We start from the raw sequence: 72,089 nt of genomic DNA on the forward strand, positions 1-72,089 counted from the left end.
GCTGAGTAGAACTGGAAATCTTTGGGGTATGCAGAAGGTGTAACCCATAAAACATGACATTGTGATGTTGCAGGGACAAACTCTGCCCCTTTGTTTTTCAGCCAGCCATGTTGTGGTGCAGCTACAGTAGGGTGGAGCTTGTGTTAAGATTGTCCTACTCGGTGTGGCTTGCGAGCATCAATTTGATGTTTGCGTGGTGCAGACATCGCCGTGATGCATGTGTGATGACATAAGCATGTGGAGACATGAACATTTCTCCTGTCTGCAGTTCTTTCTTTTCCCTGCTTCATCCTGCAGAGCTTGGAGAGGACCAATAGCTGAAGAGGGCAGCTGCAAAACCCCATGGAAAAGATGATAAATGTTGCCTCATGTACGAAGAAAGAAATTCAAACTCCACTTGGTTACAAGAAGATTTGCCATTTATGAACAAGAAAAACCTTTGGAAGCTTGATTAACATTATGCAACTGCCTGGGCATAAGATTCATGAATATTAGAAAAGAGGCTAATGAATTGCCTTCTTTGAGTCCCTTCTTCATTTTAGGATTTGTATAAGCAGGGCGCCGTGGAACATATAAAGAACTGTCTACATGAAAGGAAATTAACCCATCCAGAAAATGATGGTGTGACTCTTGTGCACCGAAACTCAAAATTATCAAACTGAATCCCCTTGAGGTCAATAGTAATTATGGCTCAGGACTAAACTCATTGCAATGACAATATCTACATAAAACCAAGCTTAGGGAAGCTAATGAGGTACTACCTAAGTTAAGCAGAATGCAGGTGGTGTCACTGGGTGTTTATACATTCTGATACATTCAGTGATGGTGTTTCAGATTCTTCCCTGGTTTTAACTCAATCAAGGGAACTCCATGTTGATTAGAACAGTGGTCATCAGCCAGTAGTCCCTGGCAGGTGTGCTTCCTGCTAGCATTGTTACCTGTTCGGCTCCCGAATAAATTTGCACCTGAAAAGATCTGCACATGCGCACAACATTAAAAAAAAGGAGAAAAATTACATTTTTTCAATGAAGATTGTTCTGCACATGTGCAGAACAGAAAATCAAGATGCCGCTGCCGAGGATCGGTTCAGCCGCGTGTCCGACTGAGTTACTACCTACTCAACCGAACCGGTCCAAACTGGTAGGAACTCACCTCCGGTCCACAGATCACTGGGGGTCTGCAAAAAAATTTTGGCGGTCTGCAGAAAAATGATTTCCATTTTTTATATTATACTAAATACTATTTATCTTTTTTAAAAAAATCATATTAGTGGTCCGCAGGATTTAAAATTATGAATTTAGTGATCTCTGAGGTCCAAAAGGTTGGAAACCCCTGGCTTAGAAGACACTGAGTTCTATCTTACTCTACGTGTAAGGCTTTGCAGCTTTTTAGGTTTGGAGGAATAACAGAATAACAGAGTTGGAAGGGACCTTAGAGGTCTTCTAGTACAATCCCCTGCTCAGGCAGGAGACCCTGTACCATTTCAGGCAAATGGTTGTTCCACCTCTTCTCTGAAACCTTCACTGTTATAGCACCCACAACTTCTGGAGACAAGATGTTACACTGATTAATTGTTCTGTCTGGAAATTTCTCCTTAATTTTAGGTTGCTTCTCACCTTGATTAGTCTCTACCCAATTTGGTTTTTGTCCAGCCTTCAGGTGCTTTGGAGAATAGGTTGAGCCCGCCTCACCTTTGGAGGGGTCTTTTTTGAGAAAAGGAGGTTTAAAATGCTTAAATCAGATGCATCTTTTTTCACAATTGTGTATGGAGATAAACATCACTCATATCACTTGTGTTAAACGGAACAAGGGCTGCACACAATAACATGAACTCTTCGTAAGAACCTTGGACAGCTCCATGTGTTGTTGTTTTTAAAAATCTATATTGAGCCAAATCACCTGGGTAATGTCCAAAGGTATATAACAGCACATCTGAGCAACTCTTCAGCATAACACCAGGTCAGGGGAAATGGAATTCGAGAATATTGAACTTGGTGGACTAGTCAGTGAGTTTGGGTTCACCAGCTGTAAGTATTCCTCTACAGGCATTTAGATTTTTGGTGCAGCATAAAAATCCCATAAAATATTCTCCAATGACCTATGTTAGCAATGTACAGGACAGATAATTATCTGACTTTTACAAAGCTCGTTCAGCTAGTTAATTCAAGAGCAAGTATGGTGCCAAATTTCAAATTATTTGACAGCTTCAAAATTCAATATTTTTTTTATCTTCCTGGTGCTATTGTAAAATACACAGACACACGCACACAAACACAGACACACAAAGCCAGCTATTTGTCTGGAATTTCATGGCTTGCTGCCCAACAAGGTTTGTTTATTTCTTGCTTTCACATCCAATTGTCTCCTCTTTTTCAGCCTTTGCCCCCAGAAAGACAGCTTCTCCCTTTTTTTACTGGCTTCTCTTGTATGGTTTTCTCTTATCACATTTAAATCATCCTAAGCTTCACTCAAGAGAAATGCAGCAACCACTGTTTTCCCACATTTGCACATTCATCGGCAGAGGAAGCTATCATTGTTCTATGGGTTCATTTCTGGTTTGTCCAATGCAGATAGAATGAAGACTATATTTATGATTAGCAAAATTCTAAAACTGCAGTTGTGGTAGCTACAGTTAATTTGGTAAGCATACACACATAGTAGGAGCATAGGGTTTGTGATGTACGAAATGACTCTTGAATAGAGGAAGTATAAACCGTTTTCTGTCTGTAGAAAAGATTATGGTCAGGCCCTTCACTTCCATTCTCCCAATAAGGTACAAGAGATTATCTTATCTCTTATTAGCTGTAGTTTGGGCTAATGCATACATTTGATGTGGGTTGAAAAGTGTTGCTAAGCTATTGTTGCATATCACTTTGTTGTTTCTCCAACTTCAACAACAGGAGTGTTCTTACTGAAAAGTTGTAATATACAATCATGATGTTGGGAGGTGAAAAAATGTTTGCTGTTTGTACCACTAATTTATATCACAACCATCATAGATGGAGGAGGAGGAGAAGGAGAAGGAGAAGGAGAAGGAGAAGGAGAAGGAGGAGGAGGAGGAGAAGAAGAAGAAGAAGAAGAAGAAGAAGAAGAAGAAGAAGAAGAAGAAGAAGAAGAAGAAGAAGAAGAAGAAGAAGAAGAAGAAGAAGAAGCAAAAAAAAGCCAACACAATTCTAGGCTGCATAAATAGAGGGATAGAATCAAGATCACGTGAAGTGTTAATACCACTTTATAATGCCTTGGTAAGGCCACACTTGGAATATTGCATCTAGTTTTGATCACCATGATGTACAAAAAGATGTGGAGACTCTAGAAAGAGTGCAGAGAAGAGCAATGAAAATGATTAGGGGACTGGAGGCTAAAACTTATGAAGAACGGTTGCAGGAACTGGGTATTTCCTGATGGTTAGAACAATTAACCAGTGGAAAAACTTGGCTCCAGAAATGAATACTCCAACACTGGACATTTTTGAAGAAGATGTTGGATAACCATTTGTGTGAAGTGGTCCCTTCCAACTCTCTTATTCTATTCTATTCTAAGAAGAGGAGGAGGAGGAGGAGGAGGAGGAGGAGGAGGAGGAGGAGGAGGAGGAGGAGGAGGAGGAGGAGGAGGAGGAGGAGGAGGAGGAGGAAGAGGAAGGAGAAGGAGGAGGAGGAGGAGGAGGAGGAGAAGGAGAAGAAGAAGAAGAAGAAGAAGAAGAAGAAGAAGAAGAAGAAGAAGAAGAAGAAGAAGAAGAAGAAGAAGAAGAAGAAGAAGAAGAAGAAGAAGAATTTCCCCTAATATACAGGGGAAACATGAGGGGTACTACATAAGGGTTCGAAATGAGCAAGAAAAGACAGCAAATCCACCCTTTAAACAATTATTTTTATTCAACAGTTTTTTTTTTTAAAAATACTTTTTTAAAAAAAATTCCTCCTGTACAACATTTCCACCTCGGATACATTCATTGTAAATACACTTCTCCCCTTCCCTTATTTCACTTTCTCTTCGTGTATGCAAAGATTAGAAATCCACCCTTTCTAATCCCTCCATTTTGCCCCAACACTTTGTTCCCATATCCAATTTTAAACACTTGCCTTAAGATTCTTAGAGTTGCAAAACTTTGTCTGCCTGGCCAGCTCCAACTTGGCAGATGGGGATACTTCCAAATGAATATGGCTTGTGGTTTTATTAGTGGGGGGTAGGGAGAAAGCCTGGATGAGCAACATTTGGGGAGGACTGTAAATCCATCTTGCTAGCAATGATATTGCCAAAGGTCATGCGAGGCCTTGGAGAGCAATAAAAACAATCAGAAAAGAAGGGTATAAAAACTGTTTTTTTTTGTCCCTGCTCTATTTCTCTCTTAGTCTCCTGATGAGAATATAGCTAGCTTGGAAAAAGCATTCTCACTTGAGATGTTATATAACTTAGGATTGGATTCTTTAGACATCATCATCGTGACCCAAGGTGACATAGTTAGCATTTCAGCTAGGAAGAATTTAGCTGAAAATGACCCAACTGAGAAGGTACTGAATCTCTCAGACTTGAAGCCAGGATAAATGCCATTGTTTTCATCGAGACACAAAGGATGCTTACCCAGGAGAACGGGGATATTTCATTCAATGGGACGTCATGCATAGAGAGTGCCTAATTTGTCGTAGACAACCGAAGTCAACGTTGACCCAATGTGGAACGGAAATGCTTCCTTGGTTGAAACGACAACTAAGAGAAGTCAGCCTCTACGAGAAAGGGATGCAAACTATAATTGCTAACTCTCTCTGGGTTTGAATAAGTATAATCTTTATTGTCATTTTACTTAAATACAACGAAATTGGTTACTTTTCCTGGAAAAGATACTAGAAAATACTTTTCCTAGAAAAGATACTGGAGGTAGAAGAGAGAGAGCACACCTTTTAATGTTATCAGGTTACTTTGAATGAAATAGCACTACGGTAGCTAGCAAATCATAGGAAAAACAGGGAAAGAATAGGAGAAATAAGGGGAGCGGGAGAGAAGGAGAGAGAGGGAGGGAAAGGGAGAGAGAAATAGGGAGGGAGGGAGGTGGGAGAGGGAGAGAAGGAGAGAGAGAGAGAGAGAGAGAGAGAGAGATGTGTTTTTTCTACCCCTCTTTACATAGTCCATCATCATCATCTTTTAACAACCCAATAATCCAAGGGATTATCCCTTGCAGGGTGGAGTCTGGGCAACCGAGTGGAGTTGAATGTTTACTGGCTGGATGCCCTGTCTGTTGCCAGTGCAGAGTTTTGTTCAGCAGATATATTCTCCTTGTGCCCAGAGAGAGAGAAATATCTGCCTCTACCTAGGATCAAACTGACAGCTTTCTGATTGTGAGGCGAGAGCTCCACCTCTAGGCCACCGGACCACTCTCGTTACATATTCCTAATGGGATACATATCTCTGTTCTGAAAGTATCAGAACGAGACTTGTGTATCCTTCCATTCCTTTTTTTCCTGAGAAAAAAGTGAAATCATTTTCTCCTGAGAGTGTCTACATTCATATCAAGAGACTACAAAAAACTGTCTTTCCAGGATGGGACAAAAGAATAAAGTGACAAAGAAGTAAGATCCACCCAACTTTTAACTCTGTACTCACAGGATAACAACCCTTGAATTCTAGAAGAAATGGAAACAGCAGTATTGGTACCAAGGCAATTTTCTTGTCTCACTGTCTCTCTTTACAAAGCTTAAGAATCCTCATTTATTTCTTGGCAAATAGACTGTTTTGGGTTAAGTGAATAAACGCCTTTGAAGGCAGCAGGAAGACACATGTTTCTATAGACTTATTATGTTTCTAATTCCTATAAATGGGCATCGTAGCTCTTTTGCTTCAAAAATCAAAGCTGGATGGCAGGTCAATACTTTTTGCCTGCATGTAGATATGAATGGCCCTTTGGAATCAGAATAGAATAACAGAGTTGGAAGGGAGTTTGGAGGTCTTCTAGTCCAACCCCCTGCTTAGACAGGAAACCGTATACCAGTGATGGCGAACCTATGGCACGCATGTCACAGGTGGCACGTGTAGCCATTTGTCAGGGCACGCGATGCGCTGCCCTGTCAGCTGGCCAGCACGCATGCGGTCGCTGGCCAGCTGAGTTCACCTTTTTAAAAGCCATTTTTCGCCCTCCCCAGGCTCCAGAGGCTTTATAGGAGCCTGGGAAGGGTGAAAGGAGCCTTCCCCACCCAACCGGAAGCCCTCCGGAGGCTTCAGGGACCGTCCGGAGGCTTCCCTGATGCCTCAGAGCGCTTAAAACGACCATCCAAACAAACCGGAAGTCACTTCCGGTTTGCTCGGAGGGTCGTTTTAAGTGTTCTGAAGGCTTCAGGGAAGCCTCCGGATGGTCCCTGAAGCCTCCGGAGGGTCTCTTGGGGGGGCGGGGGAGGCTCTTTTCACCCTCCCCAGGCTCCTATAAAGCCTCTGGAGCCTGGGGAGGGCGAAAAAAGCATGTAAAAATGGGGGGGGCGTGCATTGTGCGCGCATGCGCACTGGGGGGTCGCACATTGCATTATGGGTGCGGCACGCCCGCACACGACCCCCCTGCACTCCCCCCACTTGTGGCACGCGAGCCAAAAAAGGTTCGCCATCACTGCCCTATACCATTTCAAGTGGTTGTCCAATGTCTTTTTAAAAAGTTCCAGTGTTGCAGCATTCACAACTTCTGTTGACAAGTTGTTCCACTGATTCATTGTTCTAACTTTCAGGAAATTTCTCCTTAGTTCTAAGTTGTTTCTTTCCTTGATTAGTTTCTTGATTAGTGCTTTGGATAATAGCTTGACTCCCTCTTCTTTGTGGCAACCCCTGAGATATTGGAACACTTCTATCATGCCTCCCCTAGTCCTTCTTTTCATTAAACTGGACACACTCAGTTCCTGCAACCGTTCTTCATATCTTCTAGCCTTCAGTCCCCTAATCATCTTTCTTGCTCTTCTCTGTACTGTGAATAATGAATCCAACTCATCACCAGTAAAATATTTAATTTCATTCACATATCTATTTAGTATGTTTTATATGCTACGTCATCACCATTCCAAGTGGTTAAAATTAAAACAGAAAAAAGAAAATGATTCAAATGCAATGATAGAACACAATAAATTTATTCACTGGAAAAGCATATCTAATGCAAAAGGAGTAGGGAAATAGTCTAAATATCCATACAGGCACATACACTTGGGCATAAGACCAGGTAAAATAAATAGCAATATTGTGAGATGTTTATAAAAAATGTATGAAGCCAAACACATAGGCAGAAAAAAAAATGTGGAATTTTTGCTTCAGCTAAAGCATTGGTGTCTATATGCATAAAAATATGCAGCAATAGTTTTTTCCAGCACCTTTTTCCAGCAACAGCTAATATAGCAATATAAATACAAACATTTCAGAGAGCATACTAATATATTAAAGCTTTTGTTTCATCCAGAATAAAAGCGGATATGTTCAAAGACAAGATTTATTTTCCTGATTTGGTGATTCGCTTCTATTCAATGAAATATTCACAGCATCTTAACTCCAGTTTATGGAGTGAAGAAGCAAATTTTCAGTGTATTATTACCATTAAATAATAAATATATTTATTTTGCATGTGAAAAGAAGATGACAAAGAAGTAAACATATCCACGTAATAATATACAATTAAAAAAAACTGTGGGTGGTACGGTGGTGTCCTCATAACTAGATGTCCAATTCAGCTATTCAAGCAATCACATCTGGGGTTGCTTTATGCAGATATTCTAAGTAACGAGAGAATGCATGTTGTCTTACACAATATGTTTAATAGTTTGAATATTAGCACTACAGTTGCAAGAAGGGGAATCTTCCCAGACTGATGTATACAAGGCAGATTCTGTTTAGTTTTGTCCAGAGACAGAATATGGCAGGTTAAAACCAGTGATTCGGAAGAGGGCTCACTATTGGACAGGCTTCAAGAAGATTTAGGTTAGATTGGATTAGATTAGATGAGTTGGAAGGGACATTGTGGGTCATCTAGTCCAACCCCCTGCCCAAGTAGGATACCCTACATAATTTCTGACAAATGGCAGTCCAGTCTCTTCTTGAAAGCCTCCAGTGATGAAGCTCCTGCAACTTCCAAAGGCAACTTCTTGTTCCATTGGTTGATTGTTCTCATTGTCAGAAAATTTATCCTTATTTCCAGCTTGAATTTCTCCTTGTTCAGTTTCCATCCATTATTCCTTGTCCGGCCTTCAGATGCTTTGGAAAATAGCTTGTCCCCCTCCTCTCTGTGGCAGCCCCTCAAGTATGGGAACACTGCTACCCGGGTCCTTCTCTTCACTAGACTAGCCATGCCCAGTTCCTCTAACCGTTCTACATATGATTTAGCCTCCAGTCTGTTAATCATCCTGGTTGCTCTTTTTTGCACTTTTTCTAGAGTCTCGACATCTTTTTAATAGTGCCTTGGACTATTCTTCACTCCACACATTCTCAGGGTTAAACTGGGTAGACGTTAAGTAAAAGGGTGTTCTCCATACTAGCCTACAGGATTTCAATCTTGTGATGGGCTGTATATTATCCTCGTGAATAGGGAAGGCTTTCTTCAGCATCCTTGATCCTAGCTGAGTGGTATAGTAAATAAGAACAATGTCAGGCCTGCAGTCATCTTTTCTTTTGGGTCTTTGGCCTGCCACACTTTCTATTATTCTGCTATGCATTTTCTATTATGGGAAAATGAGAGGGTGGATTGTAAGGAATTACATACCATATAGTCATAACAAAATTCTTTCTAGAAAGCCAAGGTCATCATTTGTCTCTGCACCTGACCAGAATTGGATGGGTGGAACTGTGGGAGATTGGACAATGTGATGGACTTGTGGGTGTGGAGGCAAGATCCTGAACTTTCAACTCGGTGGGAAAAATTGGGAAGCTTTCAGATTCGGGTTTTCCCAGATGTGCCAACATGGCTCTCTTAATAAATTGGAACTTTGAGCAATACTTTGCCTTGGACTCTGATTTACATTTGGATGCTATTTGAAACCATGACATACAATGCATTTGAAGCAAATGGTTTTAGATATTACACTTTAGAAGCAGAAGTCCAGATATAATTGTGGTAGCAATATGACCCTTTATTATTTATATGTGTATGTATGTATGTATGTATGTATGTATGTATATGTGTATATATACACATGCATGCACACACACAATATACACACACGCACACATGTGTGTATGTATGTATGTGTGTGTGTGCATAGATAGATAGATAGATAGATAGATAGATAGATAGATATAGATATAGATATAGATATAGATATAGATATAGATATAGATATAGATAGATAGATAGATAGATAGATAGATAGATAGATAGATAGATAGAGATAGATAGATAGATAGATGATAGATAGATATAGATATAGATAGATAGATAGATAGATAGATAGATAGATAGATAGATAGATAGATAGATAGATAGATAGATAGATAGATAGATATGGAGATGGAGATGGAGATGGATAGATGGATAGATGGATAGATGGATAGATGGATAGATGGATAGATGGATAGATGGATAGATGGATAGATGGATAGATGGATAGATGAATAGATGGATATGGATATGGATATGGATATGGATATGGATATGGATATGGATATGGATATGGATATGGATATGGATATAGATGGATGGATGGATGGATGGATGGATGGATATGGATATGGATATGGATATGGATATGGATATGGATATGGATATGGATATATAGATAGATGGATAGATGGATAGATGGATAGATGGATAGATGGATAGATGGATAGATGGATAGATGGATAGATGGATAGATGGATATGGATATGGATATGGATATGGATATGGATATGGATATGGATATAGATAGATAGATAGATAGATAGATAGATAGATAGATAGATAGATAGATAGATAGATAGATAGATGATAGATGGATATGGATATGGATATGGATATGGATATGGATATGGATAGATAGATAGATAGATAGATAGATAGATAGATAGATAGATAGATAGATGATGGATATGGATATGGATATGGATATGGATATAGATATAGATATAGATATATGGATGTTCATTGTACTCTGCTAGTTCAGAGTAGAAGACAGAAACCCAATCTTGGTGGACCTTTTATGACCACAATCTTAAAAATTGAATTGCTACTTCATTTCTCACAGCAGTACCAATATTGATCCATTCCAACTAGTTTCCCTGGCTGTGAACAACAATTTAAACATACATCCAATCATTTTAAGAGGGTAGACTGGTAAGAGAGGTGAGGAGAGGAGATCTAAGAAATAAGTGCTCTACAAAAGCATTTCTAAGGTAAGGTGTTTGAGGTTAAATGTGTGCACCCGTGCACACACACACACAGAGACATCCATATATACCCACACACCAACACACACCCAAACACAGGAACACAGATGAAGTGGCACCGTTCAGAAAATCTTCACTCTCATAACTATACAGATAAAAGATTCCCCTGTCCAGCTGTGTTTGACTCTAGGGGCTGGTGCTTGTCTTTGTTTGTTTTATGAGGGAATCATCATTGTCCAAAGATGCTTCCATGGTCATGTGGTTAGCATGACTACAGGGTGTTGCAGTGGCACAGTTAGAATGCAGTACTGCAGACTACTTCTGCTGACTGCTGGCTGACTGCACATTGACAGCTCAAATCTGACCAGGCTCAAGGTTAACCCATCCTTCCATCCTTCCGAGGTGGGTAAAATGAGGATCCAAAACTGTTGGGGGAAATATGCTGACTTTATAAACTACTTAGAGAGGGCTGTAAAGCACTGTAAAGCAGTGTATAAGTTTAAGTGTGATTGCTATTTCTACATGCCAAAGGTACATGGAATGTTGTTACCTTCCCATTGAAGTAGTACCTATTTATCTACTTGCATTTGCATGCTTTTGAACTGCTAGGTGGGCAGGAGCTAGGCCAAATAACGGGAGCTCACATTATTGGGTGGCACTTAGCTCTCCAACCCAGGTTGTCAGTCTTTAACCATTGAACCAGTGTTGTAGTTACTCTTGAATGAGAATAGTAAAGAGGTAATGTGAGTGTATAATAAATGATGAAAGCAGCATTTTGCCCATGTAAAACAAGCTCCGTTTTCTCATAACTATTCCCTAAGCTTATTTTCATAATGGAAAGAGACTTGGTCTCCGTAGATCTTGACAAAGGGGATGAGAGAGTAATCTCTGAAATTTAATACCATCTTCTTTAATTGTGCTCACTCACCATTCATAGAATGGCTTCTATGGACATTTTATGCCCTTTTGTTTAATTCTAGGTAACAAGAAGATCTGAACACTTTAGCAGGCGTCATACAGATGATTCCCCCATCCCTCAGTGCATGTTAAGCACATGATGTGAATGCAAATCGAAAAAATCTGAATAGATACATAGTGATGTCACCGTTCCCTAAATACTTCCACCAGCAGAAGATAGAATGTATTGAGAGATAAAAAAGAATTATTGCAATAAAAGCATCCATGACTATAATACTCTCCCAAACATTCAGGAGCAGTTCATTAGATTGTTAACTTTGGTTCAAAGAGTGTGTTTAGAGAAGTTGAGTTTGTCAAGGAAGAAGAGTATAGTGGCCTTGAGAGATGCTGACAGTCATTTGTCAGCCAGTATCTCTTGATGGACAAGTTCTTAAAATGAGTGGACATCATGGCTCCAGTAATATTGTTCAGGCCAACATTAGAAGCCATGAACTTGGATTCAGCATGAAGATCCCTGTATTACAGTCGCACAGAAGGCAAGTCTGTCAAACTCATACATCTCTGACTTATAAATTAAGTTCAACACAAATGTCACACCAACTTTTAGGCAAAAAACATTCCATCAAATGAGAAAAGCCAGGCTATTGATTTTATGGCACGTGGGAGTATACTTAAAGAATGTATTCTATTTTATTTTTCTTAATGTACACTGAGAGCATATGCACCAAAGAGAAATTTCTTGTGTGTCTAATCACACTTGGCCAATAAAGAATTCTATTCTATTCTGTTCTGTTCTGTTCTCTATTCTATTCTATTCTATTCTATTCTATTCTATTCTATTCATTTCTTTCTCACTTTAAATCCTTGGGTAATATTTCTTCCTTCCACACCTGCACTCTGGTTTTTTTTTTATATATATAAACAAATATCATATTTTTTATATAAACAAATATCAATATTTGTTTTTTTTTATATAAACAAATATCAAGATTTCCAATTTGATATTTTTAAGAGGTTTCCAATTTCAACAACCAACTCCCTACAAAAATTAATCAGGACAACTTAATTCTTTTGGATTTGATCCCTGGGATTATTTTTACTCTAGGATACGTTGAAAGAACCAGACTATCCCTTCATATGGATTTTCTCTTTCCTTTTAGTATAAATTCTGTGGTTCACTTCTAACTTTTTGCCAGACGTTTATTGTAAACTGAAGGGTATCACTGCAGAATTAGAACTAGTGTAAGATGTCAGCATTAAACAAACCACACAGGATAAATGATATTCATTACACAAAAATAGATTTGCCATTAAAAAAAAAACTGAGGTTACTGCCTCTTTTTTAAAAAAATATATTTTTATTATTTTTACATTTAAAACAGTGCAATACCGCGGAGTCAGAGTGACCATTCATTCACATTATGTACAGCTAGTTTCAACCATTAACAGTTAATCTACTTAATACATTGTCTATCCTTCTGTCCAATCACAATATATACATTTGTTCCAGTCTTGTCATCTTGTCTTATACCAATCGTAAAATCTGTTCCATACTTCAAAATATTCTGATTCCCCTTTATTTTTAAGTTCAAGAGTGAGCCTATCTGGTTCTCCACAGGCCAACACTTTTCTGATTATATCAAGCTCTGATGGTGTATTTTCTTTTTTCCAATACTGTGCACAGTTAGTATATGTATAATTAAATACAGTGTATCTTTCTTAAACCCCTCCGGTATTATGCCTAGGAGAAAAGTTTCTGGTTTAAACATAATTTGTTCTCCCACCATTTGTTCTAACCATGATTGAATCATTTTCCAATATTTTTTTGCCTCATTGCACGTCCACCACATATGATAGAAAGTGCCTGGCCAGATTTTTGAACATTTTGGAAAGCCGTGCTGGGGGGAGATGCCATCTGTAGAACATCTTATAAAGATTTTTTTTTATACGCCGTAGCCAATGTTAGTTTCTGATTAAGTATCCAAAGTTTTTCCCACTTAGCCAATTCCACATTGGTTACTGTCTCTTTTCACTGCCCTAGCGAAGTGGGCCATTTTAGGCCAAATGGTTAGTACATTAATTTAACAAGATATTTCCTTTCTCTAACACCAATTTGCTTATTTTTGAAAAATCTAAAATTAGGGTTACTACCCTCCCTGGATAATAAGCCCAATTGGGCTTTTGAGCTCATGTGCTAAAATCCACCCCCCCGAAAATAAGCCCTCCCCAAAAATATTGCAACACAGCAGCAGTCATGAGGTGACCACGTTAACTGCTTCCTGCACCTCAAAAATAATAAGACCTCCCCAAAAATAAGGCCAAGCACTTACTTCGGGGATCAGAAGAAAATAAGACCCTGTCTTATTTTTGGGAAAACATGGCACATGATTTTCCTGGGCCTTACATAAAGGGAAAGGTGTGAAGGCTAATGACAGACCCTTCCTGTATCTGGAAAGACATAGTGAAACCCGTCAATCTATTATTAATTGAGAAAGACTGATTGGAAAAATTCAAGGCCATCAAAGCATTTTCCAGTTTATAGAATCTTAAATCATAAAAAGAACTTTCGAGGTTATAAGCTTGCCTTGGTCATCACTGATAACAATGAAGGGTAGAGACCTCAAACAATTTGATAGCATGGTGAGGTTTGAAAAATAAAAAAGGCAAGGACATTTCTGAGTTCCCAGGTTTGCACATAGCTGATATATTTTCATGTGGGTCTATTTTATTCCAGCTCAAAGCAAAAGATGCTTTCTGATTCATGTATATTTCAAGTACAGATCGGATGTGGTACACATATGGTCCTCCTTTAATGAGTGGTAGTTGTGGCCAGACCTCCTACTTTTGGCTGTCACAGCATTCTGTGGTCACTTGATCACAATTTGCAACCTTCCTGCAGGCTTAGCAAAGTCAAGGGGGAAGCCAGCAGGCAGTCATGTTGCAGTTATGTGAGGACTTCACTTAATGACCCACAGAGTTTTTTCTTTAACAATTGAACAATAACCAGAACTACTAAGTGGTGCAGTAACATGATTTTTCAACTTATGACAAGATTGTTTAACAATAAACTTTCCAATTCCAATAGTGGCATTGCTAAACCTACCTGTGTTAAAAATCTGTAATCCAGAGATTTTGACACATCTATTCTAGACCTTGCAAACATTTCAGGCAGTTTTTAAGTTGTATTCGGGTCTTTTCCCGTGTAAGGTTAAAAGACCCGAATACAACAAAACCAGCATACCTACACCCGTGAAAATCTACGAAAATATATATATATATATATATATATATATATATATATATATATATATATGTGTGTGTGTGTGTGTGTGTGTGTGTGTGTGTGTGTGTGTGTGTGTGTGTGTGTGTGTGTGTGTGTGTGTGTGTGTGTACCTCCTATCAGAGTCTTAAACGGGTTATACCACAGATGCAATGAATCATCTTCATTGCATCAGCCACATTGAATCAGTTTATAGATTACAGTTTACAACTTTATATCAGCTGGCAGCAATTAAATCCTCAGTACCTTGACAAAAGAATTCTATTCTATTCTATTCTATTCTATTCTATTCTATTCTATTCTATTCTATTCTATTCTATTCTATTCTATTCCATTCCATTCCATTCTTTCATCTTGGTACTTATCATTTTGAGCAATAAAGTGCAATTTGTTTATTCCCTAGGTTATTTATTATTTGTTATAAACTCACATACCATATATTCACTGATATTAATTAGACTCAAAGATCGCTAAAAAATCTGCCCTGTCCAACCTAAATAATTCCTCTACAGGTAGTCCTCAACTTACGACCAAAATTGAGCCCAACATTTCTTTCGTTAATCAAGAACATTTGTTAAGCCAATTTTGCCCTATTTTACAACCTTTCTTGCCACAGTGGTTAATCACTGCAGTTGTTAAACGAGTAACATGTTTGGTAAGTGAATCTGGCTTCCCCATTGACTTGGCTTGTCAGAAGGTCACACATGGTAATCACATGACTCTGGGACACTGCAACGGTCATAAATGTGAGTCAGTGGCCAAGCGTGTGGATTTTGCTCCCATGAACATAGGGATGCTGCAAAGGTCGTAAGTGTGAAAAATGCATATACGTCACTCTATTTTAGTGCAGTTGTAACTTCAGTCACTAAATGACTACCTATATTTCTTCAGAGAACAGCTGTGCCATAAATTTAATCCTGACCGACTTCCATTTCTTTCCTGTTCTTAGAATGTAGGCCTATTCACTATTATCAGCTGAAAATATATGAGACTGATAGTTAACATGTTGCCTCCAAAAGTTGGCATGCACAGATTAGCTATTTTTGGTTGTCCCAATGTCAGGACACTTGAGAGAACTGAAACAGCTGTTCAATTTAAGCTTTATTTAAATCAATTTGACCCCTATCAAAATCATATTCATTGCAACATATGGCACTTTGTGTCTTGTAAAGCATCTTCTGTGCTTGTATTTTCAGAGTTCTCTTGAAATCCATTGTTTTTTTTTCTTCTCTTCTTGATATTAATGAATTATATATTTTTTTTCCTCTGATTTTTCCGTGCCGATGATTTAAACAATAGACCACATTATTTAATCAAGTTGCAATAGCAATAACACTTGGACTTATATACTGCTTCACAGGGCTTTACAGCCCTCTCTAAGTGGTTTTACAGAGACATCATATTGCCTCCAACAATCTGGGTCCTCATTTTACGGACCTCAGAAGGATAATAATAATAATAATAATAATAATAATAATAATAATAATAATAATAATAATAATAATAATAATAATAATAATAATAATAATAATAATAAAAAAAAATTTGAATTTATTAGCCGCTCCCTTTCCAGACAGGACTCGGGGCGGCGTACAATGGAGCATATAGAACATAAAACATGTGTACAACCACATAAACATACATATATACAAAGACACACATGCACGGAGGAGGTAACAAATTACATCACATTTAGACAGTTAAAAATCACCATTAAAATACCCCAATTGTAAGAAACCCAATGTAAGATTAAAATTTAAAATTTAAAAAGACAGTCAGGAGGAGTAAGAAAAATTACGGTTGAGCCAGGCCAGATAATTGAAAGAGGTGGGTCTTCAGCTGTACACGGAAGGAGCGGAGATCGGAAGTAATCCTGATGTCACGGGGGAGGTCATTCCACAGGGCTGGGCCCATCACAGAGAAGGCTCTGCTCCTGGGTGTCGCCCCCCGACACTGTTTGGCGGACGGCACCCGGAGAAGTCTCATTTCAATCAAGTAAAGATTTATAACTCTTCAAAGTAAAAGGTAGCAATATTTCTCAAAGTAGTTGTTTCAGGACAAAGATTTAAATGAAAAAGTCACGGTAAAATCTAAAATGGATGCATTTGATCTAATTCTAATTTATTTAAAACATTAAGCACAGTATTACTTACCCTGCATTTAATAAGTTCCATCCTTGTCACATTAATCTTAAGTGCCCTAGTTGCCACTGATACCTGATATATCCATTCTGAATTAAGATATTTATTTACTGTTTAGAACAGCAGTCACCAACTGATGGTCCATGGACCACCGGTGGTTCATGAGAAAATTTTGGTGGTCCACAGAAAAAAAAATGCATTTTTTAGATTGCACAAATTCAGGTGTCCTCAAACTATGTCCCCTGGGTCAGTTATGTGCAATGAAGATTTGTGTTGCTGCAGAGAGTCTTCCCTTTCGGGATCTTTTTGTGTGGGTTGGAGGGAGGGGAAGAAATTCCGACTTGGGGTCTGCTTCAGCCTCTTGGTGTGGGGCTTTGGATGAGGGGTGGAGGGAAGTGTCACTGGTGGCGAAGAGCCAGAGAGCCTTGTTCCAGTGGGACTGCATCATGGCCTGGAACTGGCTGACCATCTCAGCCAGCTGAGCCTCAAGGTGCCAGTACCTGGCCTTGCACTCCGGCAGGTCTTCCCTCTGCTTGGAAAGCCTATGCTCGTAGTCCTCAATTAGATGCTTCTGCTGAGCCTCCTTCTCAGTCAGATCCAATTTGAACAAAGTCAACTGTTTTGCCAACTCTTTCTCATGGTGGCTGCTTAGCTTCAGCAACTGCTTTCTGTTGGGGCCCTAAGGAGCCTGGGCAGGGAGGTGAGGAACAAATAGAGGCCGGCAAGGCACCCCTCGAAGTGAGTGACATTGAGTTGACCGCACCCACCCTGTCACATGACCATCTGGCCACACCCACCCACCCAGTCATTAGGCAGATCATATTAGAGGGCTGCAGGAATTAAAATGATGAATTTAGTAGTCCCTGAGGTCTGAAAGGTTGGGGACCCCTGGTTTAGAAGACAGTGAGAGGTAGACATCTAGTTTAAAATAGGACATGGCTCCTTTAAAAGGTTCCCTTTGAAGCATCTTCCCTATTAGCAGGTAATGAATCCGTGGTGGGTTCTGGCCGGTACTGCCTGGTATGGGCGTACCTGTAGTAGCCGGGAGCAGCTGACAGTGTACCAGTACGGTGGCTCATTTGGCCCATCCACCTGACCGCATTCTATACTGGTTTTTAAAGCAACCGGCCAATTGTGCATGCGTGCACAGCATGTGGCACATGCACAAGCTCCGACAAGCAGCTGGGTATTGCAGGGACGCATGGCCCTTGAGCACCGTACCAGTAGTGACGGGGCGAGGAACCCATCACTGTGATGAATCCTGCTATAGCGCTCCAATAGAAGCAATTGGACAGTTCGATTTCTCCAATCTGGTGCCTCCGAATATTTTGGCCTTCACTTTCTAGAATTTCTCAGCAGGATGGGAATGGTGACACCTGAAATCTAATATTTTTGTAAAACATTACGAAACGGAGGAAACGGTTCATTTAAGTTAGGCTCATTAAATCACTATGTCCACATAACTTTGTGCAATATGCTGATTTGCTGAAGCAAATAGATCAATAGATCATCGGTGGTATTCTAGAAAATACAATGATGTGAAATAATTGACAACATAAAATAAATGACTAGATCTTTGGGAGAAGTGCTTTGTAGTTGTGTAAAGATGCACAGGTCTATTATAAGAGACAACAAAATGTCAACTCATCATAAACACAAAACTCCCCGGAATAAATAGTAAATTATACAACAATTTCCTTTATTCTCCTTCCTACTTTTATTATGTCTTTTAACTTATTTACATCATTTCATCATGTTTCTATTACCACTTTCTATTTTTTTTAACATTTTCAATATATCCACCATCTTCTCTGGATAAATAGAATGGAATGGAATGGAATGGAATGGAATGGAATGGAATGGAATAGAATAGAATAGAATAGAATAGAATAGAATAGAATAGAATAACAGTTGGAAGGGACCTTGGAGGTCTGCTAGTCCAACCTCCTGCCTAGGCAGGAAACCCTACACCATTTTAGACAAATGGTTATCAAATCTCTTCTTTAAAAACTTCCAGTGTTGGAGCCAAGGTATTATAAAGTGATATTAACATGGAGGAGTTCAAAATGAATCTATGACCCAGAATCAACTTCTTACTTTTTTCAACATTAGTTTCAGTATTCAGCCAATCTCATTGTACATATGTTATGCTCTGAAATAAAGAATTATTATTCAATTGTATCACAGCGGCCAGTTGATTCGCCGGATTTGGCATTGATTACTAGTCGGGCCCCACCCAGGGGCCCTAGGACGTCGTAACGTATTTTCGTAATATGTGTGCGGATCCAAGCAGTGCGGCCTTTTGCATTTGACTGATGGTGATTTTGTCAATTTTTATTATTATTATTATTATTATTATTATTATTATTATTATTATTATTATTATTATTATTATTATTATTATTATTATTATTATTATTATTATTATTATTATTATTGTATCACAGCGGCCAGTTGTTTCGCCGGATTTGGCATTGATTACTAGTCGGGCCCCACCCAGGGGCCTAGGACGTCATAACGTATTATTATTGTTATTGTTATTGTTATTGTTATTGTTATTGTTGTTATTAATATTATTATTATTATTATTATTATTATTATTATTATTATTATTATTATTATTATTATTATTATTATTATTATTATTATTATTATTATACGATTGTATCACAGCGGCCAGTTGTTTCGCCGGATTTGGCATTGATTACTAGTCGGGCCCCACCCAGGGGCCTAGGACGTCGTAACGTATTTTCGTAATATACGTGCAGATCCAAGCAGTGCAGCCTTTTGCATTTGACTGATGGTGATTTTATCAAGTTTTAACTGTTTTAAATGTAATTCCAGTGCTTTTGGAATAGCACCCAGTGTGCCGATTACCACTGGAATTACCACTGCTGGTTTGTGCCATAATCGTTGAATTTCGATTTTTAAGTCCTGGTATTTCACAATTTTTTTCATATTCCTTCTCGGCGACCCTGCTATCACCTGGTATTGCGATGTCTATGATTGTAACCTTATTTTTCTCAACCAGTGTGATGTCTGGTGTATTATGCGCCAGTATTTTATCCGTTTGTATGCGAAAATCCCACAAGATCTTGACCATCTGACCCTCGACGACTTTTTCAGGCTCATGTTCCCACCAGTTTGTTGCTGTTTTAATATTATAATTTTTGCACAAATTCCAGTGGATCATTTGTGCCACTGAATTGTGCTGCATTTTATAGTCAGTCTGCCCGATTTTTTTTACAACAGCTGAGTATGTGGTCAACAGTTTCATCAGCCTCTTTGCAAAGTCTACATTTGGCATCATCAGAGGATTTTTCGATTTTGGCCTTAATGACATTTGTGCGGATAGCTTGTTCTTGCACAGCCAGGATTAGTGACTCTGTTTCTTTCTTTAATGTACCTGCTGTTAATCATAACCAAGTTTTTTCACTGTCCACTTTATCTTTTATGTTTTCCAGAAATTGGCCATGCAATGCTTTGTTCTGCCAACTCTCCATTCTTAATTTTATCACATCTTTTCTGTATTCTTGTTTCATCTGTTGGGCCTTCAATAGATTTTTGTTCTTTACTTCGATTAATAGATGTTCTTGACTTTCTTTTAAATAATCAGCCAGTGCATGTTTTTCTTCTTCAACTATTTTCTTCACTTGTAATAATCCTCTGCCACGTGATTTTCGGGGTAGGTATAGTCTATCAGTGTCACCGCGTGGATGTAAACTGTAGTGCATTGTCATTAGTTTCCTGGTTTTTCGGTCCAAAATGTCCAAATCAGATTGTGTCCAGTTAACTATACCAGCTGTGTATCTTATAACTGGTATTGCCCAGGTGTTTATGGCCTTGATTGTATTTCCACCATTCGATTTAGATTTCAAAATTTTCCTAACTCTGTTGGTGTACTCTCCCCTGACAATAGTTTTTACTTCTCCATGCTTGATGTTATCCAACTGCAGAATGCCTAAGTATTTGTAGGCTTCATTTTTGTTGCATTTAATTAGTTGGCCATTGGGCATTTCAATTCCCTCATATGTAGTGATTTTGCCCCTTTTAATGGATACAGTTGCACATTTTTCCATGCCAAACTGCATTGAAATATCGGTGCTGAATACTCGGACTGTGTTTGTCAATGATTGGATTTCTATTTCTGACTTTCCATAGAGTTTCAAATCATCCATATATAATAAATGCGAAATTTTTTCGGCTTCTTTGGCTGTTTGGTAGCCTAATTTCATTTTTTTAAGATTACTGATAGTGGGATCATCATGATGATGAAGAGAAGAGGTGAAAGTGAATCACCCTGGAAAATTCCTCACTTGATATTAACCATTCCGTAGTTCTCATTCCCTACTGCCAACTCGGTTCTCCATTGTTTCATCGCCTTTTCAGTAAAGGATGTAATATTTTTGCTAATGCCAGTTGTTTCTAAGCATTTTATGATCCAACTATGTGGCAATGAGTCAAATGCCTTTTTGTAATCAATCCAGACCATATTCAAGTTTGTTTTTCTGTTCTTACAATTTTCTAATATCATTTTATCAATTAGGAGCTGATCTTTTGTGTCCCTGCTCCTTCTTTTGTTGCCTTTCTGCTCTACTGGCAAGATGTTGTTTGTTTCCAAATAATCCTTAATGTTATCTGCAATAATGCCTATGAGTAATTTGAAGGTTGTTGGCAAGCATGTTATTGGTCTGTAGTTTTCAGGTATTGTTCCTTTAGTTGCATCTTTCTGAATCAAGTATGTTTTTCCAGTTGTCAACCATTCATCAATTTGGCCATTTTGTAAAATCTCATTCAGTTGCCTGGCCAATATTGCATGTAAACTGGTCAGATATTTGAGCCAGGAACCATGTAATTGGTCCTTTCCAGGTGATGTCCAATTCTTTACTTTTTTTACTCAATTTTTGACCATCTCAGTTTTTATTTCTAATACTTGCATTTGTTTGTTGCCAATGCTTTTCTCAAAGTCATGTATCCATTTTGCTTCTTTATTGTAGTCCTTTGCATTTTCCCACAATTCTTTCCAGAATTCAACTGTGGCCTGCTTTTCTGGTTTTTGACTTTTGATGTCACCCTTCACATTAAGACTTTGATAAAAACACCGTTGGTCTGATCGAAATTGCTGATTTTGTTTATACTGGATGATTCATGCCTCATATCTTTCAATTTTTCTAGCTGTTGCTGTTATCTGCTGTTTTACAATCTCTACAGCTTCATTGATGTTTCTTGTATCCAATCTATACCTTCTGATTTGCTGATCTATAATTTTGTTGTTTTTAAGCGTTGCTCATGCATGTTCTTCAAGTTGCTAGCATCTGCCCTTAATTTTTTGACTTTTTGTTCTAATCAGATTTTCCACTTTGGCTTTGGTGCTTTTTCTGTTGTGTAACTAGGTGCTTTGATTTTAATGCCTAGTTCATTAGTGACTATTGCAGCTGCGCTGTACATTAACTGGTTCATTTCCAAGATGGATTCAATTGTTGAAAGCACTGCATTAACCATTTTCATGATAGGGGCCAAAATTTTCTTAGGCACAGTTTTTAATGATAGTAAACATTGCCATTCCTTATTAAACAGAAAATGCTCCATGATCCTGTCCTTCATTTTTTTTTTTTTTAGTTAGTTCATCAGTTGGTTCAGTGATAACTGGTTCTGGTGATAGTGTTGTTATTTCCTCCCCGACAGCTTCTTCTGGGAGTTCTATTACAATGTCTTTAGGTGTGTCTTGAGTATCAGTTATTTCTGCTTGTGATGTTGTTTTCTTAGTTTTGCAATTTGCCTGAATTTTCTCAAGTTCAACTTCACTAAACACTTTATTCCATGTAATAAATCACCTTTGATCTGCAAGTCGTTGTTCACTAACATTTGAATCTGGATATTGTTGTTTCCATAATTCATACATTTGCTTTAAATAACCTCTTTTTCTAGGCTCTGACTTGTAGTAACAAGCCATTATGGCACGGTTTTCATCTGCACTATATTTTTGGCGTTTTGTTGGCTGGTCCACTTGTAGCCCATTTGTCGATGGATGTCCAGGGACCTCAACATCTGCCGCGGCCCTTGTTAACCCGTGCGACGACCGATGCGGTATAGAATTTTTATTTGTTTCTTTCACCATTTTATATGGGTTAACGTCGGAGGATATAAGCTGTTCCTATTATTATTATTATTATTATTATTATTATTATTATTATTATTATTATGTTAATCTTTGGTGAGATTCACAGCCTTTGGGGCTGGTTGATAGCTCAACAGCTCGAGTCCTAACCAAGGACCTAGGAACTGTTAAGGTAACGTCGGAGGATATAAGCTGTTCCAAGTAGGTTTGCTGGTGTTGTTGTTGTTGTTGTTATTGCTGTAACTGCTGTTGTTATTATTATTATTACTGGTTAATCTTTGGTGAGATTCACAGCTTTGGGGGCTGGTTGGTAGCTCAACAGCTCGAGTCCCAACCAAGGACCTAGGGACTGTTAAGGTAATGCCGGAGGATATAAGCTGTTCCAAGTAAGGTGGTTTTTTGTAGAGTCAGAATGTTCAAGTCAGGTAAATTGATCCAAGGGCTCCAATTACAATTGGGACAACATACAATTTCTTTTTCCACAGTCGCTCAACCTCAATTTGCAAGTCCCGGTATTTTGTGATTTTTTTTTTTCTTGCTGTTTATCTTCAATTTGTGCATCACCAGGTATTGCAATTTTGTCATATTATTTATTTATTATTATTATTATTATTATTGTTGTTGTTGTTGTTGTTGTTGTTATTATTATTATTATTATTATTATTATTATTATTATTATTATTATTATTATCAAGCCACAACACTAGCGGGTTCAGGTTTGTCCCCCAGTAGAGAAGAAACTGCATTTGGCAGGCATATGGTGCCTCATAGTTGTTTCACGCTTGTCTTCTTCTCCTTTCTGCACTTCTGTATCTTCATAAGAAACCATCCAGATGGAACTGTTGAATTCTTGTCAGTGCTTCTCTTTGATATGCAGAAGATGTTTGGGCTGAAATGCTATTCTTAGCTTCTGGGCTTGTAAGTGCCACAAAAAAATCGAAGGGCGCTGAATATTCAAACCTTGCTGTCAATCCTTCAAAGATTTATAAGACTGTGGACTTCCTGTGAGGATTCATGGTGAACTTACCCATCCCTGAAGGAGCAGAGATGGCATGGTGGCTGAGATTGATGGCCAGATGGCAAATTGTGGGTGGTGAAGCTTCTTCCAGAAAAAGCAAAGGTGGTGAGGTGACCCACTTGCACTCTGGACAACTGCTGTTCATGAGCAGACTGTGGGAACTGTCATTTTTGTGGTCAACTTGGGAGTTGTATGGCTGGGATTTCATAGCTGCCATGCCGCCTATGTGGACATAAGGTTTACTGAGCCTTTTTTCTTAATTACTTTCAGAGATTGCTTCTTAACTGCTTTTCAGCTATTAGGAAGCTTTGAATTGAAAAGTTATGACACAGGGTATGTTTCCACCAATCCCCAGAACACAAGTTTTAATCACAAATGCTTGGAGTTTATGTGGTACCTCAGAGCTAAGTGTATGTCTTGACAAAGTAAAAATTGAGCAGTTTCGTCATCAAAGCAACCATTTGCTTGAGCAGACAATCTGTAAACTTCTCAGTGCATGCCAGAGGTCCCTGAAAATCCGAATAATTTTCATGATCAGAGAGAGACTGGCAATAGGAGATTTGTTGGGCTGGGCCAGCCCAACATAGCAATGTTGGGCTGGCCCAGCCCAACAAATCTCCTATTGCTCAAAAGGCAAAGAGTTAAAACTGCCAACACCTGAGCAAGAGGTGCACATTTTCTAACAAATGCCCCACTTGGCATTATTTATTTTCTAAAAGCATCTAGGTGGCCAAAAGCATTCATCTGTCCATGTATTTTCCATGTCTCTGTCTCTCATATGTCTGTCTGTCTGTCTGTCTGTCTACTACCATCTCTCATCTATCTATCTATCTATCTATCTATCTATCTATCTATCTATCTATCTATCTATCTATCTATCTATCATCTATCTATCATCTATCTATCTATCTATCTATCTATCTATCTATCTATCTATCTATCTACCTACCTACCTACCTACCTACCTAGCTACCTACCTAGCTACCTACCTACCTACCTACCTACCTACTTACCTACCTACCTACCTACCTACCTACTTACCTACCTACCTACCTACCTACCTACCTACCTACTACCATCTCTCATCTATCTATCTATCTATCTATCTATCTATCATCTATCTATCTATCTATCTATCTATCTATCTATCATCTATCTATCATCTATCTATCTATCTATCTATCTATCTATCTATCTATCTATCTATCTATCTATCTACCTACCTACCTACCTACCTACCTACCTACCTACCTACCTACCTACTACCATCTCTCATCTATCTATCTATCTATCTATCTATCTATCTATCTATCTATCTATCATCTATCTATCTACCTACCTACCTACCTACCTACCTAGCTACCTAGCTACCTACCTACCTACCTAGCTACCTACCTACCTACCTACTTACCTACCTACCTACCTACCTACCTACTTACCTACCTACCTACCTACCTACCTACTACCATCTCTCATCTATCTATCTATCTATCTATCTATCTATCTATCTATCTATCTATCTATCTATCTATCATCTACCTATCATAATTTTAAAAATCTAAACAAAAGTCAAGGAAATAATAAATAGTTCAGCACAATAATATTTTCTCTAAGAAACATCCAGATGAGCAGACACAGTACCTGATTAACAGCCAAGTAAATAATTTAGGATTTTCTCTGCTACTATCCTTCTCATCCAAAATTTTGGGTTCCCTTATGACTATAAAGCATTTGCAATTTTAAAACATTTTAACTTCCTGCAAAAAGAACAAAGTTATACCCTCTATTAATATTTTATTTGGACTTAAAACAAAAGGCACTGAATACGCTGAGCTTTTGTTTCACTTCATCAAGTGAGCTACCTTTTTGAAAACAAAAACAAACAATAATAATAACACTATAGAGAATATTGTCAAAACGTGCAGAAAGATACCAAGAGCTAACTATTGTAGGTAGAATTGTACTTTATAGAGAGAGAGACATCCAAAGTGAAACTTGCCTGAAGGAAGCAGCAAATTAAACTTGCCTGATTACTACAGCATAGAGAGCAATTTACAGCCTTAAATATTCTTGCATTATTGAAAATTATAAGACTGTGCATAAATATTGAGTTTTGTTATTAGAGCTCCTTATAAAACCTCAGTTTTAGTAGAATGAATGTAACGAGGGATGTAACATGGATAGAGTCTTCTTTCTTAGTCAACACACTGAATGCTCCCTTCCTAATCATGGCCCAAGAATAAAGAAAGACACCCTCACTGGATATCCATTCTATACATCAATTTGATTCCCCTAGAACAACTTCACTGAGAAGGACACAAATCTGGTCCTTCAAAAATTCAATTGTTGGTTCTCAATGTTTCTAGAATAAGACTGAAGACTTCTCTCAGCTAATGACTTGAAACCTCTTCAGTCTAGGAGCATTGGTTCTCAATGGCCTTCTATAGAAGACTGTAGAATAACAGAGTTGGAAGGGACCTTGGAGGTCTTCTAGTCCAACCCCCTGCTTAGGCAGGAAACCCTGCACCACTTCAGACAAATGGTTATCCAATCTCTTCTTAGAAACTTCCAGTGTTGGAGCAGTCATACCTTCTGGAGGTATGTTGTTCCACTGATTAATTGTTCTAACTGTCAGGAAATTTCTCCTTAGTTCTAAGTTGCTTCTCTCCTTGATTAGTTTCCACCCATTGCTTCTTGTCCTACCTTCAGGTGCTTTGGAGAATAGTTGTGGCAACCCTTGAGATATTTGAACACTGCTATCATATCTCCCCTAGTCCTTCTTTTAATCAGACTGGTCATATCCAGTTCCAGCAACCATTCTTTACCTGTTTTAGCCTCCAGTCCCCTAATCATCTTTGTTGCTCTTCTCTTCACTGTTTCTAAAGTCTCAATATCTTTTTTACATTGTGGCAACTTAAATTGGATGCAGTATTCCAAGTATGGTCTTACCAAGGTATTATAAAATCATATTAACATGGAGGGGTGCAAATTGAAAGTATGTCTCTTTCTAGAAAGCAGAGAATTATCTTTCTTGCAAAAATGGGTTTCATATTCCACTAAGCGACAGGCTTGTTCTATTTTTTGATTTGAAGCAATGCGTAAACTAGGTGTTATAGATTACTTGCAAAGTTTTATGGCTTATATTCTACAAATCAGGGTACTATAGTGATGTCTACAAACTCTCTTTAAAAGACACACAGGTTTGGCATGTTTATGAATCCCCTATGCAATCCCTGTAAGCCATGGTTTATGAAGCTAGAGATAAATATCTGAATCCTTTTGATTAACCTTTAGATCAAATATCTGGTTCTGAAAATTAGAGCATTCATATTCATTTCAGGAGCACAATCCATCCCTCAGATAATTGGTTTTGTGATTTTTTTAAAAATCTAAATTGTAAAGCTGGGATCTTACAAAATATAAATACTCACAGCAATATCTACTTTATGTTTATACTGGTCTACACTCTAAATTATGCAAAAGAAGCAAATATACTCAATCTTTTCTTTAAAAATATGCATAATTAATGGAGGATGCAAAATTCTGTTTTGCTTTTCATTATTGATAATGCTATATGTGTTGTATAAATGCTTGAGTCTTTCCAAGCAATCATACAACATCAATGAAAAATTCAAAGAACTTATTTCAAACATTTATGAGTTCCAATATTATACTAAAGACTGAATTGTACAAGGTACCTACTTAGTGAATTGGGACATATATCTCAAAGGGTGTCTTCCATGAGTAATTATTTTGCTTGCTTATTAATTGGTACTCAACGTTTAATCATTGTTAACTTTCATCAAATACTATTTTGTGAATTTTATTTCCTAAAGTTCTTTTCTCTGCCTTAATTAGTTTTCATCATTTCAATTAGTTTTGGTGGGGAGGATACCATTGTATTTGGGGTAATAACACCATGTTGGTGGCTCTATCTTTACAGTACAGATTTCTGGGGTCTATTTATCTTTAGAATGATGAGAGCTAGATTGGGATGAGATCCAAATTTGAATTCTCAATCAGCTTGCTGGATTCTGCTCTGGGTAAAAACCACATAAGACTGTTGTATAGTTACATGATTCGGGATAGATATGGACACCATCTCAAGATCTTTAGATTGGAAGGTAAACACAATAAATAAGAGAGAGGGAGAAAGAAACAGCTCTAACTTTGCAACATCTGGATTCTTTGCCCTACTGCAATACACGGAGAACATGAGCTTCATCTGCATATCAGCTTTAGCAACAATACGAAGAATGGTTGCAGGAACTGATATGTCTAGTTTAATAAAAAGAAGGACTAAGGGAGACATGATAGCAGTGTTCCAATATCTCAGGGGCTTTCACAAAGAAGTGGGAGTCAAACTATTCTCCAAAGCACCTGAGACAGGAGAAGAAGCAATGGGTGGAAACTAATGAAGGAGAGAAGCAACCTAGAACTAAGGAGAAATTTCCTGACAGTTAGAACAATTAATCAGTGGAACAACTTCCCTCCAGAAGTTGGGAATTCTCCAACACTGGAAGTTTCTAAGAAGATGTTGGATAACCATTTGTCTGAAGTGGTGTTGGGTTTCCTGCCTAAGCAGGAGGTTGAACTAGAAGACCTCCAGGGTCCCTTCCAACTCCTTTATTCTATTCTAACTTATTCTTAAATTTTAGATTGCATTTCAAAATGAATGTTGCTTGTAGGCTATCCTGCCTCTAGTTATTATTTCTGGACTATTGCTCATTATGTAGATTTAGCAGATACTCAAGGGGGTATTATAATGAGCCAGACTATTCTTCTTTGCCAAGGACTTGCAATTCGCATCTTGATCCCTGACAGTTCTGTGACACTTCTTCTTCTTGTCCCCTATCCATCATCGGACATTCGCGATCATGTTGGTGATCCTATTTTTATCAACAAAAAAGCACACAAAAAAAGTGCTGCTGAGTTTTGTCGAAACCAGTCCCTTAGGTTTTGAAGCCACAATTTCTTTCTTCTTCTGCCTGGACCTGATTTGCCTTCAATCTTTCCTTGAAGGATTAAGTGAAGTATGGTGTATTTTCCAGGTGTCCAAAATATTCTAACTTTCGCTTCTTTGTGGTTTTGATAATTTCCCTTGGGTTTCCCAGGAGGCTTATCACCTCCACATTTCTGATTTTGTAACCTGGATTATGCATACTGTATTTTCCCAAAAATAAGACAGAGTCTTATTTTCTTTTGACCCCAGACATAAGCACTTGGCTTTATTTTCAGGGAGGTCTTATTATTTTTGAGGTGCAGGAGGCAGAGAGTGTGGTCACCTCATGGCTGCTGCTCTATTGCAATATTTTTGGGGAGGGTTTATTTTCAGGGGAGGACTTATTTTAGTACATGCACTCAAAAGCCCAATTGGGCTTATTATCTGGGAGGGCTTATTTTTGGGAAAACAGGGTAACAGCTATGTATAAAATCACATTTTAAATGTTTCTAGTCTCTTCAAGTGGCTTTCTATCAGAGACCAACTTTCCACTCTGTAGAGCAGAATAGAAAGTTATATGACACATACCTTCTAATTCTAAGATCAGGTTTTGAAGTGATAATTTGCACACTACTTAAGAGAAGGCAGTTGGGGAGTAATGTACTGAAAGCCCCTCTCCCAGCAAAAGGCATTTGTTAATAGAATTGTGCTTCTCAATTTATTATTTCCAATGTTGCCTTTCTCAGATTAACTATGTTGAATGGTTGTAAAACAGATGCCTCAATATCAGGGGTGAAAGTCAGCAGGTTCTGACAGGTTCTGGAGAACCAGTAGTGGACATTTTGAGTTGTTCGTAGAACCGGCAAATACCATCTCTGACTGGCTCCAGACTGGGGTGAGAATGGAGATTTTGCAATATATTTCCCTCAGGAGTGAGGAAGGAATGGAGATTTTGCAGTACCCTTTCCCTGTAGTGGGATGGGAATGGAGATTTTGCAGTATCCTTCCCCTGCCACGCCCACCAAACCACGCCCACAGAACCAGTAGTAAAAAAAAAAAATGAATTTCACCACTGCTCAATATCTGCTGTGTTCCAGATTGATCAATTTCAGTGCATTATTTTGTTGGAAGAAATATCCATCAGGTTCAGTTCCAAGCAGGGAGAATGACACTGGAAACAACATGGAGGCTGATTGGAAAGAGAGTTTATTTATTGGTGAACTGAACCATCAGGGTTTATGGTTCTGGGCAGCTGACAATACAATACAATACAATACAATAGTAGAGTTGGAAGGGACCTTGGAGGTCTTCTAGTCCAACCCCCTGCCTAGGCAGGAAACCCTATATTGTTTCAGACAAATGGCTATCCAACATCTTCTTAAAGACTTCCAGTGTTGGGGCATTCACAACTTCTGGAGGCAACTTCTGTTCCACTGAATAATTGCCCTCACTGTTAGGAAATTTCTCCTCAGTTCGAAGTTGCGTCTCTCCTTGATTAGTTTCCACCCATTGCTTCTGGTTCTGCCCTCAGGTGCCTTGGAGAATAGTTTGATTCCCTCTTCTTTGTGGCAACCCCTGAGATATTGGAACACTGCTATCATGTCTCCCCTAGTCCTTCTTTCTCTTAAGCTGAACATACCCAGTTCCTGCAACTGTTCTTCATATGTTTTAGTCTCCAGTCCCCTAATCATCTTTGTTGCTCTTCTCTGCACTCTTTCTAGAGTCTCCACATCATTTTTACATCATGGCGACCACAAAATGAAGTTTAGAGTGAGTGGGTTTTTATACCTTCTGCATTCCCGGGGTGTGTGTGTGTGTCATGTAGAGGTCATAGCTGGTTCTATAGACAAAAGAGGAAATGCAAATCCTAAGGTTTTGCCTTAGCCAATTTTGTCAACCTTTTGTTTGTTGCTTATCTGGAGTTTCTGCCTGACCCAGTCTTTCTGAATGGATTACCAAATCTGCATTTCTAAAAGCTGGCCTCCTCAGTTTCTGCTTGGGGCTGGGAAACTGGGACTGGTTTCTGTCTCCCTTAAGATTTTTTTTTTTTAATTTATCCTTTAGGAGAAATATTTTATCCTGCCTTTTTAATATTCCCCAAAATATTTCCTTCTGGGAGGAGGGGGCTTCCTACAACTTCAACTTCAATTCTTAATATTATTGTGATTTATTAGAAGTGCCTTTCAATTTAATATCCCCAAATGAAGCCCAAAATGCCTAATAACCATAGCAGTTTTTAAAATTATTATTATATACTCTTACTTGTTTTCAGATGACATAAATCTTCCACCTTTTTTAAAGCTCTGGATCTCATCACTCTTTTTTGATAAACCACATTTTGTTCCAGAACAAAAGAACACCACAGTGCATGATAAATCTGTAAACAAGACATCAATATGTGAAGCATGCATGCTTTTCCTTTTCTTTATTTCTGAAGTGTCTTTTCTTCAAAATATATTATTTTAAAAAGAAACCATAAAAGTCATAATGGTAGTCAAACAATGACTGTATATTTTACTTATTTATTTAAAGCATGAGTAAGAAGTAGAACTTTTCTTTCATATTTTCTTCCTTTCTCAAGCAAATCACATTTGGAATAGAGACATTTACCTTCCTCCAAACACCAGAATAGCTGAAGGCCAGGGACTCTCTGTTTCTCTTGCGCAGTTTGAAGTTTTCTACTCACTCAGCTGAATCCGGAAGACATCTAACAAGCCTACAAGCCATGCTAACTACAACACAACCACAAAAGAATACTTTTCTTGGATGCATTCTGCATAACTAAACCACATGGATACACAAATATTACACAAATGGATAAATGCAAGGTGGACAGAATTTTTCAGCAGTCATTTTCAAGTAGTAAAAAAACAACAACCAGAATAACAGAGTTGGAAGGGACATTGGAGGTCTTCTAGTCCAGGGGCCACCAACGTTTTGGACCTCAGAGACAACTAAATTTATAATTTAAAATTCCATGGACTGCTAATATGATCTGCCTAATGACCGGCTGGGTGGCTATATGGTCATGTGACTGTGTGGGCATGGTCAACTTGATGTCACTCACATCAAGGAGTGCCTCACTAGCCTCTACTCGCCCCTCCCTCCCAACCATTCCTCGCCTGGGCTCCTTAGGAAGCAGTTGTTGGAGCTAAGCAGCCACCATGAGAAAGAGTTGGCGAAACAGCTCAGTTCAAATTGGATCTGACCAAGAAGGAGGCTCAGCAGACGCACCTCACTGAGGACTACGAGCATAGGCTTTCCAAGCACAGGGAAGACCTGCAGGAGTGCAAGACCAGGTACCGGCACCTGGAGGCTCAGTGGGCTGAGATGGTCAGCCAGTTCCAGGCCATGATACAGTTCCATTGGAACAAGGCCCCCTGGCTCTTTGCCACCAGCGGCGCTTCCCTCAAGCCTTCACCCAAAGTCCCACACCAGGAAGGTGAAGCAGACCCCAAGTTGAAATTTCTGCCCCCTCTGCCCCACACAAAAAGACCCCAAAGGGGGAGACTCTCTGCAGCAACACAATCATTCATTGCACATATCCGACCCAGGGGCCATAGTTTGAGGACCCCTGATTTAGTGCAATATAAAAATGCAAATATTTTTCTGTGGACCACCAAAATTTTCTTACACACCACCAGTGGTCCACGGACCACCAGTTGATGACCACTGTTCTAGTTCAACCTCCCACACAAACAGGAGACCCTATACTATTGGGTATACGGTTGGACAAAGCCTGTCCAATTTCTTCTTGAAAACATCCAACGATGGAGCAGCCATAATGTCAGAAGGCAACACATTCTATTGATTAATTGTTCTCGCTGTAATTTCTCCAAATTCTAGTGGAAACTCTAGAAAGAGTGCAGGGAAGAGAAACAAAGATGATTAGGGGACTGGAGGCTAAAACATATGAAGAATGCTTGCAGGAACTGGTTACGTTAGCATAATGAACAGAAGCACTAGGGGAGACATGATAGCAGTATTCCAATATCTCAGGGGTTGGCACAAAGATGAGGGAGTCCAACTATTCTCCAAGGCACCTGAGGGTAGGACAAGAAGCAATGGGTGGAAACTGATCAAGGAGAGAAGCAAGATAGAACTGAGGAGAAATTTCCTGACAGTTGGAACAATGAATCAGTGGAACAGAAGTTGCCTCCAGAAGTTGTGAATGCCCTAACACTGGAAGTTTTTAAGAAGATATTGGATAACCATTTGTCTGAAATGGTATAGGGTTTCCTGTCTAGGCAGGGGGTTGGACTAGAAGACCTCCAAGGTCCCTTCCAACTCTGTTATTCTATTCTATTCCTAACCCAATAAATCATATTAACAAACACCCAATCTCATTACCCCAGTGTGAATGTGTTGCACATTGCACCACCTCTGCAAGTCCATCATACTACTTAGTTATGATGTTATCTTGCATTCTGGAGTCTCACAGCCCAATGATAAAAACTGTTCTTCAACCTGTTTGTGCGGCTGGCTATACTTCTATATCTCGTTCCCGAAGGTAGGATCGCTCATCATAGAATTCATAAAGGTTTCTTATTAATATTAGGAATATTTGGGTTTTCACCACATCTGTTTATTGTTATTTAGTTCTATTTAATATAAAATATGCAAACATTTCAGGATACTTTTGTGGTTTTTTTAAAAAAAAAGTGCTTACCAAACCTTTTTTGTAACTGTATTGTTACAAAATTGCAACTGAAAATTAGTTGTAGAACTAGCAAAAAATAGCCAGGAAAGCAGAGTCTTCAATAGGATTTGATATATCAGTATGAAAATTTATATTTATGCCATAACTGTTATGCCCCATTGAGTCATAGAAAACTCTTGATGACACTTCTTCATCATATTATGCAATCCTTTATATTTTCACCAAATCATAGAATGAATACATCAGTTTATTTATTTATTTATTTATTTAATTTGACTTCTTAGTCGCCCCCTCTCCCCCCAGGGACTCGGGGCGACGTACAATAGCAACGGTCACAACAATATAATATGGAGGAGGTGGAAAATAAATAAATAAATTACAGTACTTTAAGACAATTAAAACCCCAATGACAGTTAAAATTTTAAAATTAAAATTAACAATTAAAAATGCCCAAGAGGTGGAGAAGCTCTAAATTTAAGCCAGGCCGGCTAGTCGGAACAGGTGGGTCTTAAGTTGATTTGATGGATTTCTTGTGATCACAATCAAAATCATTACACACAGCACTTTTTCAGATAAACTTTATCCCGTTCTGTTCCTTTTGAAATCAATATTGAATTCTTACAAGATATGTTGGATAAAATCCTATCTGAGTAGTTCCTTAATGCTTTGGATACTAAAGGTTAAAGCAGCTATTTTGAAAATTAATAATAATTCACGATCGGTAAAAACATCACTAAATTTGCTTGGTTTTCACTATTGGACACTGTTATTATTTCCTCCCCTCTGCTTGCCTGATACAACCTGTAAATTCCATGCTGTTGTAAGGCCACTTTCTTAGTAATAAACCTGAAAAAAATGAAACAAATGTTTCTTTTGCGGTCTGAGCCATCCCATTTAAAAGAGTAGCTTTATTGCTTTTCGTATATCTACAAGAAAGCAATATATAGCACCCACAATTTTTCAATAGCCTATGAAAAACTGTAATTTTGTGTGTGTGCAAGGATAGGGTGGTATATGCAATTGTCTTTTCACTCCCCTCTACAAATGCTAATAGTGCATAATAAAGCTCATACACAATGATATAAATAAGCATGTTAAGAGCTTAACCGTTTCATAAGATTGTGTTCTGTTCTTTTAGAGCAATTACATTGTGACTTTTATAGGCATTTACTAGATCTGGGAGAGGAGGAGAAATGTTGATATAGCTGTTTCTTATTATTTCTAAGGTCTCACTCCCTTACAAATTTCTATCAAGTTTAATATTTATCCTCCCTTCCCCAGGAGAAAGTTTGCAAGTCAATAAAAGCAGGAGTCCAGATTCCCAAAGAGAACAGAGAGCAATATCTCTGGGTTACTTATGACAATGAAAGAAAATTCCTGTTTCACCTGTAATAGTTCATAGATGCTGAAGAAGTAAGCGGTATCACATATTGTGGTGAGGCTTGATTGTTGGACAATTATGATCCTTATATCATGAGCGGCAGCAGCCAACATAATCCTAAATTGCATTAAAAGAGGGATAGAATCAAGATCACATGAAGTAAAAGGTAAAGGTTTTCCTCACACATATGTGCTAGCCATTCCCGACTCTAGGGGGCGGTGCTCATCTCTGTTTCAAAGCTGAAGAGCCAGCACTGTCCAAAGAGATTTCCGTGGTCATGTGGCCGGCATGACTAAACGCCAAAGGCACACGGAACACTGTTCCCTTCCCACCAAAGGTGGTTCATATTTTTCTACTTGCATTTTTATGTGTGTTCGAACTGCTAGGTTGGCAGAAGCTGGGACAAGTAGGCTGGCACAAGTAGTAGTTCACTCCATTAAGTGGTGCTAGGGATTTGAAATGCTGAACTGCTGATCTTTCTGATAGACAAGCTCAGTATCTTAGCCACTAAGCACTGTGTTGCTCATTACATCAAGTATTAGTGGTCAACTCTGAAGCCATCTTGGGCCACCTCATAGTTGCCATGAATCCTGAGAAGGGAAGGGTGGGGGAGTAGATAGCCCAGCTAACCTGTCAAAATAAAAAGTTCTCCTGTGGGAACCAAGGTAATTGTGACAAGTGGCTTCTTCTTCTTCTTCTTCTTCTTCTTCTTCTTCTTCTTCTTCTTCTTCTTCTTCTTCTTCTTCTTCTTCTTCTTCTTCTTCTTCTTCTTCTTCTTCTTCTTCTTCTCCTCCTCCTCCTCCTCCTCCTCCTCCTCCTCCTCCTCCTCCATTAATCACTTATTCATGCTATTTACAAAACATGCAAGAAACACTTCTAACTCAACCATAGCCTGCTGTTAATTCTTAAACACACCTGTGTTTGGGATACAGTTGTGGGTCACAATTACATGGAAATCTACAATGACCATCCACATGGATGGTTGTTTAAAGGTGACCACAGAGCTAGAGAGAGTTGACATTCCCCATTAGTTCTTTTTATAAGCAGCATCCTGAATGGGTTTATCAAATCCCATATTTCTCTACCAGACATCATAGTGAAATAACCTAGAGAGACAGCTAACATTTTAGGCCTGCATTTAATGTTGCATGCAATTTTCCACTAATCCATCTTAGCTGCACCAATGCTTTATGGAGAAAAGAGGCAAGAAGTGACAAGTGTTGTAGGACAAAGCAAGACCATAGGCCTTGTCCTAAAATGTTGAGAATTATGTGTTAAGGTAGACCAAAAAGTCACCCAAATTAATGGCTGTGCTATAAACCAAATTTTGGAATTTTAACCTGAGATTTAATGTACGGCAGCCTTGGTTTCCTGCCTTCCTTCTTATACATGCCCAGGAACAGATGCTGGATTATTGACTCTCAGGGAAATTATTAGCCACAGGACAGTGCTAAAATTCATTTTCATTGCCCCCAGTTTTACTCTTTATTTTTAGTGGTACATGCAATGTTACAAAAATACAAAGCATTTATAATGCAATGTAGCAGACAGGAACCAGTTAGTCCAAATTCCTGGACAGCAGAGATCATGACTGATGGGAAGGCGAAAAGAGAGCGTTAGAAAAGATAAAAATGCTTTGCTTCCAAAGGATTCTTAAGATTTCAGGAAAAGAGAATGTATTGTTTGTTGTTTTACTTATGTTTATTTCTTGCTATCTTCTGAATGATCTGGTTGGCAATAGATTCTCATGGAGGAAATCTATCTATTTCATCACCAGGAGTTGCAAATGACTTGATGGTACAGAATCAATCAATTGACTTTTATTTATTTATTGGATTTATATGACTTCCCATCTCTGTGCATCTTACAATATTTAAAACAATGCAAAAAAAAAAAAAAACCTACACATTAATATAGTATAATACCATAAAACACAGCAACTCATATAGCGGACTGGGCTTGTAAAGATTAATGAAGCCACTTAGTAAACAGGAAAGATGAATGTACAACAGGGAACCTCTTCTGTGAATGTAGAACATGGAGACTCACACAAACAATCCTCTCTTAGATCAGCAGGGAAGGCATTTTTGAAAATGTTCCCATCGCTGAAGTTGGAAAATGCAGTTCTGTTCTGACCTAGGCTTCCCCAGCAGCACGAAGCCGAATCCTCATCCCAATAACCCCCTTTTATTTAATTTACAGTGAATTCCTTTCCAGCAAAGTCTTTCCTCTCCCACAGTCTTTCAAGATGGTTCACAATTACTGACCTTCATCAGGCTTGGAAAGTGACCAGGCCAATATCTTTCAGAGGCCACAATACTTGGCAAGAATGCAGGAATAAAGTAATTGTCTCCTGCAAACACTCCTTCCTTTTTGCTCCTCTTTTATTCTCTATGGGAGGGGCCATTCACCGTCCACCTGCGGATTGACTCCCAAGTTGATCCTTGTTCCTTAGCTGTTCCCTTCGTCTGGCAACTCTGTGCATGTGCACACTGGGAACAGGCTCCAGCTGTTTGTGTGCCTCACTGATGACTGATTCCGAAGGCAGCTGATAACTGTCAGACAGCCCTGGCCCCTTCTCTGCATCTAACAGAGAGCCCTCATCAGAGCCTTCCCCAGACTCCAGGACTGGCCCATGTTCCTCCCCCACCTCCTCACTGTCTGAATCCGCTCCATTGACAGCTGGTTTTTATTAAGCTTTTAATTATGACTTTTAAAATAACCGCTATTAATGGTTGGGTTAAATGTTGCCTTTTGGTTTTCACAATTAGAGAATGTTTCAAGTACTTGTATAATTAGAAAGGGGGGATATAAACTTAATAAATAATAAATAACAGCAATCTCAAGACATCCATGTGAGAAGGGTTGTTTTTTTTTTTTCATGTGCACCAATGTCTGGCTTTCCAACTTACAGATCTTTATCAACATTTGACTAAGGATAAAAGTGTTCCCTGCATTGCAATTAAAAAATTGTTCCCCCAGGTTCGCAACTTCAGCAACTTTAAGATGTGTGGACTTCAATGCTCACACATCTTCAAATATATTTTCTGACTTGGCATGAATTCTGGAATTGGCAAGCATTAAAAACAAATACAGCTCAGCGAGACATCATTTTTCATTAGCATTCCAATGGCATTGACTGACATTTAATCCTATCAAATGTTGTTCCAAGTAGTCCGAAGTGTGAAACACACCTCCTTATGTGGCTCACCTGGGTGACCATCAAAAGCTTTGTAGAAGTTTTACCAACTCTTGTTAATATAACTGATCCACCTGTTCTGTGATGCTTTGTTCTTCTTTCCTTTGGAATGTGGATCAATTTAACCTTCTAATAATAATGTTACTCAGACCAGCACATACACACAAAAAAAGAATCCAGCCTTCTTGGAAGTCATTAGCAAAGAATAGCATGTCAAAGGTTTAGAACATTTAAAATTAACCTGATTAGAAAACTGAGTAGCATTAATCAAAAGGACATATTTGTAAATGTATGGTCTCCTTTTATTGTCCTTTCCATTCATCAACTCTTTTGCCCAATCAACATTTCATCGAGAAGATAGTCTTTGAAGTAACATCCAGTATTCATTTTATAATAACAATGTTTTTGTTTATTGTATTATTATATACTTTTTTTCATTAAACATGAAACTCAGTCAACTGAACATTCAAAAATAGATCGCAAATACAATTGACTGGTGCTAATGGTTGATATGGGTTGCTGCCAGCATCCTAGGTATCAACCAAGTACCTTTTTAAAATATACAATGTTCCGAGTAGAACAGTTTTTTGCAGTCCTGCTGGTGTTATTGCAGGAAGCTGCAATTTGTTGATGTATTTTATAAAATTCTTGGACATGGTACCAAGTGTCCCGATGATAATATGTATCACTGTTGCATGTTTCATTCATAATTGTGTAATTTCGATGGCTAGGTTGCGGTAGTTCATGATTTTTTTCTAGTTCTTTTTCTTTGACTCTGGCATCTCCTGGTACCACAATGTCAATACATTGTACGTTTCGGTTTTCAACAACTGTGATATCTGGCATATTGTGTTCCAAATGACGATCCGTCTGTATTCGAAAGTCCCACAAGATCTTAACATTCTCATTTTTGATAACTTTTCCCATTTTATGTTCCTATGACATTCTGGATACAGGTAAATCATATTTTTTACATAATGACCAGTGGATTAATTTAGCAATTCAGTCATGTCTAGCTTTGTTTTATATAGTTTTTTCATTAAACATGAAACTCAATCAACCAAACAGTCAAAAATGCATCACAAATACTATTGTTGTTGTTGTTGCTGTTATATGTTCTGAAAGTTTGAGTCCGATGCTCAAGACCACATGCTTTTTTCCTCACCGTTTCACATTCATTTACAGATAAGCATGAACAAAATACAGCAATTGACTTTTACCATTTTTCCATCTTGAAAACCGAAGCAGGTAGCAGATTTTGAATGGGAGAACATGACAAAAAATGGAAGCAGGTAGCAGCCTGGAATTGGGGAAAAGAGGGGGGAGGAGGGAGGGAGGGAGGGAGGGAGGGAGGGAGAGAGAGAGAGAGAGAGAGAGAGAGAGAGAGATGGAAGACTAGTACAAAAGAATGCAATAACTAATGTCTATACTATCATCAAGATTACATGGCTCAAGTAGTTAGGATGCTGGGTTGGAAGTTAGCAAGCCAACATTTGAGACTTGAAGGCTACAGTGGGGCAGGATTGAGCACCCATTCTTCATTCTAGGTCCTGCAAGGGACATGAAAGGAGTCCCCAATTGGGCATCATCCAGGCAAAGGTGATGTCACCAGCTAATCCTTTCAACCTGGAAGCACCTCAATGCTTCTGACATGAATGCAATGCAAATATCAAGGAAACTTCATGAGTGTCTCCATTAAATCATTAGGAATCAATCTTGATTTGAAAGAAAACTCTGCTTCATAATGTTTGTACTGCTTTGCGCAAACAGGGAGATAACTTTTGTCATGGTCTTGAACCACTGAGCATGAAACCAACAATCCAAAAGAGTTTAAACGGAGAGGGAGAGAAGATAAAAATTCAGAGAACTAATAGTGCAATAAAACAAAAAAGAATAATTGAAATTGAAATTGAAAAAAGCAACTTTACGTGACAATATTTACTGCCTTACCCTCATAACGGTGGGGCAAAATTTGGCAGCGATAGCAATCATAAGTTACACATGCTTAATCCTAGGATAGGCCCTCAAGATGAGCTTTTTAATAAATCACAGTTCAACAATTTCATGTATAAAATATGGATCCCTGCTCAAGTCCAAACGACGCTTTCTTTTTTTGCTCACTTTCAACCACATAACCTGAAAAAGTTTCATTGAAAACACGTTTCGGTTGAAAGAAACTATACTGCAGCATGGTTGATAGATTGATGTACAGAAATTCTACACTGCAAGATGTATGCATGTTAATTAAAGCTTTTATTTTGACTCACTAATCTGCTGTTGAAAAATTCAGCAAACTAATAGTGCAATAAAACAAAGGGGAATAATTGAAATGTTTTTATTACTGCCCTTGCTTTTATTTTTCTCATTTGGAAAAGCTCTGGTTCGGATAATTTATTGGGAAAGAAAAGCATTCATACATTGACGTGAGCTTAGTATTTGAGGCTTTTTCCTCTCCCTTTTAATGCATTAGCGAGAAAGCTATAGGCAGAGTAATTTGAGGGGGGAAACCTGATAGGCCTAACTGCATTAGAAGCAATCCTGAAAGGTAATTCTCAGCTGGTCATGAAAACAACAAGATGGAACTAAACAAGAAACCCATACAGGTCTATAAAGGTTTATATTCTAGTCCCTAAATTGACTCCTAATGAGGCTGTATTTCCCTCAAAGGAGCATGTCTGTAACTAGGAAAGACGTTGCCTTCTTCTTATTCATAGAAATACAGGGAGCTCCGCCATTTTGCAAAACACTTGGGAACATTTTGTTCTGCCAGGCCACTGGGGGCAGACTGTTGGTCTGTCTTGCATTATATTCATTGTATGATGTTTTAATGTGTCTTTTTGTCTCTCTATTGCATACAAATTTCAAGTGCAGAAATGTTTCAATAAAGGGACACATGAATAAGATGAAGGCATCCTGTATTTTCTGAGTTTAATATCATCCAGTGCATATGAGAAGCTGGGGGTGGGGGTGGGGTGGGGTGTTAGTATATCTTCCAAACCTAAATCCTTTGCAAAAAGAATTTGTATTTTTGGTTGCAAATTGATTGTGCAAATCAACACTTTCCTATACCTTTTGCTGCACATTTGTGATAGTTCCTCATGGTTTCTTTGAGTTTAGAGTGTGGCCCTGTGTCAGCATTCCGGGTAACACACCCAAAGAAATCAGAACTCCTTAAAGTATATCTTCCAAACCTAAATCCTATGCAAAAAGAATGTGTATTTTTGGTTGCTTTAAGGGTTCCTTAAGGAACATGTTTATTGGATACATCATATCAGCATGGTTAGGGAAAACCAAATCTGAAGTGTCCTGCATTAATAGCATCATTAAAAGAGTAACTGTTTTGCTCCCCAATTATCCCAAGCCAAACTGTCCAATTGAAACAGTCAGTGGGCTCCTTGGTCATTCCTCTCCTCCTTCAACTGCTACCTGTTGAGATGACCTTGGTTCCCATGGGAAGGCCCGTTGTTTTGTCTGCAAAACAGTCACCCTACTCCCCCCCCCGAGTATGTGGCAACTATGAAGCAACTATGAAGCAGCAAAAGATGGGTTCAGCCAGGTTCGATTCAGAGGTCTCACCTGTTTTGATGGAGTTGCATTTCACATTTTAAAAAAAGTTGGTTACTCATCATCATTTCTTCACTGGTTTTGCAGATAGGGACTTTGGAGAAACTACTTTGCGTAGTTATGTAGCAATGACTTTCTAAGCTGGTTGGATTCAGTAACAGGAATGCCCACATTGGGTGGATCCTGTTTGTTCAAAGGCAAATGGAATTGAGCTGTTTCAATTGCCTTTCAGAATGAAAGAAGAAAGAATCTGCCCAGTTCTCCAAGAATTGAAAGAGAAAACAGAAAAGCTTTCCACCCAGTATGTGTTCTTGTACATTCCAGTTGTGGGAATCAGACAGGCAAATTCTATCGTGCTAGATATCTTGAATTCGTGCCAGTGTAGAAAGGAACATAAATCAAAAATCCTTGTTGTGAAGGACTTTCACAATAAGCCATAGATACCTACAATCAGAAAAAAAATGCATTGTGTTGTACTCTTAAACTAATAAAAGACTGAAGTTGGTAAAATAGACGTATAAAACATAAGCAGTCCCTATGTTTTATAGATACAAAATACAAATTTTCCTTGGATTTCAGTCCGCTGGGAAGTCCCGTTCTCTTCCTTCTCCATGAATTAAAACTCCTTTTGGAAGGAAGGAAGGAAGGAAGGAAGGAAGGAAGGAAGGAAGGAAGGAAGGAAGGAAGGAAGGAAGGAAGGAAGGAAGGAGATCCTTCAATTCAGCTGAAGAAATCTAAAAGAAATCTGTTAGAATATTCATGACTGGGAGAGGTCACGAATATTCATGTCATGGTAACAAGGTCAGCCAATGAATAGGCATAGCAACTAAGTCAGCCAATGGGAGCTTAAACAGATCTGTGTTCGAAATTGAAACTGCTCTATTTGCTCTGAACTCTGAGATGAAGCTGTTCCCTCCTGCTTGTGTTCTGCTTGTAACCACATTGAAAGAATCTACTATTGGTATTGTACATTTATTCATCTGTTATTATGTATATAAAGAAGTTAATGTATCCAGCTGAATCAGTTATCTGTGTGTCTTTTCTGGATTTGACTTTTCTGCAACAAATTCTGATAAAATCCCACCACAATATGCAAAGAACCTACCAAATCCTGTTTCTGCATTCCTATTATTCGAGAATTATTTCAACACAAGACACTTTCTCTTTTTTTAAAAAAAAGAAATTAACTGGATTTCTGGTTCTTACAACTGCCATTTACATGTTGGATTTAACAGGATTCACTGCAATGCTTTTAATCCAGATGTAAGGATAGTTCAGGAACACAGTGTAGTAATTCAACACTTTTGTCACCATTAAATATGCAAAGAACTTAACTCCTTGCATAAAATGATCTCTGAACCAAGAAAGAAAGAACATTTTGAGTATTAGCGATGACTTTCAACAAGAGTCTATTTGAGAGACTATCTTTTTGAAATCCCACATTTTTTCTTAAGAAATGTGATATACAAAGGTAATCAGGAAACTCATCCAATGGTGACATATTTTTGCAGACCCTTATATAAAGCCCTTTAAAAGGTTAGATTGGGGTTGTGATTCAGCTCTAGGCACACTCCCTCAATTTACATAAAATACTATTTAAACAAGAATTATTCTAAGCAGTTTTCTTCTTTCTTATACATTTGCTATCAGGACCAGCCCACCTAGATAAATCATCCAAACTCATCCCTGCCCCAACAGCTACCCTTGAATGGTGCTCAAAAATACATTTATGGAGTAAGTAAGTAAACTTGAGTTGTTCCAGGAGACAGAAAGCAGTGAAGAGCTGGTGAAGAAAGAAGAAAATGGAGACCATGGCATTACTTTATTACTAATTTCTAAAAAAAAGTTATTTAATTACTTGCTTTTTGTTTAATTTGTATGGCTGCCTTTCTCAACAAGTGACTCAGAATGCTGAACAATCTTAAAATAAATTAAAAACTATTTCAATTCTGGGATTGATGCAGAGGGCACATAGGTAAATGTGTGTGCATCATTAATCATCCATACCTCCTTTATTTGCAATTCCAGTATAACCCAACTAGACTCAAGGTCAATATTCATTTGATCAAATATCCACACAACCCTTGCCGGCAAAAGGTACATCCAAGAAGTGGAAAATATGTTTCTGAAAATGGCACGAGGACAGGAGTCTTCATATTTAAAAGAGATCTAGGTAAAGGTAAAGGTTCCCCTCGTACATATGTGCTAGTTGTTCCCAACTCTAGGGGGCGGTGCTCATCTCCATTTCAAAGCCAAAGAGCCAGCGCTGTCCGAAGAAGTCTCTGTGGTCCAGTGGCCAGCATGACTAAACACCAAAGGTGCACTGAATGCTGTTACCATCCCACCAAAGGTGGTTCCTATTTTTCTATTTACATTTTTACATGCTAGGTTGGCAGAAGCTGGGACAAGTAACAGGAGCTCACTCCATTACATGGTGCTAGGATTTGAACTGTCAAACTGCCAACCTTTCTGATCAACAGGCTCAGTGTCTTAGCCACTGAGCCACCGCTTCCGAAAAGAGATATACCGAAATAGAATATTCTGGGGAAATTTTTCCTCAGATTCTGTATTACAAAAAGGGAATTCTCTCTGGCAAATTCATTTCTTCTAAAGGGCACTGTGGTAAAACACACACAACACAACACAACACTGCTGAAAAGACTGTCATGCGTTACTCAGCCAGAGTTTTAGGTTCATCTTTAAAATATGAAGTTGTGGTGAAAGTCTTTTTTTTAAAAAAGTTTTTTTTTTTTTTCATTTTAAAAATATATAAACATTTCATCTCTCCTTAAGCAGTGTATGATTTGGATACAAATATTTCTGTGCAACATCCTTCCACAAATTACATACATTGAACAATTATACCTTGTGTAACTCTTCATTTCCCTCATAATATATCTTCTAATAAAAATACAATAATAACATTAAACATAATTATTCTCATCATACTCATATTATCAGTTGCCATTTTATTCTCATATCTATCTTAATGTATTTTCTATTCTTCTCGTTGTATTCTTCCTTTCTCTCCAATTTCCTTTTTTATTATCCAACCATTGGTAAAATGCTTCCCATATTATATAATAATCTGTTTGTTCCTTCTCATTAAATGCTAGTGTTAGTCTATTCATTTCTGCACATTCTAATATTTTCCTAATCACCTTCTCTTCAGTAGAAATCTCTTCACTTTTCCATATTGTATTTAATATTGTTAATACATGAAAATTTATAAATTATAAAAATATAATTTAATTATAATATAATATAATATAATTTAATTATAATATAATATAATATAATATAGTATAGTATAGTATAGTAATGTAATGTAATGTAATGTAATGTAATGTAATATAATATAATAATACAATACAATACAATACAATACAATACAATACAATACAATACAATACAATACAATATATTCTTTGTTATAAGTTTCAGGCAAGATCACCAACAAACATATTTAGGCCAGCCTCATTTTCATCCGTATCTTATCTTTGTGGTAGCAAATTGCAGCAGTTAAATCCTTTCCCCATAATCCAGATCTGCCATCAAATAGACACCAACCTTAACATTGCAAATGGAGCATCTCTTTTAAAGGAACAGCAACAAAACATTAAGCTTCACTGATTTTTAGCTTTTCCAAAATAAAAACAAACAAACAAACCAAGAAGCATTCCTTGTTCAGTGTCTCATGCAATAACACCATAATTCAAATTTTAAAGCCAGAGTTTGGTTGAAGTCTTGATTAATGTTGATAGAACTCTTTACTTCTCATACAGTTTTTATTTTTCGAAGACAGCAGCTGGGATAGATTTTAGACAAGGGGGATCAGAATTATGTGTTTTCTGTCCATGAAACACAAATCGAAGGTCGCAGTCACAAGTTGATGAACAAACCGGAATGCCCTTTGCAACTTGTCCTATAATATCGAAAGAAAGATATATAGTGCCTATTACGTGAGAAATGGGGCCTCAAGCATGAACTATAAGTGTCTCCAGAACAAGATAAAAGAAAAAAAACTTGTCTGGTTTGCCAGACAAAGAAAAGAAAGAAATGATGCTCTTTTTAAACTTCTTGTGGTGCTCCTAATAGTGCTAATTGCATTGTCAAACTTTATAATGCCTTTTTCGTTTCCACTTCTTTCTCAGAGTTAACTGACCTGTCATCCTGGTTTTGTTTTTTTCTATCCAAAACCCACTGCATTTTTTTTCTTTTAAAACCATACTAGTTTTTAATCTTTGGTTGCTTTCTCTCAAAAACAAAACAAAATTAGCTCATTGTTAATTTAATTTCAGACCGAGGATATAATAACAAAGTACTTCTGGGCATCTTGAAAGTTTAATCGTCTAAGTTGTAGTTCAGCCGATGTTAAGCATTATTAATATCTACTTATTATTAATATCTACTTATTTGAAAGAGAAAAGGGATGCGGTGATTCAGTGGCTAAGACGCTGAGCTTGTCGATCAGAAAGGTTGGCAGTTCAGCGGTTTGAATCCCGTTACTGTACCAGCTTCTGCCAACCTAACAATTCGAAAGCGTGGAAAAATGCAAGTAGCAAAATAGGGACCACCTTTGGTGGGAAGATAACAGCATTCCATGTGCCTTCGGCATTTAGTCATGCCGGCCACATGACCACAGAGATGTCTTCAGACAGAGCTGGCTCTTCGGCTTTGAAACGGAGATGAGCACCGCCCCCTAGAGTCAGGAATGACTAGTACATACATGCGAGGGGAACCTTTACCTAATGGCCAGATGACAGCAAAGGGATATAAATCATTCCATCCCCTTCCACACCCAGTCAGAACTGAAGAAGCTTCTTGGCTGTGAAGCAACATGTCTTCCTCACAAAAAAAAGTTTTGTTCCCTTTTGAAAAAGCACCATTGAGATATAAGCAATGCGGTTTTCTAGTGTTTAACAACCATACCACAAATTCACAAACTCAGACAAAGTCTTTTGTTGTGAAGCTGAAATATCTCTCAAAAGGAACTTATCCCAGGCTCCTGAAATACCAGCATTTTGCATGTTGTGAGTTACTTTCCCCAAGTAAGTTCCTTCCCCTTGTCAGGAAGTTATGCCAGTACTTGGCAGCAGTGGCGAAATTCATTTTTTTACTACCTGTTCTGTGGGTGTGGCTTGGTGGGCATGGTGTGTCTTGGTGGTCATGGCTTGGTGGGTGTGGCAGGAGAAGAATACTGCAAAATCTCCATTCCCACCCCACTCTGGGACCAGCCAGAGGTGGTATTTGCCAGTTCTCTGAACTACTCAAAATTCCCGTTACCGGTTCTCCAGAACCTGTCAGAACCTGCTGGATTTCACCCCTGCTTGGTGGTAAATTGTACACACACTCCACCCCCACCACCCTGATTGGAGATTATCAATTGTGGGATGCCATGGAGACGATAGACATGAACAATAAAGAGCTTTGTCTGTTTTCTAGCGGATGGGATGCCGCTCGGTCTGTATGTATCAGAGGTGGGTTCCTGCCAGTTCTAACCTCTTCTATAGAAGTGGTTCCACAAATCTACAGTGCCATTTAGAACCGGTTCCAGTTCCCTCCCCCCGCCCATCCACACATTATCAAGATGAAGAGCGAGAGGAGGAATTCTGGGAGTTGAAGTCCACAAGTCTTAAAGCTGTCAAGTTTGAACACCCCTGGTTTTTTTTTCTAAAAGGTTACGGGTGCAAGGATCTTGTAACTTGACAGCTTTAAGACTTGCACACTTCAGTGCCAGAGTTCCGGAGCCAACATGACTGGAGGAGGAATTCTGGGAGTTGAAGTCCACAAGTCTTAAAGCTTTCAAGTTTGAACTAAATGTGCCTGCTTTGAAAAAATATCAATAACCATTCAAATGGCGGTGTTTCCCTGACTCACTGGGACTCTACTATGAAGTCTGTGGCTATCTACTATGGGCTGTAAGAGGCCAGGAGACTTCCCAGGCTGGGCTTTCATGGTGTTACACATCACACAGCTACACACATACTCCTCTATATTCTTTTTCATGTTTTTAAGATTTGGATTTTAAATTCTGATTTCTTGAGAAAACAAAGACAACAGCAGAGGGCAGAAGAGATGAAAATGATTGAAGTTAGATGAGTAAAATACTTCTGTGGAAGGAGCAACAGAATTCTTCATTCATTTCAGCTCCAAGTCTCGCTTCCTTTCCAGATAAAATCTCTAGCCACTGGGAATGGCAAGTGGTTATGAGGTTCCTCTCCACAATCAATAAAATGGCATCCATTCTGTGATAGTAGCTGTCTCTGAGAAATGACATTGATGTGTCTTCTGTCATCTAACAATAAAGCAACAAACCCTTTGGCATCTTTTGATCTCAAGCCGTTTTCTCACGACAAGAGTAAAAGGAAACCTTGAAATGCTGCAATAAATCAAAATGATCAGAATGGCTGGAATATTGGCATTTTGCATTAACTCAGATCTAAGATTTCGGTAGAATTCATACAGAGAGAGGGGAAGAAAAGATTTATTTGCAATGGGTCCTATATTATCTACTTTCAGAAGCTGACATTAGATTGCACAAATATATTTGTCTGAAGATGAACTAGACATTACTTCAATTTTCTTAAAGGTAATAGTCCTGTAGCTACCTTTTCAGAATTTTTTTTCATGATAATATCTGATCATACCTACCACAATGAAATTTCTGCCAACAGCTTCCCAACATTATTTGCACCTGTGAATGGCATGTTTTTAGGCTAATGTGAGCTAAAATTGTTTTTATATCTGGTAGTCATGAAAATAACTTCAGTTCTCAATCTGGGGAACATTCTACAATTTGAATGGATAGAGATGGACAGATTAGTAAGTAAGGACTGTGACGTTTGTCAGGGGAAAAACACCCTGTTGGAGATCAATGGACCGTGGCTGATTCCCTTCCGCATATCTTTTGAGATATTGAGAAAAATAAGTCTTTAAAGTATTCTAATTAATAAACAAGCTTTAATAATAAAATAATAAAAGTAAATGAAACAGAAAATAACTAATTGGTTACATTTTGATAATGAAAGCTACGTTTGCCAAAGTTGGCTGCCGAACAAAGAAAAAAAGAATTTTTGGAATGTGTAACGCGTGCGCAATAAATCACTTTCAGATAACATTTTGTTTTATGACCTGCGCAATAAAGCTTTCTTAGTTTAACTCTTGAGTGTCAGTTTAGGCAGTTCAGGCCTAGCAAACTTTTTAACATTGTGACACCCCTTCTTTTGCTAGTCTGGGCTGACGTCATCAAATCATCAATTAAGGCACATCTTCTTTCGCAGATATTCGTGTTGATTTGCGGCGAGTGGTTTGTTAAGCATGTCTGCGATCTGATCATGTGTAGAAACATATTGCAATTTAACAAAACCTTGCTTAACTAATTGCTTTGTGTTTTGATAACGAATGTCAATGTGTCTGGACCTAGAACCTGTGAAATGTGACTCAGAAATATAGACAACAGATACATTATCTTCCATCACGGTGATTGGTCGAATCGGACGTGTCCAGATATCTGTGATCAAAGCATCAAACCACGTTAGAGAATTACAAGCATCTGAAACACAAGCATATTCAGCTTCAGTAGATGAACATGAAACAAAACTCTGTTTTCTCACTTGCCAGTAAACAGGACAACCATTTAGGAACATCATGTAACCAGAAGTGCTTTTGCGTGACTTCTTGTCGCTCGCCCAGTCGGCGTCGGCAAAACAAATCAACTTTGGTTGATCAGTGTGTGTTGGTTCTAGCAATAACTTCATGTGTTTAGTGTGTTTTAGGTATTTCAACAACTTCTTAATGCATGACCAATGAAATTGTGTTGCCTTACCTACGTGTCGTGATAAAAGATTAACACTAAGTGCGATGTCAGGTCTGGTCCAACTACTAATGTATAATAGTGAACCAATGACTGAACGATAGAGTGTTTGATCCTCGAACTCAGGACTTGGTTCATGTGTTAAGTTGTGAAAATCTGTTTGCATGGGTGTCTTTGTTGTGCTAGCATCTTTCATGTTGCAATGATGTAGAATGTGGTCAATTTTCTCCTCTTGTGAAAGACTAAACCCCTTCTGTGTCTTTTCAATTTGAACACCTAAATAAGTGCTAATGTGTCCTAAAGATTTTAGTGTGAAGTATCTCTGCAAACTTTTGGCAAAAATCTCACTCATTTTCTTATTTGGACCAATATAAACAATATCATCAACATAAACAAGAATTATCTCATATGCATTGTTAGATCTTTTTGTGAACATGCATTCATCAGTTTCGGACTTAATAAAGCCCATTGAATTTAGTTTGTCAGTAAGACATAAATACCACATTAAACCTGACTGTTTCAGACCATAAAGACTTTTGTTCAGGAACCAGGTATCCCCTTCTTGCTTTCGGAATCCTGGAGGGCTTCTCACGTAGATCTCTTCATCTAGGTCTGCATGTAGATAAGCTGTGTCCACATCAAATTGGAAAACTTCTAAACCAAGAATAGTTGCAGTGGTTAAAGCAATTTTTACACTTTCAGTTCTGACTGTTGGTGAGTAAGTGTTTGTGTAGTCCTCAGGATAACGTTGAGCGAAACCCTGAGCTACAAGTCTGGCTTTGTATAAAGACTCACCATTTGGTTTCTTCTTGATTCTGTAGACCCATCGGGTGCCAATGACTTTCTTATTTGCTGGAGGTTTTGCAGGTGTGAATACATTAAGTTTCTTTAAACTGTCCATTTCATCCTGCATTGCATCATACCATTTGTCTTGTTCTGAATCAGGAAGCTGTTTGATTTGTGTGAATGTCTCTGGAGGAAGAGTAACGTTGCAAATCAAAGGTACTGGTGTTTTTGTCAGTTGCCATAAATAACGTTGTGGAGGGATTCCTTTTGTGGCCCTCTTGGAGCGTCTAGGAACATCAGTCCAGTCTTCTTCTTCTTCATCATCATCATCCTCGTCCTCACGTTCGTCGCTAGCATCAGCATCCGCGGCTTGCGAAGACGGAACATCAGGTTGTGAAGAGCTGGTAGAAGGAACATCTGCCTGCGAATTGTCATCAGGCTGCGTGGCATCTGGAACACCATCTCTAGGAAAATAAACTTCAGGATCATTGGAATGAATCCTGGACCAGTCAATGTCTTCCTCAAAATTAGCAGATTGTGAAATGACAATCACATGTTTAGTATCAATGAATTTGTACCATTTTGAATTATCATCAATACCCATAAATCTTAGTCTCTTTGGTCCTTGAGTTATAGGAGTGTTCACCATAGCATATGAACCAAAAATATGGAGGTTCTTGAGATTAGGCTTGTAGCCATACAGCATGTAGAAAGGAGTTTGATTGATTACACTGCTCCAAGTACGGTTGACAATGTAATTTGCATATTTGATTGCTTCACCCCAGTATGCGTTACTGAGATTGGCATCTTCTAGAAGACAACACATCATGGTTTGTAGAACCCCTTGTCTTCTTTCTACGACTCCGTTATGAGCCGGTGTATATGGAGCAGATGTCTGATGAAGAATTCCATTCTTACGCATCCAGTCCTGGAAACGCTGAGACATGAATTCTGCACCACGGTCACTCTGGATTCTGGCGATGCGAACTTGGTATTGTGTAGAAACAAACGCTGCAAAGTCTTTAAAGATCTGAAAGGTCTCAGATTTCTCTCTCATAGGATATACAAATCCATATCTAGAATGATTATCTACAATTGTTAAAAAATACTTTCTGTCACCAAGTGTTGGTGGGAAAGGACCCACTATGTCAGTGTGTACCAAATCAAAAATGCGTGTTGGCCGGCGTGTAGCGTGTTTGGGAATTGCAGCCGCCTTGGATTTAGCCTTTTTGCAAACCGCACAATCCAAAAACACCTTACACCCCTTTAGATCCAAACCTTTTGCGAACTCCGGCATCTTTCTAAGAACACGGAAACTGGCATGCCCCAATCTTCTGTGCCACTTGTGAATACACCTGGAATGCAAAGGTTTACCAGTTAGTGAATTCTCAACATTAACAGTTTCATGAGGACCCTCAGGCTTGCTCTGAGCAATCTGTTTCTGTTTTCTCTGTTTGTTGGCTTTAGGAGCCTTTGGCACAGTAACGCTTTCTCTCTCTGGGACAACTCTCTCTGGGTTTGCGTTGTGCCTTTTTGGAGTTTGCATACTTGCCTGTGCTTGCCCTTTAGGCTTTGGCTTTAAGTAATAAACACCACCAATCAGCATGGTTTCAGCAACAATATCACCATCTTTAACTAAGTAACTTGCTTTTTCGAGGTGGTGAACCTGGAACTTTAACTCTCTAGACAAGTGACTTTGACTAAGCAAATTACTGGTTGCTGAAGGTATGTAATAAACATCAGGGATGTGTGTATCGAGCTCTTCAATGTAAACAGTTCCTTTTCCCATAACCTTGCAAGTGTGGTGGGTGAAGGAATACAGTTCTCGATACTCGGGCTCTGGTTCGCCCATCTCTGTGAAAAGTTCCCTTCTGTGGGTAACGTGCACAGCTGCTCCACTATCTAAAGTCCACAAAAGACGTCTGTCGAACTTTGGATCAGGTTGTGGAACGTTGGTTATGGCCAGTGTTGCAAGCGGAGCTTGTGGATCACGCCTTGGACCACGACGACCTTGTCTTCCGCCTCTACCTCTGCCTCTGGAATCTGTTCCTCTGGGCTGGTACGTGGCGGGAGCTGGAACTCGTTGGGGACAATCCCGGGTGTCATGTCCCACACGGTTGCAGGTGTAGCATTTTGGCATCCTTGGAGCGTAGCCTCTTCCTCGGAAGGGACGTCTGGCTGGAGCCTTTGGTGCTGGAGGCCGTTGCAGATGTGGGGTAGCTAACCTGATAGCTTCGTCTTCCACTAAAAGTCTGCAAACGTGGTTAACTGTGCGTTGAGCAATAGGCACGTAGTTAATCTTTGCAACAGCATCTTTCCATTCATAATTCAATGAGTTAATGATGATGCTAATCATTTGGATATCATCGATTACATGGCCATTTTGTCTCAATTCACTTCTCATTCTTTTCAGTTTGGTCAAATGTCTACCAATTCGTTCACCAGGTTTCAACTTCGAACCATGGAACTCAGACATGAGCAAACATGAGGATTCAATTGAAACGGGCCTGTAGCAATCTTCCAAAATAGCCCATATTTCTTGGGCAGTTGCATCAGGTGGAAAGATACCTTGGATCTCAATTTCCATTGACATGAGTAAAGTCGTGATTGCTCTGTTTTCGAGGTTTCTTATTGCAGGTGTCCAGGGTTGACGGGGAGGATTAAAAACCATGGAATATGTGCCTTCTCTTCGAAGCAAGAGCGCAATTTCACTGACCCAGGCTTTATAATTCTCTCCTGACTCCTTTAATTTGGACTCACCAGTCAAGGGGGTGACTGTGAATACCTGCTGAGGAACAATTTGTTGCTCTGGTTGCAAAGCTGGTTGTTGAACCAGGGGATGCTGGGGTTGCATCATTGGCCTTTGCGTGGCAACATCAAATTGGCTTCCTCGAATTCGCCTTTGGCTTTGCCTTTTTCCATCTAGGGAGAATTCCGCACCGCCAGGGGGTGTTGAAGACTTAACCTTTGGGGGCAAAGTTTGGGCTTCTGTAAAACTCATAGACAGATCTGTAAAAATCTGGTCCAATTGCTTAATCTTTTGCTGTAATAATTTTTCTCCGCCAGCAGATGGCAGTGCAGCTTCACTTTTTGGCTGCCTCTCCTTTCTATACGTATGCGGAAGTTCAGTTGACTCAAAGGGACCACGTGACCTCGGTGACGTGTACATGTCTCTTTGTTCTAATTGACCAATGAACTCTGTGGGGTGTGTCTTAGGCTGTTGTTTTGAAGAAGACAAGATGGCGTCCTCAGACATTTTGGGAGTGGGGGAGCTTCTTTTACTTCGCCTTATCTCTTCAAAACACACTCTCGCCTCTCTAGCATATTTTTCAAACAGTTCTATTTGATCTAGATAGCTTTGCATTTCTTGCTCATCTGGGGAGATTTCATAAAATCTGCTTTCTGCGTGGGAGGATTTTTTTTGTGCCGGCAGTTGCCATTCATCAATCGTTTGATAATCTGCGAGGGTCTGGGAATGGAGTGGCTCTGGCAGAGTGGGAAGTTTTGGCTTGGCCCCCAAAAATTCATAATCTCCTGGAGATATTTTAGAAGGAGGAACCACTGACCTCGTTTCGTGGATGTCGCGTCCTGTGGCTCCTTCTCCCATATTTGGCTCGGCACCTGAAGGAATTTGTTGTTCCTGAAGCACGTTTTGATCTTGCTTCTCTGTGTCCGAGGGAGCCTCCTTGTCAGAGGAAGCTGATCCATCTGTGCTCGCCCCGTCTTTCTTTTTCTTTTTTTTCTTTTTCTCCGACATTGCTAATTAGGCTTAGTCGGTTATCTTAAGATAGCACGAAGAGAAAATACAGCCATAAATTGTAGCCATCTCAGCTAGTATCATCAAAAGCCAAAACTCTGCTACCAAGTTGTCAGGGGAAAAACACCCTGTTGGAGATCAATGGACCGTGGCTGATTCCCTTCCGCATATCTTTTGAGATATTGAGAAAAATAAGTCTTTAAAGTATTCTAATTAATAAACAAACTTTAATAATAAAATAATAAAAGTAAATGAAACAGAAAATAACTAATTGGTTACATTTTGATAATGAAAGCTACGTTTGCCAAAGTTGGCTGCCGAACAAAGAAAAAAAGAATTTTTGGAATGTGTAACGCGTGCGCAATAAATCACTTTCAGATAACATTTTGTTTTATGACCTGCGCAATAAAGCTTTCTTAGTTTAACTCTTGAGTGTCAGTTTAGGCAGTTCAGGCCTAGCAAACTTTTTAACATCGTGACAACGTTGATGCTATTATACATCTTGGCACTAATGATCTATCCCAGAAAGATGTACTTTCTGTGCAGAATGATTTCCAGAACTTGGGGTATGAACTTAATAGTATAGGTTGTAGGCTTATCTTTTCAGAGGTTTTACCTGTATATAAGGAACAAAAAGGGAAGGGCCAGCGTGTAGCAGAGTTTAATGTTTGGCTAAAGGAGTGGTGTAAAAGGGAAGGCTTTCGTTTTATTAGTCATGATGCCTGTAGCTGGTCCAATGAAAAACTGTACAAAAGAGATGGGTTGCACCCATCCAAGAAAGGGACTGAGTTACTTGGCATTAAATTCACAGATTTTCTTGATAAACATTTAAACTGAAGAGCGGGGACAGAGAATTAATAGATACAGAACATCTCTGTCCCCAGCAAACTAAAATTCATAGGGTTATAAATGCATGTAACATAGATGTGTGTGTGGGTAAGATTATCACTCCTGCTGTCAAGCAAAACCAAGCATGTAATAGTGATTGCCATACCATGTGCATGAATCACACAAGTGGCAAGAAAATAGGGGCAGTCAGGCATAACACAGGTTATGTAGACAGTAAACACAAGGTCAATCAAAATGGACTCAAATGTCTATACACCAATGCACAGAGTATGAGGAATAAACAGGGAGAATTAGAAATTCAAGTAAAAGAGGGCAGATATGATATTATTGCCATTACAGAAACTTGGTGGGATGAAACGGACAAATGGAACATACAGCTAGAAGGATTTAAATTATTTAAAAGAAATAGACCAAATAAAAGAGGAGGTAGAGTTGCACTATATATAAGAAATACCTACGTCTCTACAGAAATAGAGCACAACAATAATGAGAACTATCTTGAATGCATTTGGGTCAATATTAAAGGTTGTGGGGAAAATGGCATTGCCATAGGTCTATATTACAGGCCACCCAACCAAGCAGAGGAAGTAGATGAACTTTTTGCTAGTCAGCTAACTAAGGTATGTAGGAAGCACACCACAATAGTAATGGGAGATTTTAACTACCCTGACATCAACTGGGAAACAAACTCTGCACCAAGTGGAAGATCCAACAGGTTCCTAACAAACCTAGCAGACAACTTTGTTTTCCAAAAAGTAGAGAAGGAAACAAGGGGATCAGCCATATTGGACTTAATTCTCACTAACAGAGAGAAAACGATAGAAGGTGTTGAAGGCATAGGAACCCTGGGGGCAAGTGACCATGCAATATTGGAATTCAACATTATGCAAACACAAGTAGTAGAACAAAGTCAAACTAGAGTCTTGGACTTTAATAAAGCTAATTTCAATAAACTTAGAGAGAGCTTGGGAAAAATTCCGTGGATGAGAATCCTCGAGGGGAAAACAACTCAAGAAGCTTGGGAAATTTTGAAAAATGAGCTTACAAAAGCCCAGTCTAGCACAATACCAATGAAGAAGAAAAATAACAGCTCCCAAAAGAAACCAGCATGGCTGCATAAAGAACTATTTGACAAACTGAAAGACAAAAAAGGTAAGTATAAAAAGTGGAAGGAGGGGGACATAACTAAGGCAGAATATCAGCAAATAGCCTGAGCCTGTAAAGATGAAGTGAGGAAAGCTAAGGCTCACAATGAAGAAAGGCTTGCCACAAAAGTAAAAATTAACAAAAAAAGCTTCTTCCAACATGTTAAAAACAAGAAAAAAGTTAAGGAAACAATTGGTCCATTGCTAGGAGAAAGTGGCAAGAAGGTGACAAGCAACAGGGAGAAAGCAGAACTATTTAACTCATGTTTTGCATCTGTCTTTACACAAAGGGATAAAACAGTCCAACCTATCAAAAGCAGCACCACAAAAATCAGATTAGGAACACAAATTGAAATAGGGAAGAAAATGGTAAGTGAGCACCTGTCTACCCTAGACGAGTTCAAATCACCAGGACCGGATGGATTACACCCCAGGGGTCTGAAGGAACTAGCAGACGAGATCTCAGAACCACTGAATTATATCTTTCAGAGATCCTGGAACACCGGGGAACTACCAGAGGACTGGAAAAGAGCTGATGTGGTTCCCATCTTCAAAAAAGGGAAAAAATTAGATCCAGGAAACTACAGACCTATCAGCCTAACCTCAATACCAGGAAAGATTCTGGAAAAAATAATCAAGCAACGAATTTGCAAACACCTAGAAGCAAACAAAGTAATAGCCAAAAGCCAACATGGATTTGTCAAAAACAGATCATGCCAGACTAATCTTATTGCATTCTTTGATAATGTGACAAAATTAGTGGACCAGAGGAATGCCATCGATATAGTTTACTTGGACTTCAGTAAGGCTTTTGATAAGGTAGACCATAACCTACTACTAGATAAAGTAGAAGAATGTGGGTTAGACAGCATCACCACCAGATGGATTCGTAACTGGCTGACCAACCGCACTCAATGTGTAGTCCTCAATGGAACTGCATCTACATGGAGGGAAGTATGCAGTGGAGTACCCCAAGGCTCTGTTTTAGGCCCAGTACTCTTCAACATCTTCATCAATGATTTGGATGAGGGAATAAATGGGGAACTCATCAAATTTGCAGATGACACCAAGCTGGCAGGAATAGCCAACACTGCAGAAGATAGGCTTAAGATACAGAAGGATCTTGACAAACTTGAACATTGGGCACTATCTAATAAAATGAAATTCAATGGTGAAAAGAGTAAGGTTCTACATTTAGGCAACAAAAACGGAATGCACAGGTACAGTATAGGTGATACCTTGCTCAGTAGTAGTAACTGTGAAAGGGATCTTGGAGTCCTAGTGGACAACCATTAAATATGAGCCAGCAGTGTGCAGCAGCTGCCAAAAAAGCCAACACAGTTCTAGGCTGCATCAACAGAGGGATAGAATCAAGATCACGTGAAGTGTTAATACCACTTTATAATGCCTTGGTAAGGCCACACTTGGAATACTGCATTCAGTTCTGGTCGCCACGATGTAAAAAAGATGTGGAGACTCTAGAAAGAGTGCAGAGAAGAGCAACAAAGATGATTAGGGGACTGGAGACTAAAACATATGAAGAACGGTTGCAGGAACTGGGTATGTTTAGCTTAAGAGAAAGAAGGACTAGGGGAGACATGATAGCATTGTTCCAATATCTCAGAGGTTGCCACAAAGAAGAGGGAGTCAAACTATTCTCCAAAGCACCTGAGGGTAGAACAAGAAGCAATGGGTGGAAACTAATCAAGGAGAGAAGCAACTTAGAACTGAGGAGAAATTTCCTGACAGTGAGAACAATTAATCAGTGGAACAGCTTGCCTCCAGAAGTTGTGAATGCCCCAACACTGGAAGTCTTTAAGAAGATGTTGGATAGCCATCTGTCTGAAACGGTATAGGGTTTCCTGCCTAGGCAGGGGGTTGGACTAGAAGACCTCCAAGGTCCCTTCCAACTCTACTATTGTATTGTATTGTATTATTAATGATGTACATCAGGAGTCCTCAAACTTTTTAAACAGTGGGCCAATTCATGGCCTGTTGGGGGTGATCATGTGACTGGATGGGTGTGGCTAAGTGGTCATGTGACTGCCTTGAATGGATTACTAAATCTGCATTTCTAAAAGCTGCCTGCAGTATCCGCTGGGGCTATTCAGAAAAGTGGATTTTTGGCTCTTTTTCTTTAAAAAAACACATGTTTCTCCATTTCTCCCTTTAGGGAAGTATAATATCTTGCCTTTTTAATATTTCATTTTTCTGGGGTGGGGTGTGTGCCAACTTTCTACAATAAAAAACTGGTTCCTCTTTCTATTTGGTGACGAAGTGAGCAAGTGACCATACATTCTCCTCTATTGAGGCATGGAATCATAGAATTGGAAGCGATTTTGAGGTTTTTTGGTCCAACTCCATAGCTATGGCAAAAGTTCTGAGACCATCCCAGACAGATGTCTTTGCTTGAAAATCCATTGATGGACATGAATGGTCATTGATGGAGCTTCCTTTTCAGCAAGCTCTTCGCCTGCTTAATAGCTTCTCCTGCTTAATAGCTCACATTTCCTAAAGTAGGAAATTCCTACTTTATGTACATTCAAAAGTCTGGAATATTGTTTCCTTCCTTTTACATAACAGCTTCCACCAAATTATCCCAACCATTTAAAATGCTTAAGCAGTGCTTCAGAACATGTCATTATTTGTGATTGGAAATTTAAAACCTATTATTAGCATCTCAAAGGGGAGCTGGAACTAGCTCAAGAGGATCATAAGCTAATATTTGTTTCAGTAGCAACCATCCTAAAAATATTCCTCCTGCAGCAAGAATACGCATACAGAACTAGGCAAAGTTTAAAGGCGTGGAAAAATAGTCAGGAGAATAAATCAGTGCTATTTCGAATATTGAAATGATTCAGGAAACCAGGCTCAGGCCTCTCAGAGCCTTTTAACTTCCTAATAACATGATTTACAGCTACAAACACAGTACTGACAGAAAACTCAATATACTGTAGAAAAGAAGGCAAAGAATTGGAGGGCTACGAAGACTCAAGCAGGAAGAGAAAGTAAATTAGTGGGAATGAAAAATTAAAAGGATGTTCACAGTAGCTATTAACATTGCATGAAGCTTCGGAAACATGGTCGGAGTTGAAGGGGATTTCATCAATTCGCTCTTTGAACTGAGCTTTCAAATCAAACCTTGGAGATGATTTAAGGCATTGGATTGAATCAGATGGTCTCAGAAAAGATTTAAGATATTTTTCCCCCCGGTCTGCAGAATGTCAAACACAGTTGCTGCTTTTCGTCTATGAGTGAACAAAGCTGGGGATTGAGCAAGCTGACTAATTTGGTGGACATTGGCATGAGTAGCCAAGCAATAAACTTCATCCCCTAATCCAACCCTACTAATCCATACTATTGAAATTAAAATTAAAACCCGCCATCCTGGGCTCTGCCTGTCACAAGCCAGGACAAAGGGTGAGTGATGGAGGAGTAACACCTCCTTAAAAAACCTTGGTCCAGCTGGCTCAACTGGTAGCACCTCGTAAGGGCCCCTTCTAGGGTTACTGGAGAAAACAGTCAATGGTTTTGAAGGTGGAAGAGGGGCTTATGCCCCAATGGCAGATAAAGTGACAGAGCCATCTTCTGGGAGAAGGGAAACTCTGATTACAAACCTCCACTACAAACCTCGTGGCTATATCTACTACTGGAAAAGGCTTCAGGAGTCAACCTCAAGGCGAAATCCAGAGCCAGAGTCCCGGAAGCAGTTCGTGACTGTACATCCACATTCTGGTAACTCCTGTGACGCAGCTGGAACCAATTGTATCAGTTCTGCCATTCCATTGGACTATTTCAGCGATGTGGAGAGGGAGGATCTGCTGCTTGGGTAACAGTTTACCCTCCATATTAATCTACACAGGCCTCCCGCTCTGGAGAGGACACTATAGCTTTGCGTACAGCATTGGAAGACAGTCGCTCGCCAGGCTAAGGCAAAGAGGTAGTTCCGGAACCAGAGAAATCTGGGGGCTGGGAAGGAGACAGAATGTATCTGCCCTCAGTGTGGAACGGATTGCCACTCCTGAATTGGCCTTTGTAGCTACACCAGATGCTGTTTTAGGACCTCTTTCCAGAGCACGATACCATAATCTTTTGAGACTGAAGGATGCCAATGATGATTAAAATTTTCGGGGAAGAACTGCCTCAGGTCTAGCTCTCTCACTATTGTCTTGGTCTCTCGCTGTTCTTCTAGAAATGTTTAGGCAGGTTTGGAAGGAGGGAGAGACAAACACCCGCATCACTTTTCTGAGGGAGAGGTTTTTTTTTTTAAAAAAAACAACAACACCATTATACTGTGGAGAAATGAACAGATTAACGTTGGCAGTTAAAGAGAAGGAAGAACCCGAGTATTATTATAAGATATGGGGATGTTTTTATCACTGGATAGAAAATGAATATAGAGAACAAGAAACAGAACAGAAATGGAATAATTTGGAAAAAATGTAGAATTATAGGGGAGGAGTTGAATTAAAGGCAATTGAAATGTAAATGTAAAGGCAAGATAAAAATAGATTTAAAATGATGTAACTGTTAAATATGGCGACACAAAGACTGTACCCAGATGACCCACTGTAACATTAATGATGTCAGAAAAATAAAAATAAAAACTTTTCAAAAGAGTTGTGATTGCCCTGACTATGTTGTTCCTTGGCAAAAATGTGAAGGGATGCTTTACTTCAATGAAGGTATGATGCAAATACTTTTTTCTAAGTGCACCAATGAAGAGTTGTTGTTTCCCTTGAGTAGTGGACACCTTTCTTGACCAGAGCAGCTGTTGTGCCTGCACAGCACTCTGTTTTTCTTTTTAAAAAAATATTAGTTTTCTATTAATTACATTTCTCAATGCTTAATAAACACCGTGTTTGTCTGGGTATTTCATTTGCTTAACAATACAGATTCCATTCTTACTCTCCACCTTATTTTTTCCAACCACTGGTAAAATAAGTTTCATCTTTGATAATATTCTGGGTCTTCTTTCCACTTGATTTTCAATGTAAGTCTATCCATTTCTGGAGAGTTTAGTATCTTCTTAATTATCTCTTCATCTTGTGGTGTTTCTTCAACTTTCCAGCATTGTGCGAAGATAATCCTCACTGCTGTTAAAACATGTAATACTAAATACATACTTTTCTTAACAATGTTTTTTTAATGATATCATCAGCACTCAGTTTTCTTAATGTGATGACTGTCAACTCTCGAAAGGTCTCTATCTGAAGTCATTTTGTTCTTGTTTTGTTTCTTAGTTGTCATACTTAGGGGAGGGAGGGGGACCTATGGAATGTACAATGTCTTTGTCCAATGTTCCAGACATAACGATGATAAGGCTCCTGAGAACCAAGGCCAAATCAGTGTGCCCTAGCAATGGCAGGAGGGAGCACTGAGAAATTCATCACCTGCTTGGCTGGCTAACATGACCTGTGAAACAAGGTGGTGTGTGGACAGGATCTATTCTTTAATTATACCAAAAAACATGGGAATTGTTCAGTGTTGGCTTCACCTTTGACTGTGCCGATATGATGTACTCAATAAACAGGATTTTTAAGGAAGCCTCAGCATCTTGAATTGGTTGGGAGCAATTATGCCACCAGCAATTATGCCACCAGGGTTGAAATTTTGGGCTTGGACAACCTTGAACTATGCCACATGTTCTCACCTAAGCATAGTACATAAAATTGTCTGCTATAACATTCTACCTGTCAACGACTACTTCAGCTTCAACCACAATAATACACAGGCAAACAATAGATACAAACTCAAGGTAAGCCGCTCCAAACTCGATTGCAGAAAATACGACTTCAGCAACAGAGTGGTCAACACCTGGAATGCTCTACCCGACTCTGTTGTTACTTCCTCAAACCCCCTCAGCTTCAGCCTTAAACTGTCTACTGTGGACCTCACCCCATTCCTAAGATGTCTGTAAAGAGGCCATGCATAAGCGCACCAGTGTGCCTACCGTCCTGGTCCTACTGTCCCCATTTATTTGTTCCTCATTTCACATGCTCATGTCCATGTTTACACTTATACCTATTATGTCGTACAGGTTTGACAAACTAACTAACTCAATAATAAATAAATAAAATTATTGGAACCATGACAATGAGGCCGCTTGAAGCAGATTGGCTCTGCCTTGGGTACGCAGATCTGCGTTGTGATAAACTATGTTGTTTTATGTCAGAAAACACCTGGCTGAGGCACAGCGTGTTGCTTAGCAGATCTTTATTATGCAGATTTTTGCAACGTGGTTTATTACCTGCGGAAAAGTGATACACACCCAGACCTCTCAGGCATTTTCCTCCAAGAAGAGGCTAACCTTGACAAGGAAGCATGTCAGCAAGACTTTCCCTAAGGAAAGAGTCAAATCCTAACAACAAACAATGTTTTCAAACCTGATAACAAAGAAAAGCAAAGGGTAAGAGTGAAGGGACTATTTAGGATAATATTATTTCTTAAATAGATTCTGATTTTTAACGTTAGATACGGGCACAACACAATTTCTAGCTAGCTTTCTTTTTTTTAGTCAGAAAAAAAAGAGACTTTGCAAAGCCTCCTCGTGAAGTTTCTATATTCAGCATAACCTCTTGAAATCCGATGTAGATCCTTGACATTCGTAAAAGGGTTATATCTATAAATATTAATTAACCAGTGGTTTAATATTCTGGTGGTGGTCTAGCTGAAGGAGACAGAGTTACCCTGCACATTGTTGTGAATAAAGCTATTGAAAAACATAAAGAATGCACAGACAGAATTCAATTAGCCATAAAATATCCTAAAAGCCTTATAAGCCAATTTCTCTAAGCAAATTCTAGAAGAGTGCATTTTCCTCACACACACACACAAAAAGTTTAGCAAGAAATCTTTGGAGTATTTGCCTTTCATAATATAGATTCACTACTTTTTCAATTGCTAAACATGGGCAAAAATTACCTTCAGCTATTCTAAATGTAAGGGGCTCAGGGGCTAAGACACCCAGCTTGTCAATCAGAAAGGTCTGCAGTTTGGCAGTTTGAATCCCTAGTGCCACGTAATGGAGGGAGCTCCCGTTACTTGTCCCAGCTTCTGCCAACTTAGCAGTTTGAAAGCATGTCAAAATGCAAGTAGCAAAATAGAGACTACCTTTGGTGGGAAGGTGTTCTGCACACCTTCAGTGTTTAATCATGCCAGCCACATGACATCTTTGGACAGTGCTGGCTGTTCGGCTTTGAAATGGAGATGAACACCGCCCCCTAGAGTCAGGAACAACTAGCACATATGTGTGAGGGGAACCTTTACCTTTATCCTAAATGTCCATAGTCCACTACAAATGCACAAAGACATTACCTTGCTATATGGACCGATTACTCTCCATTAAAATTAGGAAAAAGCTAAAATAGCATTTTATTGTATATATTTATTTAGATAAATATTATAGAATGAATTCTATGCAATTCTTCTAAGCATTTGCTCCCTTTCTCCCCTATCATTTTTTTTTTATTATTGACAGGCTGCATCAATTCAGGTTAACTCAAACGAGATAAAAATGTATAATTCTGCAAAGAAAGGGATATTTACTGTATTCTCTTCTGCTTGGATATTTGAGAAAGTTCCATCCAAAACTTTTTAAATTGTTGCACGATTGGAAAACTTCTATCTAGGATTTCTGAATGTCAATGAAGAATATACAGCACAAAAGCTCTGGATGTAAAGAAGGATTGTCGATGTATTTTCTACAGATTTTAAAAAGTCTTCGGACCAGTTTACAAATAAATGTAGAAAAATCAAAGCAGCTGGAATTTAGGTTCATTCAATCCTAGATCCCCCTGAATAAGAAGATATTATTTGATGAAGATTGGAAGACAATAAGTACATAAGATCAGCACCTTCATTTTCATCCTTGACCTATGCAGTGACTAGGCACTCTATGGAAAAGATAGGTGTACAATTCTCACCTATTCCTTTTTTTTTTTTTCAGGGACTCAGCCTGTGCACAAAAGTTTGCTTTTGTTTTCTTTTTGCTCATTACTTTTTGGATATTCATGCATTCATATGCCTGACAGCACCCTCTACATTATTCCAACTAAAAAGTACATGTGGTGAGGGGTTGTTTTCTTCTTGCATTTATAACATATTCTTCCCAGGAAGATCCATCAAACTTTGATTCTGAAATTTCTATTTCAGATGCAGCGTTCTAAATGATGGTAGTTTATGACATGATGTGTCTAAAGAACATCTGCCACCAAGCCTGGTTTAACAGAGCAAATAGCGATAAAAACAAGTAATCTGTCCATGATACAGACACTTATTTCAAACTGGAGTTGCATCCCTCTTTCAGATAAGTAGATCTTAATAATGCTTAACTTATTTTATCTTAATAAGGCTGAACTACAACCTAGACCATTAACCTTTCAAGATGCCCAGAAGTGTTTGGTTATTATATCCTTAGTCTGAAATTAAATTAACAATGACCCTAATTTTGTTTTGAGAGAAAGGAACCAAAGATTAATAACTAAAAAGGTAAAGGTTCCTCTCGAACATATGTGCTAGTCATTCCCGACTCTAGGGGGCAGTGCTCATCTGCGTTTCAAAGCCAAAGAGCCAGCTCTGTCTGAAGACATCTCTGTGGTCATGTGGCCGGCATGACTAAATGCGGAAGGCGCATGGAATGCTGTTATCTTCCTACCAAAGGTGGTCACTATTTTGCTACTTGCATTTTTTTTACATGCTTTCGAATTGTTAGATTGGCAGATGCTGGGACAAGTAATGGGAGCTCACTCCATTATACAGTCCTAGGGATTCGAACTGCTGAACTGTCAACCTTTCTGATTGACAAGCTCAGCATCTTACCACTGAGCCACTGCATTCCTTTCATCTGGTCATTAGGGCTCTCTATATAAATATAGTTGTAGAAACCCCTCCCATCTGTCCAGTCTGAAGGTGAGCCAATCCATAGGTATGAGGTTTTAATAAGAACCTCGAACTGAGAACCTTAAAAAGCTGGTCTCAGGCAACATTTGCTCGGTCCCTCAGAACCAGTTGTGGGTTGCTGCCAGTTCTAACCTCTTCTATAGAAGAGGTTCCACAAATCTACAGTGCCGTTTAGAACCTGTTGCAGCTCCCTCCCCCCGCCCGTCCACACATTATCAAGAAGAGAAGTCCACAAGTCTTAAAGCTATCAAGTTTGAATACCCCTGGGCTTTTCTAGAGGGTTAGGGGTGCAAGGGTCTTGTAACTTGACAGCTTTAAGACTTGCACACTTCAATGCCAGAGTTCCTGAGCCAACATGACTGGAGGAGGAATTCTGGGAGTTGAAGTCCACAAGTCTTAAAGCTGTCAAATTTGAACACCCTTGGGTTTTTTTTCCTAAAGGGTTAGGGGTGCAAGGGTCTGGTAACCTGACAGCTTTAAGACTTGCGTGCTTCAAATTCCAGAGTTTCTGAGCCAACATTTTGGTTGTTAAGTGAATTTCACCACATTTTACAAGTTAGCCACTCCCACCCGATCACATGGCCAGCAAGCCACTCCCACAAAGCAGGCACACCTACAGAAGAGGTTCTAAAAAAATTTGAAACGCACCACTGCTCAGAGCTGAGACAAAACAGATGGCCCCAGGCTATTCCCTCCCCCTCCTATTCCCAGGAAGGTACATCAAAGTAAAGGAAAGAGAAGAAACAGTAAAATGGTGTAAACTGGCATCCAGGCCCTCCCCGCCAGAATGGTAGTATCCCAAAAAGGATCTATGGGGACCTGATAAATATAAACCTTACATTCCCCCTTCCCCCCTCCACCCAGTCAGAACTGAAGAAGCTTCTTGGATGAGAAGGGAAACACCTTTCTCAAGGAGAAAATAATCCAGTTGCCTTTTCAAAAAGCATGAGAAAACCATGACTTGGATGACTAAGAATCTCCATAGACATATTGCTTATATGATGATGTCCACCCAACTAACGGGTCTGTCCATGATGTTTCCGCAGGTGGCTGGTAAGGCCTACATGGGCACGAAATGGTGCGGGCACCATTGTTGCAGCACTTGCAGCCCTCAGGCTTTTTGCTGAGGGCTCGCTTCTCTTGTGCTATGGTTGTTCTTCTGTCCTCAGATGTCTGGCAGCCTTGGTGGATCAGCGTGCGCCATGTCGATCGATCTCGTGCCAGGGTTTCCCAGGAGGTGGTGTCGATTTCCAGAGACTTGAAGGAGGCTTTCAACGTGTGTCTGTATCGCTTCCTTTGTCCCCCGTGCGATCGCTTTCTTTGAGACAGCTCACCATAGAAGAGCTGCTTGGGGATGCGATGGTGTGGCATCCTTGCAACATGACCTGCCCAGCGTGTCTGGGCTTCCATCAGCAGGGCGTGAACTGCCAGCAGGCCTGCTCTGGAGAGGACTTCTGTGTTGGACACCTTGCCCTGCCACCAGGTCCTCACATTGCTTACACATGTAGGAAAGAAATGTAACTGTAGTTGTGTAGAAGATAGAATGGGGGAAATACTGTACAATGGGCTTCCTTTCCATTAAGGATTATGGAGAGATTCTTCTCCCCCCCCCCCCCAATTTCAGCTCTTTCTGTGGCATTGAGATGGTTACACATGGTGAGCATAATACACGACTCAACTTTTGTTTGCGCAGTTCAGAGGTGCCCCCAAAATGAATATTGACAGCAGCAGATTTCACCTTTGCCTGGTCTCTCTCTTACTGTAACGTTGTGCTTGGAAGCTCATTTCAGCTGAAACCGTTCAAGTGTAGCCTTCTCTATCAGGGTTTCTTCCTCCTGTATATCTTTTTTTCTCCCTGTAGATTAGATCAAGGGTCAACTCTGTGTTCATTTTGAGGTCCAAGAGAAATCCATTGAAGATTTAAAAAAAAAAAAAAACCAAGAAAGGATGCTGAGTAATTCCTCCTGTTTTTCCTCCCAACAAGGAATGGAGACTGCACAAGAGAATAAGAGAAAGACGGACATTTTTTGAAAAGTTTTTTTTATTATTATCTTACATATACTATTAAATGGAAAAGGGGGGAAAGAGGGGGAAAACAGAAAAGAAAGTACTAATATACAAGTGTATATTCAAGAGTGAGATATTAAAGAGGGGGGGGGAGAAAACATAGTTAGGATAGATTAGCGAAGGACAAGGAATAAGAAAAATATTAAACTATATTGGGGTTTGCCGAAATACAAACCCAAGAAAACATAAATTGAGATTTGAAAGAGACACCCATAACAACAGAAAAAGAAAGGAAGAGAGGATGAAAGGAAGAGGAGGGAAGGAAGAGGTAAGGAGAGGAGAGTGAAAGGCAGAGAAAGAGAAGGAGAGAGGGTAGGAAGGGGAAGCGGAAGAGGAGGAGTAGGAGAGAGGTAAAGGAAGAAGGAAGGCAAAGGAGAGGAGGAAGGAAGGAAGTAGAGAAGGGAGGGAGAGAGAAAAAGAAAGGGGAAATAAGGTGGTGTTAAAACAGGCAGATGGGATGGTAGATAAAGGAAACCAAACTGCATATGATAACCTTTTAAATGGAATAATAAATGTATAAGAAGCACATTTGATTGATTGATGTTACGCACTGGTCTTCCTCCGAAAGAAAATCAGGGGGAAAAATGGATAAAATTAAAATTGCTTAAACCATGCCATCTGGTTTGCACTTATTGTTTGCTTTGTGTTATTTCCTCCAGCAACTAATGTTATATTCGACAATCAAAATTGGATTTTGCCTAAGTCTAAATATAATAAGGATGAAATCCTGTGTACTGTTATCCAGATGCAAGACACATTTGGGCGGTGCAGTTGTAGGGTGCATCTTGAATCATTATCTATGTCTTAGTCTCCACAAGTGATTATCATGCATAGCACTTATGAATGTGGGGTTTCCCCCCCCCCTCATTTGCCTTCATTTGTATTTCTGAAACAGTTTGGAGATATTTCAATATTGATAGAGATATCTGCTTTCTACAGCCAGTTTGGTGAAATGATTAAATGTGTTAGATTAGAAACTAATTCCATTCCTGTCTTAGACATGATAGGTGACTTTGGCCCAATATGTTTCTTTCATCCTAAAATGAAGTAGGCAGTGGCAAACTATTTCTGAAAATACTATCCAGAAAAATTTACTTCTTTGCATAGTCAGCAGGAGTCAATAGAATAGAATAGAATAGAATAGAATAGAATAGAATAGAATAGAATGGAATGGAATGGAATGGAATGGAATGGAATGGAAGTAGAGTGGAGTGGAGTGGAGTAGAACAAAACAAAACAAAACAACACAACACAACACAACAAAACAAAACAAAACAACACAACACAACAAGACAAAACCACACCAAAACAAAACAAAACAAAACAACAGAACTAAGAAATAGAACAGACAGAACAGAACAGAACAGAATAGAATACTTTCTTTAGAATAAAATAAAATTAAGCTGATGGACCATGGCAGCAACAGAATATTATAGCATTCAGAGATTTGTGCAATTCTGAATGTACTAAGGAGGATCCCTTCTAAGACAGTTTTCCATGTTACAGTTTTGTTCTGGACTCTGGTTTCTTTTATCTGGCCATTGTCTTGGTTGTGATACTTTTTGATTTTCCTCAAGGCTATTCTGTCTTCCAATTAAAGCCAAACTAACTGACGATTTTAGCATCTATTATAAAGCCAAATCTAGCAATAACTTACAAGGCAAACTACAAAATTTCTTACCAGCTCCATTTCATTAGCATATTCTGTCTACAACATCCTCCTAATCAATTCACCATATAACTCTAATATATTCCAAATCTATGTTTGAGAGTAAACATGATCCAATCTTTTTTAAAAATGTTTGCCTCAGCGATCTTTTTCTTTTTTTTTCTAAAGATGCACTGACTTTTGGAAAATGTGTCACAAGCATTTTCTCGGGGGGGGGGGGGGGGAGAGAGAGAGAGAGAGAGAGAGAGAGAGAGAGAGAGAGAGAGAGAAACATAGGCTATTAGACTACACTTAGAAAATTTAATACTTCAGAGTAAATGGACTCTAAACACTATACAGGCATGTTTAGCAAATATAATCTGGCAAAATGTTTAGGTGTCAAGAGAATTTAATGAGAACCATCCAGATAATTCTATAATCTTTCATTTAGCAATCAAGCAAGCATTTGAGTGTTTAGTCACACCAGATTAGTCTGTTATAGTAACTCCCCATTAATGTGGACCCACACTGAATTTTATAGTTATGAATAAAGTCACCATGGAGTAACTGCCTTAAAACTATCAACATTATGCTGAAAGATTTATCGAGTGTACATACATAGCAACGTGAATATAGCAAATACAGTGTAAGAAATTGGCCTTAACCCATGAAAATGTATGAATCTATTTATAGAACATCTCACACATTCACAATTTGAAATGGATAGTTGATGGCTTACAGAGGTCAGAGGGAAAAGCCTAGGTTTAAATGAGCTTTATGAATAAGTTATTCAATTTTTACTTCCTGAAGAAAATACTTATGTGCTGGGGACCTTTATTGCTTGCAGTGTTTATTTAAATATCATTGTATTTTTTTTTTCATTTAAGCTTATGCTCCTTATGACTGTTTAGTATCATAGACTTTGGAAAAGATGAATGAACAGTAATAGCAGTGTTCCAATGTTTGAGGGGGGTGACACAGAGGGAAGGAGGTCAACCTATTTTCCAAAGCACCAGAAGCAAGACAAGAAACAATGCATGGAAACTAATCAAGGAGAGAAGCAACCCAGAACTAAGGAGGAATTTCCTAACAGTGAGAACAATAAACCAGTGGAAACAACCTGGCTTTCAGAAGTTGTGGGTTTTAAAAAGAGACTGGGCAACCACTTACAATAATACAATAGTAGAATTGGAAGGGACCTTGGAGGTCTTCTAGTCCAACCTCCTGCCTAGGCAGGAAACCCTATACCATTTCAGACAAATAGCTATCCAACATCTTCTTAAAGACTTCCAGTGTTGGGGCATTCACAACTTCTGGAGGCAAGCTGTTCCACTGATTAATTGTTCTCACTGTCAGGAAATTTCTCCTCAGTTCTAAGTTGCTTCTCTCCTTGATTAGTTTCCACCCATTGCTTCTTGTTCTACCCTCAGGTGCTTTGGAGAATAGTTTGACTCCCTCTTCTTTGTGGCAACCTCTGAGATATTGGAATAATGCTATCATGTCTCCCCTAGTCCTTCTTTCTCTTAAGCTAAACATACCCAGTTCCTGCAACCGTTCTTCATATGTTTTAGTCTCCAGTCCCCTAATCATCTTTGTTGCTCTTCTCTGCACTCTTTCTAGAGTCTCCATATCTTTTTTACATCGTGGCGACCAGAACTGAATGCAGTATTCCAAGTGTGGCCTTACCAAGGCCTTATAAAGTGGTATTAACACTTCACCTGATATTGATTCTATCCCTCTGTTGATGCAGCCTAGAACTGTGTTGGCTTTTTTGGCAGCTGCTGCACACTGCTGGCTCATATTTAAATGGTTGTCCACTAGGACTCCAAGATCCCTTTCACAGTTACTACTACTTAGCAAGGTACCACCTATACTGTACCTGTGCATTCCACTTGTCTGGAATAGTATAGGGCAGAGGTGTCAAAGTTGATTTCCTTGAGTGGTTGATTTCCTTGAGGGATGCATCAGGGTTGTTTTTGACCTGGGAGGATCAGAGAGTTGGGGTGGGTGTGGCCATGATGGGCGTTTGACACGGGCTCATTTTTGGCTGGCACAGTGCCGTAAAAGACCATGGAGGCTGAAAATGGCTGTGGGGGGGGGGGGGTCACCTTCCTCACTCAAGGCCTGTTTTGGTTAGCAGAGGCACTGTGGGCCACTCCTTTGATATTTCCATGCCAGCCCCATGGGCCACTTTTAAGCGACCTGCAGGCTGGATCCAGCCCGCGGGTCTTGAAATTGACTCCCTGGTTATAGGGTCACCTGCTTGAGCAGGGACTTGGACTAAAAGACCTCCAGAGTCCCTTCCAATTGTGTTATTCTGTTATCTGTTAACAAAACATACGTATTTGTTCTCTTTCCCTCTCCCTCCCTCCCTCCTCCCCTTCCTCCCCCTCTCTCTGTCTCCATCCCTCTTTCTCTTTCTCTCTCTCTCTCTCTCTCTCTCTCTCTCTCTCTCTCTCTCTCTCGTAATGATTAGGCAAACTTAAAAAGAATTCAAAGAACTTGAATAAGATTCCACTCTGTAGTCATTTAGGCCAAAAAAATCACTTGCCTTGAATCAATCAAACTTTATTTTTTTCATTACATTTATATTCCGCCTTTCCTCCCAGAGCTCAAGATTTATTGCCACTGAATATTTGTAGGAGTTGTTAGATAAGAGAAGCAGCCATTTCAGAAAATGAAACAATTGGGTTTCACAGCCAAATAGGGATTTGCAGCCTACAATGTTAATCTTGGAGATCTTCCCAATTCTATTCAAAAACGACTAATCCTTTGTGTGAAAGGTACCTAAAAGGCTAGAATTTTTATAAAGAAGGCAGAGGAAAGATCAATATTTTTACTCTCAGTTCATGACTTGAAAAACAGAATGTGTAACCTAGGTGTAATAAATAAAGGGATATTGCTTTTTGATTTATTGACCTATATCAAACAGCTCAGTACATTTGCATAAAAGGTAAGAGCTATTGAAATGTGGTTGTTTAACTAGGATGCAACAGATGAAGGTTTACTTACGTGGTTGTTGGATTTCTAAGCTATTCATTACCAGAAGCTCAAGAAAAAATATATAGTTGGAATCGCTTTTTATTTTGTCCCAACAACAAAAATCTTGTAAAGAAGTTAGGCTAAGATAGAGATGGAGATGATGGAGACAGACTAATCAATGGAAAGACCTGCCTCCCAAAGTTGTTGGTGCCCCAACAGTGGATGTTTTTAAGAAGAGGTTATACAAACATTGGTCTGAAATGGTATACGGTTCCCTGCTTGAGCAGACAAGAAGACCTCCAGGCTCCCTTCAAATTCTGTTCTTCTATTACTCAGTGAGAGAGAAAGAGACAGACCGACAAAGAGACAGGAGACAGGGAGACAGAGAGAGATCTCCAATCCCGTTAAGAAAGTTCATTCTCTTTTATGTTAACCGTCTCACCAAATGGCCTGTAATGGGGAAAACTGGACGAAGTGTTGTTCAACTACATTGAGCTGATGGGGGAAAGGTAAGATATAAATCTCACAAATCTGTAAATATTGTTGTCTGAAGAATTATTATACACACATCCACACACACACATGTGCTTATACATATACATACATGAG

The sequence above is a fragment of the Natrix helvetica genome (assembly GCF_964273705.1).
Source record: "Natrix helvetica genome assembly, chromosome: 3".
Taxonomy (NCBI): Eukaryota; Metazoa; Chordata; class Lepidosauria; order Squamata; family Natricidae; genus Natrix; species Natrix helvetica.